This window comes from Elephantulus edwardii, unplaced genomic scaffold, assembly GCF_000299155.1.
Source record: "Elephantulus edwardii isolate Elephantulus edwardi_28Jun2011 unplaced genomic scaffold, EleEdw1.0 scaffold00016, whole genome shotgun sequence".
Taxonomy (NCBI): domain Eukaryota; kingdom Metazoa; phylum Chordata; class Mammalia; order Macroscelidea; family Macroscelididae; genus Elephantulus; species Elephantulus edwardii.
The window spans coordinates 24,754,236-24,826,324 of NW_006399766.1; positions in this window are offsets into that span (position 1 = coordinate 24,754,236).

Sequence of the window (72,089 nt, forward strand, 5' to 3'; positions counted from 1 at the left end):
AGATTTCAAACCTTGTGCCTTCGGGATTGCAGCACAGAAGTACAGATTCTTACCACTATGCCACCAGCTGTACAGGGGAGGAAGTCGTGTCTTAGAGAGTTTAAGCAACTTGTTTGCATGTGAAGAAGCTAGGATTGTGATCCAAATGCCTCTGACACTTGGTCCAGTATTCTCTGTATTGTATATGATACTATTCACCTCTTTGATTAACTGTGTATAGTTATGTAACTATTCTCCATCTACCATGGCCAGTTGGCCCAGTGGTGAGAATTTTTGTCGTCTTGATGTTGACCTTCAATCCATACTGAAGACTACAATCCTTGACCTTCTGCAGCGAGCGCTTCAGATCCTCCTCAGTTTCAGCAAGCAAGGTTGTTTCATCTGCATAACACAGGTTGTTGATGAATCTTTTCCCATTCCTGATGCCACTTTCCTCCTCATCAAGCCCAGCCTCCCGAATGATCTGTTCTGCATATAGATTGAAAACGTACAGAGACAGGATGCATCCCTGACACACTCCTTTCCTGATTTTGAGCCATGCAGTGTTTCCTTGCTCTGTTCTATAAGGGCTTCTTCCTGGTCCAAGTATAGGTTTCACATGAGCACTATCAGGTGTTCTGGGATTCCCGTTTTCCTCAAGGATAGTCACAATTTGTTGTGATCCACACAGTCAAATGCTTTTGCATAATCAATGAAGCACAGAGAGACATTCCTCTGGGCCAATTGGCAGCACCATGGTAGATGGAGAAGAGTTTGAGGTTGTTAACAATTAAAGCTTGTTAGCTCCAAAATCATCACACTTGGCACCAACAGTCAGGAAATCAAAAGACAAATTGCACTGGGAAAATCTGTTATCAGGGACCTCTTCAGAGTACTGAGAATCAACAAGTCTGTCTAGAAACCTAAGTGTACCTGATCCAAGCCAAGGTCTTTGTAATTGTTTGCTATGCATCAGAGAGCTGGACAATGACTAAGGATGACAGAAGAAGAATCCATGCCTTTGAGCTGTGGTGCAGGAGAAGACCATACCATGGACCACCAGGAAAACAAATCGATCTGTCTTGGAGAGGGTGAAACCAAGTTTCTCCTTTGAGGCTAAGATTTTGAAGCTCTATCTCACATCCTTTGGACACATGGCCAGGAGGCACAGGTCCTTGGGTAAGGACATCATGCTCGGAAGGATGAGATGGATTGATACAGTAACTGGGGCAATGGCAGTAGCTGTGTTGGAGTCAGCGAGACTGGCTTAAAATGAAGCAGGCGTCAGAGCTGTTGTACATAGGGTCACTATAAATTGCAAGCAACTCGACAGCACATAACAGCAACAACCACGTATAGAAAAAAATGTAATAGTTGCTTGTTACTGGTTGAGCTGTGCTGCTGAGGTTCTGCTGACATATACTAATCCTCACTATCTGTGAGTGAGAACTTGTTTGAGAGTAAGATCTTTGCAAATATAATCAAGTGAAGATGGTTACAGTCAGGGCAGGCTATAAAATGATATGACTGGTATCCTTAAAGAAGAGATACATACACATATACACAGAGAAAATGGCCTGTGCCAAGGTCGTGCAGATAAAAACACATGGAACACAACTTATTGCTGGCAACACAAGAAGCAAGGGGATAGGTATGTAACATAGTGCCCTAGAAGCCTTCAGACAGAATATGTTTCCTTGGTTTTGAACTTGTAGTATCAAGACTTTAATCAAATGATATGTTGCATTGGGCATATGCACCATTAGGAACCTCTTTGAAATATGAAAAATATTGCTTCAAAGAGTAAGGTATACCTGGCCCAAGCCATAGTGTTTTGTGGTTTGTTTTGTTGTTGTTTTTAAATTGGTCATTTTTTCCTTCCACCTTGGTTTTCATTCAGTTGCTTCTATATATTTTTATTTTATAACATTAATTACAATTGTACAATGCCATTATTTATGATGTCTTTTCGGTTGCTTCATATGTATGTGAAAATTGAACAATGCATAAGGAAGACTGAAGAACAGATGCCTTTTCAGTTTGGTGTTAGCAGAGAGTATTGAACATACCACGGACTGTCAAAAGTGCAAGCAAATCTGTCTTGAAGGGTGTGCAGCAAGGGCCCACTTTGGAGGCAAGAGTAGAGAAACTTTCAGCATGTTGCCAGGAAGTGTCAGATATCATACATGGAAACAGATATCATACGTGGAAAAGGGGAGGGGTGGTGCAATCGAGTAAGACCTTAGACAAGATGTACTGACACAGTGACTTCAAGAGAGGCCTCTATGAGTCGTAGTTAACTCAAGAGTTCCTACAACAAAGTCTCAAGAATTGTGAAACTAAACTTACGCTCCTTTATGCCACACAAACACACAATGAATAAACGCGGTAGTTTGACAAGTATGAGTAAAAGCACTTCCATGGAATGTATAGCACACTGGGCTGAAAGCTCCATGGTTTGAGTCTCCCAGGTCACTGACAGAATAAGTATAGGCAATAGTTAAGGAGTTGTGTTGCCGATCCAAGGGCAAGTGGTTCAAATGTATCAGCTGCTTCGTGGAAGAATGATGAACACTCTCTTTCCCTGTGATTTACAGCCTCTGAAAACATCTGGAGGGTCAGCTATTTGTTGCTTCTAACTCGACAGCAATGAGTTGTTGTTGTCCTTCTGGAAAAATTCACAGCCTTGGAAACCTGATGAAAGGTCATTGTTAATCCATATTGACTTGATTGCTGGAGGTTTTGGGCTTTTGGGGTAACTTATGATAATATGATCTTTTCCCCTTCTCTGTTATTCAAAGACTATATATTTAACTTCCAGGTCACATTTTCAAGATCTTTTCTGGCCATCTTGATACATTTATTGATTGGTACATGAGATATTTTCCTAAACACCAGAATCTGGTGCCCAGACCTGTTTGGGTGCTGGATGAATCATCCTTTTCATTTACCTTTGCGTGGAAACAAACCAATATGGCTGCCACAAATTGAAAGGAACATAGAGAGAGATACCTACGCACTGCTTATGTAGAATCAAAAGTACTGTTGAAAGCTGAGTGAAAGAGCCTGTAGCTTATGATTCTTGCAAAGCAGAAGAATGTGGCTGTATGAGGCTTGGAAGGGTAGCAATGAGCAAAGAGAGGAACTTATGACTTGCAAGGAGTGTGTTGTGTGTACCTTCAGGCATGAGGAAAACCACTTTGTACTGGGCCTGTTAAATAGGATGATGCAGAACAAAAATTGTGTTTCATTGCATTATGTCAAGATCATTTTCAACTTACCACGAAGTTTGGCCAATGTGACTGGATTCAATAAGGACCATAAAAAGAGACCTAAGCTGATAGCTTAACCAGGTCTCTGATAATGCTTCTTAGGCAACATTAATATGTGTGACTACTATTTTAAAATTATTGGGTTGAACAGGTTTCCATTCACACCTAGTACTTCCCAAAATGTAGAGGTCCTAAATTCTTTGAATATGAATATTAACTATCAATTAAGGTAGCTGGAGATTTTTTTTTTCTCTTTCCCTGGATGCCTTCTCTCTTTGTTTATTTCAGAGTCAATATGGTTATCAGAACATTTTGAAACAAAATGAAAATATTGGGGCTAGATGTAAATTTGGCGAAGCCACCTATGCATATCCTAATAAGCCCAAGTGTATCGAAGCAAAATAAACTTCCTCCCAGTGTAAAGTTTACTTATCCTTTGAAGAAGATGGTGCTAAATATTAGTACTGAGTAAACTCAAAATCTCTCGCTGATCTTTGCAGCTGTGAGCCAACAGCAATGCTAGCGCTGAACTTTCTCTAATTTCTGTGTCAGGGATGTAGTTCATCTATAAGATAAAAGACCTAAGGAAAAAAATGGAACTCCATGCATACACTACCATTTCCGATTTGAGAAGCCTTTTCACATCTGCCCACCGGGGCCTGTCATTTCAAATGGTCCCTAGATACCATGATGTAGACTATGGTCCTCATTTTATAACAGGAAAAAAATCCGGCTTCTTAGAGTCATCTTATTCAAGAGCACAATGGAGAATGGGGCCAGGATCAAGCTGGCTGTCTAACTCACAGTGACCTCATGTGTATCAGAGTAGAATTGTGCTCCAGGATTCTCAATGGATGAGATTTTAGAAGTAGATGCCAAAGTCTTTCTGCTGAGATTCCTTTGGGTAGCCTGAGGCTCCAGCCTTGCTTTTAGCAACTGAGAGAGTTACTGTACCACTTAGAGTAAGTCCAGGACTCAATTTAAGAATTTAACTTATTGCTGTTGCGTCAGAACTGCCCCTCCAATGGGTTTTGACAGGCTGTAAATCGCACAGGAGGAGGTAGACTCAAAGCCCTGCATTTGGTTTGGCAAAGTAGAACTGTTGTTGTTGTTGTGTACCGTTGAGTCAGAGCCAATTTATAGCTGGCCCTCCAGCAGGTTTTCAGAGACAGTTAATCACACGGGAGGAGATTACCCATCCATCTCCCACAGAGCAACTGGTGGCCTCAAACCTCCTGCCTTTAGGATTGCAGTGCAGCTTCTTGCAACTAGGCCACCAGAAGACTAATACCTTCAGTTTTTAGTGACTATTCTAGTGCTTAGAATCTCTGGTGGCCTAGTGTTAAAGGCTTATACTGGCAACCCAAAGGTAAGCGTTTTGAATCCACCAAATGCTCTGTGCTACAAAGATAGATGATCACCGCCGGAACTGCTTCTGAAAACTCACTGCAGGGTCAGCTATGGGTTGGTTCCAACTTGACAACAACAATTTCAGAGCCTGAAAATACCAAATAAATGTTTGTATCTTAAGATGCTTTTTTAATTGCTCAGCCAATCTGTCCTAACACTTTCTCTTCTGAAATCTCAGAAGTGCCATTCTATGAAATCCTATAAAGCTGAAATGTAATGATTGTATACATTATGGACACAATTGTGAACCAGAACGGGATCAATATTTATAAAACTACAGTGTCACACTGCGTTCTCAGGGATTTCCAAATTTGCTGTTACGATTGAATGTGTGTGAATGTATGCATCTCTGCTCTAATTCTAATGGTTACCTATCCATTAGCAGCACTGCTCATCAATTACCTAGTTATTAAGTGCAGGAGAGGAAGACCTTTGATGAGATGGGTCGATTCAGTGAGTGGGGTGGCTGGAGTAGGTGTGTTGGAGACAGTGAGGTTGGCCCAGGATAGAGCAGGCTTTAGGACTCTTGTACATAGAGTTGCTATGTGTCGCAAGTGACTCGACAGCACATAACAACAAGAACAACAATTCATAAATTTGTAATTCATTTATTAGATATTATAGTTGTTGTTAAGTGATATCAAGTCACCTCAAACTCATGGTGACTCTATAGACAAAACCCCAAACCCTTGCCTAATCTTCACACTCTCTCTGCTATGCTTAAACCCATTGTCTCAGTCAGTGTGTTAATGCATCTTGTTCAGGGTCTTGTTTTTTGTTGCTGTTGACTCTTTATTTTTCTAAGATTATGTCCTTCTCCGGGGACTGACATTCCCTGACAGTATTGCCCAGTGTATTGGAGATGTCTTATCAACCTTTCTTCTAAGGCTCGTTCTACTTACCCTTTCTCTAAGACAGATTTCTTTGTTCTTTTGGCAATCCACAATATATTCAATATTTTTCATCAACATTATAATTCAAAGGCATCAGTTCTTCTTTGATCTTCCTTCTTTTCCAACTTCCACATGTGTATTAAGTTATCGAAAATATGATGGCTTGGTCCAGGATCACCGTAGTCTTTTAACTGATGGCCTTACTCTTTAGTGCTTTGAAGCAGACTTTGGCAACAGATTTTGTCAATGAAATATGTTGTCTTGTTTCTGGACTGCTGTTTCTATTAGTGTTGATTATGGATACATATAAAACAAAATTGTTGACAACTTCAATCTTTTCTATTTTATCATGTTGTTCCCTATTGGTTCAAATGTGAGGAATTTGATTTTCTTTGTGTTGCATTGAAATTCATCCTGAAGGCTTTGATCGATTTCTTTAAGTTCTTCAAGTCTTTTTCACTTTCCTCAAGCAAGACAGTATCATCTACATGTCACTGGTTGTTGATGAGTCTTCTCTTCTTTCAATCTTGATGCCACCTTCTTCTTAAAGTCCATTTCTGGAATGATTTGCTCAGCATAGAGTTTGAGTGTCAGTTTAAAGACTAAGGTGCACCTGATACAAGCCATGGTATTGTCAGCTGCTTGGTATGCATCTAAAAGTTAAATAATGAATAAAGATAGCAGAAGAATCTATGTTTTTGAATTGTGGCGTTAGAGGAGAGTACGGAATCTCTCATTGACTGTCAAAAGAACAAGCAGATGTGTCTTGGAGGAAATGTAACGGAGGTGCTCCTTAGAGGCAAGGAGATGAAACTCCATCTCACATACTTTGAGTGTGTTCTCAGGAGAGGCCAGTCCTTGGGAAAAGGCTGGGGAGGGTACAGGCTCAGAGAAGAGAAGACCTTAAGCAAAATGGATTGACACTGCACTGATTAGCTATGATCTTAATAGAAGCAAATCATCAGGGGGAAAAAAATGGATGGACACAGTGACTGTAACAATGGGCTTGAACCTGCCAGAGATTGTGCTGATGGTTCAGTATAGGGCAAGGCTCAGATCGACTGTTGACTGTGGTCACTATGTATCACCTAAAAAATCACATTTTGAATATTTAAAACTCGTTGTAGATTTGGACCCAAATTCACAGATGACCTCCAGAGGGTTTTCAGAGGCTGTAAATCCCATACAAGGAGATTTTCCATCTTTCTCTCATAGAGCAACTGGTGGATTTGAACCTCCAGAGAGTTGTTGATCTAGTCCACCTCCCCACTGACTACACTGCCATTGCTTCCCGGAGAAAGGAAGCCACCCTGACATACTCTTCTTGACTCAGAACCATACAGTCTCGCTTAGAGTGACCGCTTGTTGCTCCATGTACAGGTTCTACAACTGCACAATGAAGTCTTCAGGAGTTCTGATTCTTTTCAATCTTACATACAATTTCTAATGATCCACACCATAAAATGCCTTTACCTAGTCAATAAAACACAAGCAAACCCATTTCTGGTAATCTCTGTTTTATTGACTATATGTAGGTAGAGCCATGTGATTTGCAAGCCCTTTATGAATTTGGGGTCACAATGTTACTTCAACTCTCCAGGTCTTGTGAGAAGAACAGCTTCACAAAATATAGCTGATGTTGTGCTGATGCCTTTCCGCCATGTGAGGGTGAAGTCATGTCGTTGTATAACATCTGAGCAAATGTTTAACAGTCATCTTGATACAGAGAAGGGGCGGGGAAATTGGATCATTATCCAACACATTTAAAGTAGGCCTGCAGACCTCTCAGCAGCCTATGTTACAGCAATTTGCACCATATGCATGTTCTGAGCCACAATTTAGTTCCAACAAGGTGGCATCATACCATAAAATTAATGTTCCTAATTTAAGGGTTGTTGGTTCTGTGGTTTTTGCCTTGTGTTTTATTTGCCAATATGTTTAGATGTTATAGCTCTACAAGAGCTAAAAGCAAAAAGAGTTTTAAACTAGTTTTATGACAGGATATATTTAAGTGGTATTAAAGTAAGCGTGAGTTTATAGAGACTGATGAGACTCCTAAGATCACGACCCTGGGAACGCCATCCCTGTGGCTAAACTTAGAGCCAAACAAAAGACGTTCACACAAAGTGAACACTAACATCTACAAGACAACTCAGTTCTAAGAACAATCAATCAGCACGGATCAAAAGAGAACTATTCTCCCAGGGATAGAACTCAGAAAGCAGGAAGGGATAAGATAAGGAATGGCTGGACATGAGATTCACAGGGAGGAAGTATAAAGAGCATTGTCACAATGTAGTTATTGTAAATTAAGGTTAAAAATCAAAATATGTTTGAGTACATGGAACACAAATTTTCTTCTGATTAATCTTTTTACTCAAAAGCACAAAAGAATTAAAAAGTAAATATGGTTTTGGCCAAGTCTTGAAATAAGGGAGAATAACTTTTCTCTATATGAAGAATCTGCATATTGTTTCTGAAAAATCTAACAAGCTAAAAGTTAGGAATCTCTGTTCTATCTATTCTTAGTTTATAGCTATATGTGTTCATGAAGCAGCTGTCATAACACAGTGCACATCGGTGCTTAGGAGTTTCTATGGAGGTAATGCAAACACATCACTGGCCTTCTAGTTATCTACACAGTCCGCCAAGATAATGTCCAGCATTTAAAATATTGAATAGCAATGTTGATCTCAAAAGCTTGAGAGTAGCCTTCTAAGGTGCAACTTTTTAAAAAATTAATTTTAATAAATGTTTACAGAGACTTAGGGTTTCCAGTCATTCATTTTTGTACTTTTCTCCCTACCCACACCCTCCCCCCAATTCACTCTTCTCCTTGAAAAGAAAAAGAAAAACTCTTTCATTGTTATTTTGTAATCCCTCCCCCCACCCCCAAGTCCACTCCCCTATGCAGTCTTCACTCTGGACTTCTTGAATGACAAGAATAGCCATTCCTATGTGCCTCTTAAACAGTTCTCTCCCTCCTGTTTCTGTGCAATCTACTTTTGATCACTCTTTGCCCAGAGCAAAGAAGGATGCAAAGCAAAGATGTACCGGTGCAATTAGTTGAAAGTACGAATGGACCACACCAACCTCAACTTCCATGACTCTGAGGCCAAAGAGCTAGACTTTCCTCAGCCACTACACCTGACTACTCTAAAAGGGATCACAGTTGAGGAGCTGGATAGTGAGAGTTATTGGGGACAAAACGCAAACTGTCACACTTCTCTGACCAGCAGCAGAGTTCTGGGCCAGGGAATGAACGACTCAAGACTTTGACTGGTCAAAATGTAGAGAAACTCACGATTGAGTGTCCTCCCAACCTGTACATCCTCATAGTTTTTGTGGAGAAGTTTCTCATTACCTAGAGCAGTAAAATAAGTTAAATGGGATCTGTTTTCACCATTACTTTTATTTGCTGACCTTCCATGTTTCCATAATCACATCCGTATCAGAAGACAATGCCAATGTGAATATCAAGTTTAGCACACATCCTAGGGTAGAGTGTTCTTTTGACCTGATTATATATTTTAGATTGCATTCTTTAATCCCAGGTAGCTCCTGCCTTGGTCAGCTTTACTCCTACACCAAACAATAAAAAAGACTAGACTTACAGATCTGATACAGAGTGGTAGAGAGCTCAGACTATGATCCTTAGCTATCTTTCAAATGTAGAATTAAACTCACCTCTGTTGTTGCTTTTTCAGCCAAACAATAGAGAGGCCTACAGGGTGGCCTAGTAATAAGGAGTTGATCTGCCAACGTCTACTACCTACAACAAAGGTACTCAATTAAAATTCACCAGCTGCTCCTCAGATAAAGATGGACAATCTCGTTCTATGGGATTTATAGCTTTTGAAAACCCACTGCAGGGTCAGCTATGAGTGACTTGACAAATAGTTTCTGACCTGACTGCAATGAGTGAGTGAATGAGAAGGTGAACAGTTAACACCAGGGAGGCACTCAATCCTTAAAAAACAAAACAGAACAAAAATAAGCCCAAGCCAAGAACTGTATGAGATCAAAATGGCAGAATTTACCCAAAAATAGCCCTTGGAAGGTGAAAAGTGTGGGGTAGAAAACTTAAGGAAAATGAAAATCAGGAGGAGGAAGTGAGAAGAGGGACATTGCATTTGTGGGGATTAGAATTAATGTTAGAAATCAAAATGTGTATGAATGGTTCAATTGAGAAATCAATTTGTAGACTGTCACCAAATCACCATGAAAAACAAAATAGAGATGACAAAAATGATTATCTGGATAAGAACCTGAGTCGCTCTTGAGTCTTCTTCCTAAGTGACTCTGCCTCCCAGCAGTAGAATCTACTAAGACTTGATTCTCACAGTAGAAAAGCAGCTGTTACGTATGTGCGTTTTTGAAAAGCAGCTGTTTGAGGGTTCATTCTTTGAAAAGTGCTGGGTAGCATTCACTGAGAACTCTGGACTCTTTCCCTAGATGGAAGACAAATTTGGAAAATTATAACCTTGACAGAAAATTTGGGATAAAAGCCAGATAGCAAAGTCAAAGCCAAGTACATGAGAGTAAGTCCACAGAGGTTTCTCTGACATCCTTGGAATACACATAACAAAAATAGTGCAGGTTAGGGTACCAGAGCAGCGGTGAGGGGGCAGTCAGGGGTTAGGGTTAAGATTATACTCCCACAGATACATGTTTTATTTTACCTTCACTGGTTTTAGCTAGATATTCATGTGATAACTCAGACAACAGTATTGCTCTAATATCTAATCCCTCCAACGAGACTCTGGATCTCAAAAGGATAGTTTATTTTTTTTATTAATGATTTTTTAATGCAACATACATATTTTTTACAGCATATTCTTTCCAATTAATTTTCCCCCATTCATTTATTGTCCCATATTTTTCTCCCTGTCCACCCCTCCCCCTCAGTTCATTTTTCTCTTTGAAGAAAAAAATTAATTCTTTCTTTCACTGTTATACAATACCCCCCGCCAGTCCACAGTCCACTTCAATATGCATTCCTTTTTCTGCAGTCTTGTCATGGAAAAAAAAGGTTTAGTTTATCAATAATGATAAAAGCAAACCCAACCCACTGCCTTGGAGCCTATCCGAGCTCATAGCAATGCTATGGTACAGAGTAGAATTACCCTATTGGGTTGCCAAGGCTTTCAATACTTATGAAAGTAGGATGTGCCATCTTTCTCCTTGGGAGAAGCTGGTGGCTTCTGAGTGCCAACCTTTTGGTTTGCAGTAGAGCGTCCCACTACTGTGCCACAGGGATTCCTTAGATGATGTACAGACAATCGTGATTCGCCCCAAATCTCATTTCCTAGCATTTATCCTGGCCATCTATGCACCATTCCATTTCCCACAGCATTTTGAATGTGCCAGCCACTCTTCTACGTGCTTTATCTACATTAGTTCAATTCTCACAGCTCTTTCATGAGGTAGGGTGTTTATTCTTCCCACTTTTCTTCACATTTCAGGAAACCAGCACACAAGGAAATGAGGTAACTTGGGCAAGGAGTAACGGCAGCATTATTAGGCATGATTGCTCCTTGGTGCCCTGATGCTTCAGTGATCTGGCAAGTACATTCCTGGGGTGTTAGCCAAAGAAACTGCTGTCTAAAGGCACTCGTTAAGATGTTAACTGTAGTGTGGACATGCCAGAAACAATGTAGTGTTCCAACAACAGGAGACTAGTGCAGTCAGCAAGGCCATGTTGATGGGCTTACACAGTATCAGTAGTTACACATTGGCTAATTAATTGCAGTGAGTGTGTGAGATAGCACCAGCTGGAGAGGTGACATGTTTTCAGACACACCCCACCCCTTGGAGGAATCCAGACGAGTCTGTAGCAAGGGGACCTGTAGAAGGCTATTTGAATGTTGCTATTGCACCAGCAGCCAGGAAATTAAAAGACGTAATGGGAAGCCGCTGAGTGGATTCAAACTGCTAACTTTAGTTAGAAACCAAGCACTTAACCATTTGCATCAGAAGGGTTTCCTGTATTTGAATGATGCTGTTGAATTTATTGATGCAGGAAACCCACCTAAAGGCATACTTGTGCATGCTTTTGTTCCATGAAAGAGAAGTATAAAAATCTACATTCTCTTCCTTGGCCTAGCCCAAGTAACTCAGGTGTGAGTTCTATGGAAGAAGGAACTGAAGCACAGGCAGTACCCAAATTACAAAACTCAGGCTTGGTCAAACATTCTTCTAAGTAGTATAGCACTCATCTGTCTATTTGCTGTACAGAGGTAACTCGTGGTTGCTGTGAAGCTGAACACTGTGACACTGATGTGCCAAATGTGACAATGGTCACCCACGGTGCACAGTGTTTGGTGGAGCTTCCCGATTAAAACACGCTTGGAAGCAGGAGTGGCATCCACTTCTGAAATAGCTTGCTTCCGGAAACTCTATGAACATGGAGAAACAATGAAAGTTATACAGGTGTTCAGGTCTTTCATTCATAGGGCTGCCATGAGTCGCCTACGACTTAACAACACAGTGACCTACTCATCCTTAAATGTTATATTAATTTGCTCTTATTTTGACTCATCCTCACTCACTGCCAACGAGAGATCTGCCACACAGTGATCCTCCCAGAGTCTCTGATGCTGTGAATCTCAATGGGGAGAGACTGCCCATCCATCTTCCTTGGAACTGCTGGTGTATCCAAACCACGAGACGCATGTGCAGCCTTTACGGTATACTTTCTATACCCTACAACACCAGAGCTCTTGGAGTTGATTGTTATGAGGTGCCGTCGAGTCAAGTGCGACTCATAGCAACCCTATGAACAACAAATCTGAACCCTGTCCTATCTTATACTGTCTGCACAATCTCTGACACACTCAAGCCCATTGCTGCAGTCATTGTGTCAGTCCACCTGGTTCAGGGTCCCCCTAAATCCTTACAACAAATTCTTCATCACAATCACCATCGCTTGCTTCTTCTTTAGTGCAGCTTCTTGCACTAAAGCAAAAGCTCCATTGTCTAGCCTCATCCACAGTGACCCTAATAAGATAAAGCAGAGCTTTTTACAGGCGCACCTTTCAGCTGGTGGATTCAAACTGCACGTAAGCATTGCACCCCGAGGGCTCCTTTGTTCTTGTACTAAAATAAGGCTAAATAAGAATCCTAGGTACTTGGCCAAATTTACTTACAAACTTTCAATGCTTAAGAACTGATCTTGTTTGGAACCTGGGGGCTGCCTGTGACCATTCCATATGCAGCTCCTATACATCAGGTACGAACCTTTCCCCTGAGCCGTCTGCACTACGTGTCTTACCATATGCCTGCATAGCTCCAAGACATGCTTCTACTTCCAGCTTAGGTGGTATTTCCCCTTGGAAGTCTGCCCTGACCACTTTTCTGGGTTCTGGGTCCTTCTTCAGCATTTGTGTTTCCCTTAGTAAAGCACTTATCAGATTTTACTGTAATTGCTGCAATTTCTCTCTCTTCCTCTAGATGGTAAACTCCTAGAGGCCAAAAGTGTGTCTCTTCTGGTTCTGTAAACAGGGATTATGGCTGTCTTAATCAGTTTTGTATCTGTATTTCTGAGCACCCTGTCTGAATCACTGTTGTCATTAAGAAAATAGTTGAGTGTAACACAAAGTTTTGCTCATTCAAAAGTCATATTCTTTCAATATCTGAAGCTCGGAAAAACAATAAAAACATATATTGAAGCCCAAAAGAAGTGACACAGGGAATTATATTGTTTTCCACATAGCAATAATCCCCAAAGACGTCCTCAATCTTTTCTTATTCCTGCAAGGGAAAAACAAAGACTCCTAACTAATCCAGACCCCCAAAATAAATTCATTCCAGCTTGCTATTTTGTTCTTGCTGTCTCTGTCGTCTTTTTTCTCTGAGGATTTCTGCTTTCAAGAGCGCGCCTGCACAGTAGGCCTGAGGCCTTTAGAACATAATTCTGGAGGCCATCAAGATTCTTTAACATAACATGTTGTTCTTATTAGGTGTCATTGAGTCGAGTACGAATTGTTCCAAGCCTATGAACAACAGATCTGAACCCTGTCCTATCCTGTGCCATCTTCACACTCCCTGACACACTAGAGTCCATTGCAGCAGTCACCCTGTCAATTCTGGTCAGGGGTCTTAATACTTCTTTACTGACCCCCTCTACCTTTCTAAGAATCATGACTTCCTCCAAGGAATAGTCCATCCTAGCAACACACTAATAGTAGGGGAGGCAAAACCTCCTCTTTTTTGCCTCCAAAGAGCTCTCTGGCTGCACCCTCTCCAAGACAAATATATTTGTTTACCCTTTCAGCTGTCCATGGGTTGTTAGTGCTCTTCTCCACCACCAGAGCTCAATAGCATCAATTTTTCTTCTGTCATCCTTATTCATTGTCTAGCTCTGCTATGCACAGCAAGTGATCAGAAAAACTATGGCCTGAATCAGACACACCTTAGTCCTCAAACTGACATCATTGCTCTTCTATAATTTGGCGAGGTCCCTAATTGCAGTCTTTCCCAATGCAGTACATCTCCTGTTTTCCTGACTGCTGATATAAAGGGTGTTAATTGTGGATTCAAGTAAGATAAAGTTGTTGATAGTTTCAATCTCTTATCTATCCATTGTGATGTTGCCTATCAGCCCAGTGATAAGAATCTTCGTTATCTTGACATTGAGATGCAATCAATATTGAAGCCTGCATTCCTTGATCTTCTGCAAAAATTTCTTCAAGTCCTCCTCACTTTTAGCGAGCAAGGTTGTGTCATATACAGGTTATTGCATTATTGAGGAATCTCCCTCCAATCCTGAAGCCACAAGATTCTTCAGAGTCCAGCTTCTCAAATAATTTGCTCAGCATACAGACTGAATAGCTATGGAGAAAGAATGCAACTCTGATGTCCTCTCTTCTTAAGTTTAAACCATGTAGTGTTCCTTTAGCCTGGTGTCAAGAAGCTGTGCTGCAATCCCAAAAGCTTGGGGTGGGAGGCCACCAGCTGCTCTGTGGGAGAAGGATGGGCAATCTCCTCCCGTGTAATTATCTGCCTCTGAAAACCGCCAGAGTGTTAGCTATTGGTTGGTTCCACTCTAAGGTACACAACAGAGAGGTCCCTTGCTCTGTTCCACAACAGCATCCTGGTCTAGCTATAGATTTTCCATGAGCACAATTAAGTGCTCTGGGATTCCCATTCTTCTTAATGTGAGCCATAACTTCTTATGATCCAGAGTCAAGTGCCTTTCCATAAAGCACAAATAGACATTCTTCTGGTATTCTTTACTTTCAGCCAGGATCCATCTGACATGGCCTCTTCTACATCCTGTTTGAACTTCTGGCAGTTTCCTACCTATGTACTGTTCTGGCTGTTTTTGAATGATCTTCAGCAGTTTTTTGCTTGCATGTGATATTAAAAATATCATTCAATAGTTTCCACATTCTGTTGGATAACCTTTCTTGGGAATGGAAACAAATATGGACTTCTTCCAATCCATTGGCCAGACAGCTGCCCTTCAAATTTTCTGCCAAAGACTGGTGAGTGTATCCAGACCGGTATTTGTTAATTGAAACAAGTAAATTGGTATCCATTTGATTCTTGGGGCCTTCTTTTTTGCCAATGCTATCAATGCAACTTCCACTTCCTGCTTCATTAACATTGGCTCATGCTCATATGATACTTTCTGAAATTTCTCAGTCTATGTCAGTTCTTTTTGGTACAGTGATTCGGTGTAGTCTCTCCATTTTCTTTTGATGCTTTCTGAGTCATACAATATGTTACCCATAGCATCTTTCAATATTGTGACTCAAGGCTTAAATTTGTTTTACAGTTCTCTCAGCTTGAGAAATGCAGAGTGAGTTCTTCCCTTTTCATTCTCCAATCCCAGCTCTCTGCGCATTCCACAATAGCACTTTGCTTTGTCTGCTAAAGCTACCTTTTAAAATCTTCTGTTCAGCTCTTTTACTTCAATAACTTTTTGTTTTTGGCTTCTGATGCTCTAGTGCAAGTTTTAGAGTCTTTTCTGATGTCTATTTTGCTTTTTTCTTTCTCCTCTGTCTTTGCAATGACCTTTAGATGTTGTTGTTACCAACATTATGCAGATGACACGATCTTGCTTGCTGAAACTGAGGAGGACATGAAGTGTATGCTGCAGTAGGTCAAGGACTGTAGTCTTCAATATGGATTGAAGCTCAACATCAAGAAAACAAAAATTCTCACAAGTCGGCCAATTGGCAACTTCATGATAGATGGAGATTGTTAACAATTTCAGCTTGCTTGGTTTCACAACCAACATTCTTGGTACCCGGCAGTCAGGAAATCAAAAGACAAATTATACTGCTGTCAGGGATCTCTGTAGGGTACTGAAGAAAAATGCTGTCAGTCAGGAACTAAGGTGCACCTGATCCAGGCCATGGTCTTCACAATTGTTTGCTGTGCATCAGAGGGCTGGACAGTAACTAAAGATGATAGATGAAGAATCTATGACTTTGAGTTTTGTTGCAAATGAGGGATGTTGAAGGTACCAGCTGCTGCCAGGAGAACAAACAGGTCTATCTTTGAGAGGGTGAAACCAAGCTGCTCCCTGGAGGCAAGACTGAAGCTCTGTCTCACATACTTTGGGCACGTGGCCAGGAGGGACCAGTCCTTGGAGAATATGTCATACTTGGAAGGGTGGAGGGACAGCGGAGGAGAGGAAGACCCAGGATGAGATTCATTGACACAGTAACTGGAGAAATGGGATTAGGTCTGTCTGAGACGATGAGATTGCCTCAGGATACGGCAAGGTTCAGAGCTGTTGTATATAAGGGTCACTGAGTCACTGGCGATTTGAGGACATATCTCACACACACACACACATACACCCCCCATGAATTCTTATTGTGTTACTTGCTTTCTAGTTAGAGATTTTGAAAAGAAAAGCTTTCCTTGGGAAAGTAGCCCTGGGAAGCTGAGAAAAAGAAACAGTTTTTGATTTGACATTTAGCTGTGGAAAAAATTGTTTCCCATTGGAGAGACATTTCAAATTGCCTGTTCAAATTAAGTTTTCTGCAGGACACTGTTGAGGTGAAAGCCATAAAAATCCCACAAGGATTTCCTAGTGCTTTGTTTGATTCTTGGATCAGACAACAGAACAACCAGCAACTCCTTCCCAAAGGAAGTTAAGTTGTTCTTTGTCAAAGAACCCTACTTGGTGGCATAATCCTTAAAGAGTTTCTAATACAATAATCTCACTTTTCTGATGGTTCAAACCCAGAAATATCTCCTCAGCAGAAAGATGGGGATTTACAGCCTCAGAATACTATTTAGTATTGCAGAATCTAGACAACATTATGCTGAGTGGACTAAATCTTATAAGGAAAAATACGACATAAGACCATTTTTGTAAAAATAGAAGAATAACTATTAAGATGTATGTAAATGTTCATAAGGGAAAGAGAAAGGGGTGGGGGTGGGAAATGGGGAGGGAGATATCACTAGGATAGCAGAGTCTGGTGGGCAGATGGAGGGGGAAGAGATAGGAAGGATTTAATAGGGATTTGAGAAGATGGGCTAATGATAGGCATGCCATTTTTATGCACCATCAATCGGAACTGACCCATAGTTGACCCTCCAGCTGGTTTTCAGAGGCATTAAATCACACAGGAGGAGATTGCCCATCTTTCTCCCACGAAGCAGCTGGTCAATTTGAACTATGTTCCTTTGGGATAACAGCATAGCTCCTAGGCCCCTAGTGCTCCCTACAACAGGCAGAGATCAAGAGTAATTAATTATATAAACCACAATGTATAAGAATGTACGAAACACAATGTAAATGACAGATTGTATAAAAAATAAACACAATGCACATGAATTATTGAGTGCAAATCTATGAAAAAAGAACCAAAAAAGGGTGCTGGAGGGTCAGCTATTAGTGTCTGACAACTCAGTAGTAAGGCGATGAGATTATTTTATATTTTTAAAAACTTTTCTGAAGTCTTGACAGCCTCACATTGAGAAGAGACAGTTCCACAGACAAAAGAGGAGGGGTTCCTGATGATGCCTAAAGCCTAAGCAGTATGCTTTGGTTAATTAATAAGAGTTTGTTTAAAATGAAGAATTAAACACACACATACACACAGTTTCTTCTCAGAACTGTGTTTCTTATTCAGCGTCTCTCAGTCTTCATTGTTTCTAGAAGAGTATTTGCAGTTTTGATTGTGTCATTCTTTGGCTTTAAATCTGTCAAATATTTCCTACTGTCAATAAGATGAACACAACTGGAAAAAACAAAACATAAACCCCAAAACTTTCTGCATTTTAATTTTATCTTGAATGATGACATCCCCTAGCGTGACAGATAGAGCTACTTCATGAGATTTTTTTTTAAAGCATTAATGATTTCTTGATCTTTATGGAAGTATGTTGCCAGGCCTTTGCTCCGTGACACTATTGGGTGGGTTTGAACTGCCATCTTTTAGGTTACTTGTCAAATGTAAGCTATAAATGTCTTCATGTATACATTTATATAATAAAAGCCTCATGACTCAGGCTCAACTCTATTCCTCTGTCAGATGCTTCACCTTCATTCACCCTTTGTATTCTCTACCCAGTGGTAGTGATAACACAAGGGCTACTGACTGCTGCCAATTATCTGTTTTCGATTGCAGGTGTTCCAGTAATAATGACTCTGTTTTCATTTCATCTCTTATGAGGATTATTTGTTCTGCCTTACCTCACAAGCAAAGTAATTTCTGTTTTGGTTGGTTTTATTCAGACTCCATCTACATAAAAATTCGTATCCCAGAAATCCATCTATATCATGAAGAGACATAAACAGAGATAAACGGAACAGAATAAATTCTCTTGCTTGCTATACACACACACATACACAAACGTTGTTGTTGTTGTGTACTGTAGAGTCAGAGCCAACCCATAGCTGACCCTTCGGCAGGTTTTCAGAGCCATTAGTCACCTGGGAGGAGATTGCCCATCCTTCTCCCGCGTAGCCGCTGGCGGCCTCGAACCATGTGCCTTCGGGATTGCAGTGCAGCATCTTGCCACTAGGCCAACAGAGCTCCCTCATACACACACATTTATTGTTGTTGTGTAACATCAAGTTAGAACCAACCCATAGCTGACCCTCCAGCGGGTTTTCAGAGTCAATCAATCACATGAGGGGGGACACTGCCCATCTTTCCCCTTTCAGCAGCTGATGGATTTGAAATTGTGTACTTTTGCTTTGGTACTGCAACTCCTTTCTGTTACATATTATTATTTTCTGTATAATATCTCTAATATGTGTAGTATTTAGTACTAATATTTGTCTATATATAATAGGGCAAGGTCTAGATTTGTGGTTCATAGGTTTCATATGAGTCACAGTCAACTTGATGACAACTAACAACATAAATTATTGCTTTGCTTCACTCACTGGTTTACATTTACAATAACTTGGCATATTTCTCAAATCCAAGAAGAATATGTCCTATTATGTTTCCAAGGTCATAATAGTCTTCTCTTCCTTCTATACTTTTCAAGTATTTGTCTATGATATTCAGAGAAGCAGAATGAGAAAATGACTGTCATTGGCCACCCTGAGAAATTAATTAAACTCATTATGTTAATGAGGCCTAAATATTAAGTATGCTATGTAGCCTTCTATTTTAGAGTCATAGCGAATCATATAATGCAATAAAAAATAATTATCAAATGGTAAGAATAACAAGAAGAAAAACATGTTGAAATGGCATGTGATTAACACATTTGATCTAAATAACTTATTGGAGCTATTAAAATGATATGATTTGGCTAAACATATATTACATCTTAATCACGTAATGTGACAATTGGGGTCCAACATTTATGGTCTCTTTTTAAGGGGTGCCTTTTAGCATTAATTATAAGAGAAATAGCTGCTGCAGTGAGGTAGCACTTAATTGCAAATATATTAATATTTTAAAAATAATTATAATAGTCCATTTGTGTTAGATAATATTAAAAATAATTATCATTCCTTTTCAGATTAATACAATTCTCTCAAATCTTTCCACCACTCAGCTTTATTAATTCATTGTGCATTCCTAATGGGAAATGTTAACCACCAAAGTCATTGCAGCCACATCTGGTCTTCTGAGAAGTCTCGGGATGTATTGAGAGAGACAAAGAGTGAATTTAAAAAATCACAGTACAGGGTTTCAATGTCCAGATTTGTGTTCACAGAAAGTATTTCCCCAATTTCTCTAAGTCTTGCAATTCTGTTTGTTTACTGGCAAAATGGCTCATAGATATTTGGAAGTCTGCAGGGAGTTTGTGTTGCCAATCTAATGCCACACCTCTCTGGTGGTTGGAATTTGTGGATCCCGAGAGAAGGGTGGGTAATCTGTTCCTCTGTGATTTATAACCACGGAAAGCTGGGAGTTGCTTCTAAATCTATGACAATGACTTTTGAGGTTTTCTGGTGGTAATATTTCTTCTTGGATAACACTTAGTACTAGTAAATGCCTAGAGGGGTAATTTAAATAATTCCACATAATGTTTCCCTGATACTATACCTAGCCTTAGGGACTTTAAGTCAGACTTCTATTGTTTATGGACTAAAATATTAAAATACAAAAAGCGCATTCTAGACTCCATTATGGAAACAACTGTATAATGTCATACTGTATCTACCATTTTTTGGGTGTATATCCATTCATCTGTCAAAACAGGTTTTGAGCAACTTTCAGTGAATCACAGCCGACCAAACTCTTAAGCTTATCCCTCAATAAACTCAAAGTCAATGCAGGTGAGACATGCCTGATTGATAGCTGCGCCTTCACTGGGTTTCAGAGGTATGAATCACAGGGGAAACGATCGCCCATCTTTTTCCGATGGAGCCGCTGGAGAATTGGAATGACCAGAGAGGTGTAGATCTTTTGAGTTGGCAACCAGCTCCTTACAGAGTATGGCACTAGAGAGCGTTCCCTATATGTTTATCTCACAAAGATGATCGTATATGAGAATGGGAATGATATAGACCTACAACGACAAAGAGAGTGACAGAGGAGACAACCGACAGTGATGTCAACACAGTTTTGTTTTTTTTTTTTTAAATTTCAAAGACGTATAGCAAAGCGGTAAGTGACTTAGCAGAGACTAGGAACTTGAAATTGAAATAGCTGCAGACAGAAGCAGCACCAAGATGCGAATCAATTTGCCCTGCAGCAGCCTGATAATGCTCACATTGGGGGCACCGGCTACAGCAGATGATGCAAGGAACAGAGCTGAAAGCTGGAGAGCGGGAAGAGATTCTAGAAGCAAAGCCGCTAGGTTTCCACTAACTTAAGTTCTCAGCTTCATGTTCTCTACGATAGTTTGCTTTTAGATCTTGACTTGGGTGGTGAGAGAGATCTTTAAATAAAGAGCTGGATTCCTTTACAGTTACTTTAGAATAAGAAGCGCCATTAGAAAAGGCTTACCCATGTCCACAAAGCGCCTAACTCAGAGTTAATAATTACTCTTTTCTTAAGTCATTAATGTAGTTTTGTGATTGTACAAACTAAAACCCACAATGGTTAATTGCAAAATGACATGAAAACTCAATGAATGTCACACAATGGAATACTGTGCAGCATGGAGGAGCAGTGATTTTGTAAATTACTACATAACATGGGAGAGACGGGAGGGCACTATGTTAAGTGAACTAACTCGGTCTCATAAGGACAAATACTATGTAAGACCATTACCGTAGAACAACGATGAGGATCCAAGGAGGGGAAGTGGGGGCTTAATCGTAGGGTCATGCAACTTGATGGGTGGAGGGAGGGATGGGTAAATGAAAGGGGAAAGAGTGTGAAAAACAGTATATACAAGTTTTACGACCTGTGTATGTAAACCAGTATAAAATAAAATTAAAAACAGATAGAACTCCCCCCAAAAATATATAGCTTTGGTTCATGTAAAAAAAAAAACAAACCTCAATGAATGTTTGCTGTGAGAATGCATATTATTGATTATGAAATCAGCTGATTACTGAATATCAGTCACCACTAAGTACTTTGCATATTTATTTTATTTCATTTTCCTCACCACCCTGTACATTTGTTGTTGTTGTTGTTATGTGCCATCGAGTTGCTTGCTACTCATAGGAACCCTATGTACAACAGCCCTAAACTCTGCTGTGTCCTGTGCCAATCGCACTGTCTCCGACACTCCCATCCCGATTATCCCAGTCACTGAATCAATCCACCTCATAGAGGGCCTTCCCCTCCTGCACCGTCCCTTCACCCTCCCAAGCATGATGTCCCTCTCCAAGGACCTGTCTCAACCCACATGTCCAAAGTCTGTTAGACGGAGCCTCAGAATCCTTGCCTCCAAGGAGTCACCCGGTTTAACCCTTTCCAGGACAAATCTGTTTGTTTTCCTAGCAGTCCATGGTATTCTCAGTACTCTTCTCCAACACCACAGCTCAAAGGCATCAATTCTCCTTCTATCCTCTTTGGTCATCGTCCAACTCTCTGATGCATAACAAGTGATTGCGAAGACCATGGCCTGTATCAGACGCACCTTAGTCTCCAGGGAGACACCATTGCTCTTCAGTACTTTGGAGAGGTCCCTAACAGCAGACTTTCCCATGGCAATGCGCCTTTTAATTTCCTGGCTGCTGGTGCCAAGACTGTTGACTATGGAGCCAAGCAAACTAAAGCTGTGTACAATCTCAATCTCTTCACCATCCATCCTGATGCTGCCAATTGGTCCAGTGCTGAGAATCTTTGTCTTCTTGACATTGAACCTCAATCCATATTGTACATTAGGAATAAATAAGTATTCTTAAATATAAGAAGGACGCTCTGGGGGCCTAATGATAAGAAGGTGTACTGCAATCCAGGAGGCACGTGGGTTGAACCCTCCAGCGGCTAGGCAAGAGAATGCTGGACAGTCCCCTCCCAGGCAATTTACTTCCTCTGACAAGTTGCTGGAGGGTCAGCTATGAGTCATCTCTGACTTGATGGCACACAACAACAAATAGAAAAGGAAACGAAACCTTCCTCAAAGAGAAGGGGAGAGGAGAAGGAAACATTTCGGAACATACAGTTCAAAACAAAAACCAAAACATTTTTGCTATTGTTTTCCTTGAAGAAATGGATAGAGCATACTGTGCAACTCATTAATGAAAACAGAACCACATGGAATTTTCAAAAATCATAGAACATAAAAAGAGGTCCTAGGAGTGTGTGTGCGCGCGTGCGCATGTGTAAGTAAAGTCCATTGGAGATGTTGTGAGCTATCAAGTTGGAACTGACCATATCTGACCTTCCAGTGGTTTTTCAGAGAGAGTGCATTGCATGGGAGGAGATTGCCCATCTTCCATCCTGTGGAGCAGCTCGTGGATTCGATCAGCCTCTCTTTGGGATTACACCACAGCTTATCTGTTGTTGTTCCATGCCATTGCATCATAACTAACTCATAGCTGACTCTGCAGCATGTTTTCAGGGTCCGTAAATAACGTGGGAGGAGATTTCCCAGCTTTCTCCCAAGAAGATGCTGGTGGATTCAAACCACTTGCCTGTGGGTTTGCTGTACAACTCCTTACTACGAAGCCACCAGTCAGAAAGATAAGACAACACTTTAAATTATTACCAAGATAATATAACGAGAGAGAAACATGGACAACAAGAGAGAAGCAAAAGAAATGATGAGAAAACTAATGGATCTATTCAGGAAACATGAAGTTTTACTAATAAAAATGCCAGAGAAGAGAAAATGGAGGAAGGATAATGTAATGAGCACTTGATTTTCTTTATTTTCTTGCCCATTCCAGCTTTTGGAGGCCATGATTCCTGATCTTCTGTTAAAATCAGTCCAACTTCTTGCTTTTGCCATCACATCTGCTCCTTGTATAGTCAAACACCCCTCCATCTTCTAACAACACATTTTGTGATCATAACAGGCCCACACAGGTAAAGCAGGAGTTACTTCCTACTGTCAGACCTCAGTGCTGTTGAGGTCCCTCTTTCCACAATACTCAGTTTCATAAAAGAACATTTGATTTCCTTTTTTCTAGGGAAAAAAGCTACTTCTTACTCCACAGAAAACCCCCCAACAACAGGAACAATGAAACAGTTTCCAATTTACTGAGGCACGATCATCCTGATTCACAGTATCATAAAGAATTCTTCAGATCCAAGAATAACCCACAGATGGTACTGAAAGCAAACTTTGCTTCTGTTCTCTCTAGTAAAGCAAAATTGGCAGAGCCTTTGAGAATCAATAGGCTTAACTGGTTTCACATTTATAAGATTTTATTGCACATTGAAACAGTTTGCATTGCTCCAGTCATCTCAGAAACAATTTCACGTCCTCTGCTTACACGACTGTGAGATTCTTTTTCTAACGACCAACATTATGTTATTAATAATAACAACAGCTAGCAATTACTGAGCATTTGCTCGATTCCAGGCAGCAGGCTAAGAGGTGTATATGTATGCGTTATCTCCTTTGAACATCACAGTCTGATGAGGTAAAAACTACACTATTTCTATTCTAAAAATGAGATGGAGGTTTAAAGAAACGAAACCATTTGCTGAGCCATTCAGCATTGTATGACTGAGAACAAGACATCCTCAACCACTCCTTACTACTCTGCTTTGCAAAGCTTCCAGTGCCTTCCCACTGCCCATAGCAACACTCTCCAACTCTCCATGGCTTCAAATCCATCTTCTGTCCAATGGACAACTTTTCCCTTAACTGGCACTCTGACATCTGTCTTAACAAAGTTCCTAAAAAAAAAAATTATCTCAATGAGAAACCAATTTCTCTATCTAGTGGGGAATTACACTTTGCACAAATTTTGTTTGATAAATTGCACTCTGATGTTTTCACTCTTTCAAACATGTATTTTAGAGCTCAGCACTTAGTAATAGGCTCAAGGGGCATTCATTCAATTGAACCAATAAAAGGGTAAAAGAATTGATCTAGTAAAACCAACTGAATGCCATGCAATTACTAAGGCTGTTAGTCCTAAATTTGACGTACAGAGAATTCTGTATGTTTCATTCATTTTGGTCATGACTATGTATCTATCTGTACATATATCATTTTAGGGAAGAGAAAATGAGTGACCCGATGACACCTGTCACATTTCCCCACCTCAGGTCACTCCTGAAACCTTACATCATCCCTTGATTGCTCATCCCTCTAGTAAACTTGTAATTATCTAGAATTAACCGACATTCTGAAAATAACCATCAAAAAACAAGCAACGCAAAACTGAGAATTAAAAGAGGTCTCAGAGTTTTGCCAATGTAGTGGCCTATCCTTGGCTATAATTTCATTTCAACACCTGGCATATCACCAGAGACCTTAGAGATACAAAAGCACTCAGCTGGTAACCAAAGAGTTGGAAGTTTGAGTCTACACAGAGGTGTCTCAGAAGATAGACCTGACCACCTACTTTAGCAAAGTTACAGCCTAGAAAACCCAGCAGAACAGATCCACTCGGTGATACATGAGGTCACCATGGGTTGGAATAGACTTGATGGCAATTGCTCGGATGTCTTATCTCTGCTTGAGTAAAATCATTTCTAGTGACCTGAGACCTTGTCACATGGTTTTAATTACGGATTCTAGTTGTTTGAAAATTATCACTGTCTGTTATTGGTAACCCTGATGGTACTGTGTTCACATGTAGCCTCTCCTGAAAGTCCACTACTCCTCCAGTCTTACCACACTGACTGAAAGCACCAGCTACATGGTGATTTTGTCAGGGACACCACACATCATTGACATTGACATTGCTCTTTGGCTGATACATTTATTTTAGGAAATACTTCAGACAATATGATAAAGGTCCCAGACAGAGACCCAAAGGCTTTCCTTATTGAATAACAAAGTAGATGTGAGGTTAAAAAAAAATTCGTAGTGATTTCTCTGCAACTGTACTGATAAGACATGACAAAGACTGAAAGAAATGATGGAAAAGAAATCGCACTGGAGGACTAGTTCAACATGTGGATAAACAAAGTAGTCACTTTCCTTTTTCTTGCATACTTCTAAGCCACAGATACAAATATAGTAATTTCATGTGATTGTGAAAAGGTCATCTGGCTCATTTTGTTTCAAGCACGAGTAAGTGGGAAGCGCACTTAACCTTCATTTGTAGATAATCGCATTGCTTCACGAAGTTGCTCGAAGGAAAACCTAATGATCGGGAGGAGAATCCTAACCAAAAGAAAAGAAAACGTTTTTGTTATTTTGATATCTTTTGCCTATCATCTGTTCTATATTTCAACATATACCTTTATAGTAATGGAAAAATCAGTTGACAACAATTGCAGTAACATTTATTCAAAGCATATGTTAATGCCTGGTAAGATTTATTACATTGTTTGAGAAATGCAGCAGTCAACCTTTTAATTACACAATAAATACCACATGGAGCCATAGACTACCAAAATAATCAGTTTTGTCTTTCAGTCAGAATTTGCACAATACAACAAAATCTAAAAACTAAAATTGGCATCATAATTGTCACAGTGTCATTTATTCACCTTAATTATACTTAGCATGAAACTGGCAAACTATGTAATTACCATTATTTGGAAGACTTTATTTCCAAATCATCTCTTTAAAAGGTTACTTCCCTTTTCTATAATGTTTTATCCTTTTTTATTATTTAAACTCTTTATTTTCTAACACTCCAAATAGATAGGTAACTCTTTATTTAGCAGAAAAATAAACATTTAGGGGGAACAATACTGGTAGCAAAGTCGAAGAATAGAAACGAAACCCAACATAAACAGCCAATTGTCAGTCGACTCTGATTTGGGGCAAACCCCTGGTGTCAGAGGAGAACTGTGCTTCATGGGGTTTTCAGTGGCTGATTTTTAAGAAGTAGATTTTCAGAACTTTCTTTAAGATGCCTCTGTTGTTGTTGCTCTTAGGTGCCATCGAGTCAATTATGAACCAAAGCAACCTCATGAACAACAAATCTGGCCCCTGTCCTATCTTGTGCCATCCTCACCATCTCTGACACACTTGAGCCCCTTGCAGTAGTCACTGTGTCAACACATCCGGTTGAGGGTCTTCCTGTCTTTGGGCGACTCTCTATCTTCTCAAGCATGATATTCTTCTCCAAGGAATGACCTCTTCTGGCAACACACCTGAAGTATGTAAGACAAAGGCTTTTCATCTATGCCTCCAAGGAGCACTCTGGCTGCACTTTCTCCAAGACATACTATTTTGACAATATGCTTCCAGGTGGACTCGAACCACCAGTCTTTGATTTTGTAAATGAATGTCTTGATCATATTTTACCTTATAGCATAATAGTATCTGTGTCTTGGGGTTCTAAAGTAAAGAAGTCCAAATATCCAGCTTTAACACGTTGCCCCAAATGACAGCAAATGTGTTTCTAAGCACGGTTGTTAATTTAATAAGTGTGCAGCACTGTGTTGAGAGTGAAAACATGGGAAAATAGAAGGTCTTGCAGAAGATACAAGAGATGTCTCTGTGCTTTGTATTGTAGGTGAGTTGTGTGCAAATCTCGAGCTGGATACAGTTCTCTTCTGGTGAAACAGTGTGTGACGCAGCTCATCAGGACACGTACAAGAACAAATCTTAGAGAAATGGCTGATTCTAAGATTGAGGCGAAAATATACAAGAGGAGCCTATGGTAGCTTGTAGGGCCAGAACATAAGAAAGTGCTAAAAATAAATACATAAAACAAAATCCATAATGAAGGTTCACAAACATTAGCTAAGAGTGTGCACAATCATCGAGCCTTGAACAAACTTGACCAAGAAACTAGTGTTAGACTATAACCTACAACATAAACTAAATGTGCATAAATCCATACCAATTGGAAAAAAAAAGATTGAGTACAAGAACAAAGATAGGACACATTTTCCATGTGGAATAATTTATTTATTTTTCATTTCCATGACCGTCTACAGAGATTTTGGAATTCCATTCCTTCATTGTTGCACCCTTCTCCCCGCTCCCCCCATTTGCTCCTGTCCTTGAAAAGCAAAAGAAAAACTCCCTCATTGGTACACAATCCCCCCCGCACCTCCCCCAATCCCACCCCCAACCCCAAATATAACCACTCTGCAACCCTCATTGCGTACTCCTACGATAAACATAATGCCCTAAAATATACTTTTAAACTATTCTCTCCCCCATAGACTTCAATGCCGTAAACATATTTCATCCAGTTTTTCTCAGTCTTACCCTCACCCTGATACCAGCCTCATTGTACAACAGTGGCACCGTATAGCATTTGTCCCATTGTGACTGAGATACCTCACTCAGCATAATGTCCTCCAGGGTCACCTTGCATGAGTTCCTTGTTTTTCAATGCAGCATAGTATTCCACTGTGCGGATATACCAAGGAAGCATCTTTTTACACTCCTTAAGTGTCGTGTATGCATTGCAATTTCCTTCCTGAGCACAATATAGATAAAGGGAGTAGGAGAGTGACTTTCCAGTCTAGAACTCCTACAAGCACAATTTCCTGGATGATCGTTGTCAACATTAGTACATCTTATTGATAGTATGTGACTTCCTTTCTGAAATATGATTACAGCAGTTGTTAAAAAAAAGCCCAAACAAACAATAACACCCATTACCTGAGGTCATCTTCCTCAAAACTCGTATCTCTACTCTAACCATGAAGCAAACATCAGCCAAATCCCAACTGAGGGACCTTGTACAAAATACCTGGCAGTTCTTACTAAAAACTATCCAAGTCCAACATAATGAGTAAAGTATCACTACAAGAGGAAGCGGTCACAGTTCAGAAGAGTTCCCAGAGCCTCCCTGGTAACTAAAGGCCATGGGAAATCCCAGAACAGCAAAAGGACTTGAGGTAAAAATCAAAACAATCTGAATAGTCCTGGTAGCGCAGTGCGTTGCCTGGTGAGCTGCTAACCAAAAGGAGGTCTGAGTCCACAATTGTTCTGCAGGAAAAAAGAGGCACAATCTTTTCCCGGAGAAATTTACAGCCTCAGAAATCCCATGGAGGGCCCGATGAGTAGGAATCCACTCAATGGCTATGGGTTTGGTTGTCTAGTTTTTGTGTTCTTTAATTAAAAGGAAAGGGAAAAAAATCCTTGGATACTAGTTTCTCGTAGTGTAACATGGGACTATCTCCTCCTATGCTATTTACTGCCTCCGAACAGCTGCTCGAGGGTCAGCTATGTGTGAGTTCTCAGTTGACAGCATACAACAACAACAACGACAAGAAGAAGCGTAACCTTAGCTCATCATCGGTTTGGCAAAAACTCTTCCTTGTGCCTATGAAAATGAAAACCAACCTAGACCTCTCTGGAGAAAGAAGCTCTACTTTTTTTCTTCAGAAATTTGATAATGAGAAAGACTCTCTTTCTTCAGAATTTTAAGCTCTTTTTGTGAGGATTGGGATGGATAAAGATTATTACAATTCAAATCAATGGCATTGACTGCTGTGCTATGCAGCAAGGACTAACAGCAGCATAAGAAAATCCCTACTCATATGCAAGTTTAACTGAAAGATTAGGAAAATCTAAACACATGCCTGAAAGCCAAAGTATGACCTTGGGTATATCCCACCCGAATGTAGAGACCATATTGAAAATATATTTGATCCATTGAATATTAGTCACTGACGATCAGCTGAGTTGGGAGATTACATCAAGGACAGCATACATGATGAAAGTGAAAATTATTAAAAGACAATAAACAAGAAAAAAAGGGAGGCCACAAATATCTTGCTCATGTCCACAATTAACAGTCCTGGAAACAGCAACCAGGAAATCGAAAGACTAATTGGATTAGGAATGTCTGCTGTCAAGCACCTCTCCAGAGTGCTGAAGTGTAAAAATGTCAGTCTAGACACTAAGGTGTGCCTAATCCAGGCCATGGTTTTCTCAGTTACTTGCTGTGCGTCGGAAAGCTGGGCGATGAATAAGGACAATTGAAAAAAGAATTGGTGCCTTTGAGTTGTGTTGCTGGAGAAGAGTATTGAACATACAGTGGACTGCCAAGAAAACAAACAGGTCTGTCCTTGAGAGAGTGAACTCAATTTGCTCTCTGGAGGCAATGGTTTTTATAAATTTGTTTTTATTTTATTATTTTCTGTGTGTGTGCCGTCAAATGAGATCTGACTGGTTCAGGAGGAGATTGCCCCTCCTTCTCTAGCAGAGCATCTGGTGGATTTGAACTGCATACCTCTGTGATTACAGTGCAGCTTCTTGACACTAGGACACCAGAGCTCCCTTGGATGCAATGGTTTTGAAGCTCCATTTTACATACATTGGGCGTTTTGCCAGGAGAGACCAGTGCTTAGAGAAGGACATCATGCTTGGGAGGGTGGAGGAACAAGGCAGGAGAGGAAGACGCTGGGTAAGATGGATTGGCATGGTGACTTGTGACTTGAGTAATAGGGCAGGTGTGTAGGAAACAGTGAGATTGGTTCAGGATAGGACAGGGTTTATAGTTACTGTACATAGGGTCGCTGGGAGTCACAGGTGTCTCAATGGCACCTAACAACAACAACGTTCAACACTGTTACAGATTTAAAAAAAAAAATCTCAAATGGTGTTCTGTCAATTCCTAAAGCCTTCAGAAGGATATGATCCTGCCACTAATCTAAATACAGACACTTCAGAATGGTAAGGTAATAAAGGTCTCATATTTTTAAGTCATTTGACTATGTAGATCATAACAAAAGGCATTTGGCTGTGTGGATCATAGCAATACTATTGAGCTGCCAACCTTGAGTTGGAATGGATATTCCAGAAATGCTTATACAAAATCTATACCTAGACCAAAAAGCCATTGTCTCAACAGAGTAAGGAATAATACTCTGTGGTTTAAATTTTGGAACGGTGTACATTTAAGACTGTATCCTCTCTCCATACCTATTTGGTCTGTATGCTGAGCAAATCATTTGACAAGCTGGAGTTTATGAAGAAGAATGTGGCATCGGGATAGGAGGAAGGCTTACCAACAACCTGCGTTATGCAGATGACACAATCTTGCTTGTAGAAAGTGAGGAGGGCCTGAAGTGCTTGCTGCAGAAGATCAAGGACTGCAGCCTTCAATATGGAATATATTTCAACATCAAAAAACTAAAATTCTCAGCACTGGACCCATAGCCAACATCATGATAGATGGAGAAAAGATTGAGATTTTTTAAAATGCCATCTTGCTTGGTTCCATAGTCAACACCCTTGGTACTAGCACTCCTGAGAACAAGAGACCTATCGCATTGAGAGTCTTCAGTCAGGGATCTCTCCAAAATACTGAGAAGCAATGATGTTAGTTTAAAGACTAAGCTGCACCTTCAAATCCACCAGATGCTCTGCTGGAGAAGGAGGAACAGTCTTCTCCTGTACCAGTCAGATCTCATTTGATGGTACACTCACACACAAAAAATACTAAAATAAATTTTTAAAAAAAAAAAAAAAAAAAAGACTAAGCTGCACCTGATTCAGGTCATGGTCTTTCTGATCACCTGACGTGCGTCTGAGAGTTGAACAACGAATAAGGATGAGAGAAAGGAATTGATGCACTTGAGTTGTGATGTTTTAGAACAAGGCTGAATATCCCATAGACTCCCCAAAACCCTCCAAACAACTACATCTTAGAGAAAGTATAGCCAAATGTTCCTTGGAGGCAAAGGTGGTGAAGCTTCATCTCACATACTTTGGACATGTTGTTAGAAAATGTTATTTCTTGGAAAGGAACATTCTGTTTGGATAGGTAGAGATCATCAAAGCAGAAGATGATCCTCAATGAGACGGATTGATGCAGTGGCTGTAGCCATGGGCTCAACTGTATCATATATTGTGAGGAAAGCCCAGAATAGGAGAGGGTTCATATCTTTTATTCATGGGGCTCCTATGAGTTGTACTTGGCTTTGATACACTTAACAACAACAGCAACAACGTTCTTTCTTAAATCACTCTATTTGTAAAATACTTTTCTATGAATTCCTAGACTGTTGACACTAGGCGCTGGGGCACATAGAGATTCATTCTGCACTTAGCAATGATCAAACTAAATAAAAAGTGATTCCAGACTTCCAGAAGTGGCTCGCTTTCCTTGAAGATCAATGTTGCTCTTGTGTTTCTGAGACCCACAAATCTGGAAATGAAATCGAACACATTTTGGAGGTTCTAATTGGAATACACTAGTCAAGGTAATGTGGTGAGGTCAGTACTGAAAGGAAAAACTACCAGCTGAGGGAAAGTTCTCAAAATCAACGTCTCTGAAATATCAGTTCCTCTTCTCTCTACCTTCTGCTTTATGTCCCGATATAGAGCACACAAAAGGGGACAAATAGTTTCATTATCTGTCCCAACCATTCTGTATGGATTGGTGGAAAGCCCTGCCCTCCACAATATTCTCTTATTCATGATAAGTAAGTGTGTACTGCATTAATGCACATTTTATCTTGAAACATCCTCCAAGTAGAACAGACACTTCCTCAAAGATGGATACACAAGACAAGTAAAGTCTAAAGGAACGATGTATTGAGCTCCTAGAATCAGTTAGTGCAGTGATTCATTTTGGAGAGCATAGAGCATTAAGATTTAGTCTCATGTTACTAGGAAAGCAGCAAATTGATTGCTCTCAACACTTAAGAGTATCATTCATTTGTATAGCACTTTAGAGCATTTCCACACACACCTCATTTGATCTTTACAACAGTCCTAAAGAACATGTAGGATGGGAATTTCCTCCTTTTATGGAGAAAGAAATTGAATCTTAGCCAAGTTAATTTGTTTTAGGTCACAGAGTTTATAAATGACAGGGCAAGTTCATTAACCCCTATCTGTTACACTATGTGATAATATTTTTGCTTACTGTATTTTAAAAGAGCCATTGTAGTAGGCATCATGCTTTCACAAAGGAGGATAAATGAGATTGAATTCTCTAAAACATGTAACTCATTTCTTTTTAAAAAGGAGCAGACAAAACTCTTTAAAATGCTGCTCTAATCAAGACATTTAATACAGATTTTGACAATCCCATTCCTTCTTGGATAATTCTACCTAACCAGACTTATGGTTAGGATATTATTTATTCTTCATTAATTTTTAATATCTATGCACTTATTATAAACATTACAGTATAAATTATTAAAAAGCCATTCAGACTGTGTAAAATAAAACTTAAGAATCCACAGCAACTTCCAGGGTAGCTACAAAAATATTATTATTAAGAAGAAAACCCTGGAGTATGACAAAGAAAATGCAAATAGATCTCTCTAATTTTTTTATAAATTACTTTCTCTCAGGGGTTTGGAACTATATACAGAGAAATGAGTTGACTTGGTCATTTTGGATCGTAGCGTGTGCCAGACCACTCAAGGCAGCATTTTACTAACTGAAGCAGCAAGAAAGATGGGCAGACGCCTCCTGCTGTGACGTTCAGCCTCACAAACTCAGTACAGGGTCAGCTCAGATTCAAAGGCAGTGACTTTTCTGCTACATCTCTGTTGCAGGGCCTTAAGTAAGCCACTTCACATCTCCGGGGCTCAGTTTCCTTGCTTGCACTGTAAAGGTGATTCCACACCTGCTTTGAGGGCTGTTGTGAAGGTCTTTGGAGACCCTTCTTATAAAATATCTGACATGTAGAAGTGTCATCTTAGTGATATCAGTGGCCCGAATGAGTATATTCATCTCCCAGTGTGCTAAAACCCTTTAATCATCAACTCTGCATTTGGCAAACTATGTGGATAAGAACTGTTTGACTGACAGTCCCATATCACTGCTATTGGCAGCTTCCCATAGAACCTAAATCAATGTACCTCCAACCAGTGGAGCAGGTATTTTATCAAGGGCCTAATGCAAACCAACTGCTCTGGCAGGTACAGTGGAGCCAAAACTGACTTGCTTTTGACATTTTGAGTGGAATGTGATCACGACTTGGTGTGGGCACAGAGCCCAACGGGAGCATAATGGATCCAGAATGTAAAAAAAACCCCAACCCTAAAAACACCTTCGATATGCTCTATTGTAGGATATCTGTATACCCCTATATGCCATGAATACTGAGAACACTGGTGGCTTTGTATATTTTTCCCTTCAGCTGTGTCAAGTAATGCCAAAGGGTGCCTTGTTATGGGTTGTGTGGACAAAATTTAGCCTGGAAATATGGTTACCCTTGAACTTTACTAGGTTTGCCAACTCAAATACATTAGCTGCACCCAGAAATCTAGGCAATGTTCTGTGAACATTTACAGTCTCTGAAAACACATTGATGGGTCAGCTATGGGTCAGCTCTGACTTGATGGCAATGAGGGTTAAGAGTGAACCCAAGGAAGAGCTTCTGATCAAGACCTGAGAAGGCTTATGGTTGCCTATGGCCTTCCTTGTCCCAAAGGCTTCATGACCTACTTGATCTGAGTAGAAGGAGGTGAGTAAAAGAGAAGTATTTTCCTCCTTTACCAAGGTCAGCAAAAGCATTCTGTGAACGGCTCTATAGCAAATTGGCAAATTGGCTGGTGACATGATCTCTGTCTCTCGAACTCAAATCTGCAGTCCCGGCATGAAAACTGCCATCTCAAAACTCTGCTGGCTGGTGAGTTGGAACAGACTCATAGCTGACCCTCCAGTGAGGTTTCAGAAGCTACAAAGAATATGGGAATAGATTGCTCAGCTTTTTCCTTTGGAGCAACTGGTAGACCCTGTGTTGGCAGCTAAACTCTATCTACTAGGCCACCAGAGCCCCCCCCAAAGTTGTCACAGTCAATATAAAAAGAATGGTCATGATTGTGTTCTAATAAAGCTTATTTAAGGACAATGAAATTTTATTTTCACATAATTTACACACATCACAAAATATTTTTTCTAAAAAAAAAAAAAAAAATTTTTTCGAACAAGTAGGGCTTCGTGAGGCCAGCCTCTCAGGTCCTAACAGGGAGATATTTTTTCTTTCATTTTTGCCCTTCATTTAAAAATGGAAATATCCTTACCTCTTCTTGCTATTAGGTTGCTGTCGAGTCAGTTAGGACTCCTGTCAATCCCTAGTGACAAAGTAGAACTGCCACCTGGGATTTCATAATCTGGAGTATTGTTTTTCTCATTTTGAGGCACTTATTTCCAAGTTTTAAAAAAAAATAAAGAAATACAATTAGAAATAGAAATAGAAATATATAAATATAAAGTATAAGTATAAATACAAATATAAATATAAACATAAAGTATAAGTATAAAAATAAAAATATAACTATAACTAGAAATAAAATTTCTGGTAACATTTTTCTTGGCATAAAATGCTCTTGCCATATAATTCATTCATTTGAAATACACGATCCAGTACTTCTTAGTATATTTCCCAGAGTTGTACGAATATCTCTATAACCAACTTCAGAACCCTTTCTTCAACCTGAAATTCAGAAAGCAATGCCCTATCTGCTAGCAGCCATCCCTCCTTGTTCTCTTTGCACAGCCCTAGGCAAACACCAAGCCTTCCTCTGCCTGTCTATGGATTTCTTTATTCTGGATATTTAATACAAACTCAATCATAAAAAACCAGTCTTTTACTATTGTCTTCTTTCACATAGCTTATTGTTTTCAAGGCTTGCTTCCAAATAACATTTAAATATTTGGTTATACTGTACATTATTTATCGAGTCATCAGTTGATGGACATTTTGTTTCTGGTTTTTGTCTAGTATGAATAAAGTTGAGGGAGCTCTGGTGATGTACTCCATAGGGAGGTACGCTACAAATCCGAAGTTCTCATCTTCCCTCTTCACAGGTTTGAAACCACCAGCTGCTCCAGAGTAAGAAGATGGGACAATCTCTTTAGTGCAATTTACCTGCCATGAATTGGTTCCAAATCGATAGGAGGGGATGGTGTATACCTTTTTGTATGTACAAATATTTTAAACATATAAAAATATTTTAAATATGTATTTGTTGTTGTTAGATGTTGTCAAGTACAACTCCTAGCAATCCTATGAACAGCAGATCTGAATCCGGTCTTACTCTGCCATCCTCATCGTCTCTGACATACTTGAGCCTGTTGCTGCAGGCATTGAATCAATCCATCTCATTGAGAGTCTTCTCTTTCACTGATTTCCCACCTTTCCAAGCATGGTTTCCTTTTCCAAGGAACAGCCTCTGCTAGCAACGTGCCCAAAGCATGTGAGAAGCAGCTTTGTCATTTTTACCTCCAAGGAGCATTAGGACAGAATTGTACATCCCCCTCCCAAGACTAACTTGTTTGGGTATTTTTGCAGTGCACGGGATATGCAGCACTCTTCTCCAACAGCACAATTTAAAGGCTTCAATTTGACAACCATCATTTTTAACCATTATGCAGCTTTCAAAGGCATAGCAAGTGATTGAAAAGACCATAGCTTGAATCAGGCATACCTTATTCATCAAACTAACATCACTGCTCCTCAATATTTTGAGAGGTGCCTGCATGCAGAGTTTCCCAGTATACTAGGTCTCCTGACTGCTGGTACCAACTGTGCTGACTGTGGATTCAAGTAATAGGAAATCATTGACAATTTCAATCTTTTCTCCATGTATCATTCATCATCATTATGTTGTGGTCCAGTGGTGTGAGCATTTGTGTGTGTGTATATTATATATGTTGTTGTGTACCATTGAGTTGAAACCGACCCATAGCTGACCATCCAGGGAGTTTTCAGAGGCAGAGTTTTAATCTCACAGAAGGAGATTGCTCGTCCTTCTCCTGCAGAGGAGCTGGTGAATTTGAATATACACACAGCACGGAAAGCGCGAGCGCGAGCGCGAGGTTTTGCCAAATATGTAATCACTTGAGAAACAGGCATAAACTTTTCCACAGCTTTTGACTTTATACTCCCACTAGAAGTATACAAGCATTCCAATTTATGTACACTCTCACCATCACCAATACTAGTTGTTGGTCTTTTTTTTACCACAGTTACTCTTTGTTTTTTCTTCATCATCCTTATTTATTTTCCAACTTTCACATGTACTAGAAACAGTTGAAAAGACTGTGGTTTCCCTCAGGTATACCTAAGATTTTAAACTGGCATTCTTGCTCTTTAGCACTTTGGAGAAGTCTATTAGCAGATTTTTTTCCAATGCAACACATCTTTTTGCTTCTTTTTTTGTAAAAAAAATACTGGTTTGGTTACAAAGTTCATTTGCATTGTGTTTCACACTATTTTTATTCACATTGTGTTTCATAACAATCATTTCCATGCATTATGTTTTATAAAATTAATCACCATTGGACCTTACCCATCATTACCCCATCTTCTCTCCCAGATCATTCCATTGCCTTCACCCTCTCCTTCCAACCACCAAATTTTGCAACACTGTGGTTTCACCCCTACCCGTCCTCACAGCAGCATTATTCACCATCACAAGAACAAGTAATCAGTCCGAATGTCCAACCACAACTGAATGGATTGAGAAATTGTGGTCCATTTACACAGTGGAACATTATGCAGCACTCACGAGCAACATTTTTGAAAAAGACTATATAACTTGGAAGAGACTGGAGAGCATTATGCTGAGTGATCTAACTCTGTCTCATAAGGACAAATACTACAAAAGACCATTATTGTAAAAATAGAAAGGTAACTAGTAAAACATGTATGGGAGCACTACTGTTATTGTAGTAGATGTGGAGTGGTTTTAATGATAATTTTCCTGCTTGTTATTTGTGTATCTTCTCATGTGCTAATTGGCCATTTGAATCTCATTTGGATAAATACCCTTTCAGATCCTTTATTTCTTTTTTTTTTTTAAATCTGAGTTGTCTCTTTGTTATGCAAAGCTGTAAGACTTTTAGATATTCTGGTTACAAATTCCTTATCAGATATTTGATTTTTTTCTTCCATTCTTTAGGTTATATTTTTACTTTCTTGATAGCATTCTTAAAAGTACAGAAGTTTTTCATTTTTATGTCATCCAATTGATCTATTTTCTGTTATAGTGCTTGTGCTTCTGATGTCACATTTAGGAAACCAATTCCTAGTTTAAGGTCATGAGTATTTCTCTCTGTTTTTTTCTAATAGTTTTATACTTTCAGCTTTACGCTTAAGTCCTTGGTGGTGGTGGTATTAGGTGCTATCAAGTTGAGTATGACTCAGTGACCCTGTAACAGCTGACCTGAAACCTACCCTATCCTTCATCATCTCTGACACAAGAGAGATCATTGCAGAAGTCACTGTGTCAATCTATCTCATTGGGGTCTTCTTCTTGGTATGCTTTATGTTACTATTATGTATAATAGGAAGAATAGTTCCAGCTTCATTCTTTTGTATATAGATATCAAGTTGTCCCAGCATTATCTGTGTAGAAGATTTGCGGCTTTCCTGAAGCTCAGACCCACTAGCAGCTCTACAAGAGAAAGATGGACAGTCTCCCCCCATTAAGATCGGTCATTGCTGCTGAAGGAGGAGCACTGTGAATCAGAAATCACGTCCCAGCGGTGAGCTTGCATTTTTGGAGTGTAAATGTTTACAGAAGCAGATTTCCAGCTCTTTCTCATGTAGAGCTACTGAGTGGCTATGAACTGTCAACCTTTCAGATAGCCACTGAGTGCTTAACCACTGAGCCATTCAGACTCTTGGATCATATAAGAAGAAATCACATGATGTATCAGGGCCGTGAGTGCTGGGCTGTTGCCCACTGCTGTATAGTGAAACCACATTCTGTGACATCAATGGCAAATTAAGCTTAATGGCTTATGAGTTAGACTGGGTTGCTTCTATTCAAAGACAACACTTCTCATCTCTGCTAATCTCAAAAAGGAACTGTAAAAGCTTTACTAATCTTCCACTCTCTCAAAAGTTTCAGATTAGAGATCTCTTTGTATTTCTCAATAGCCAAAATGGACTTTCAGACTTCCTTCTTTCCTTAGGAATATTCAGTAATGCTAGAACACTGCAGGAAACTCTCCTCTTGTATCCTTGGCTTTACTGTGGGGATCCAGAAATGTCTTCCTCTTTATACCTCTAAAGACAAGCTGGATTTGCAGGTGCCAGGGATGATCCCTAGTTTTTTCTTGCCTGGAGGCACAGGAGAGATCCCACAACTTCTATAGTCCTATGTATGCAACAGCAGAAGAAATTTAATACGACACTAGCTAATGAGTCCCAGTAGGATGACTAGTTTTTCCAATGTTTTACGTTAGCTCACCGTAGAGGAAGGAACACAGAGCATGTGGTCATGACTGTCTGCAAGGGGCAATACCCCCTCTTGTCCTTAACTGCAAAATTTAGCTAATGATGGCAGCAGCTTCGAGGATGTTTTTGTTGTTGTTATCGTTCAGTGGAGGTCGCATGTACAGCAGAACAAGGCAGCCCTGTGCCATCCCTATGACCAAGTGTGGATTGCACGGTTGTGATTCATAAGATTTTCATGGGTTGATTTTCACAAGTAGATAACCGTGACCTTCTTCTTAGTACATTTTAGATTGAAACCAGATCGGTAGCAGAAGCATACCAGAGGGGCATTATCTGCATGTGGGGTGAATTGGCTGAGGATCAAACCTGGGTCTCCTACATCAAAGTGGAGGATTCTACCACTCAACTATCACCCAACTCACTCCATAGGGATGCTATTAGCTTAGTGTGTTCAGAATATTCCCTACTTTATTTAAAACACTACAAGATCATTACGGAGCTCTGGTGGCCTAATGGCAAGAAGCTGTGCTGCGTTCCTGAAGGCATGTGTTTCAAGACCACCAGCTGCTCCATAGGAGAATGATGGGCAATATCTTCCCATGCTATTAACTGCCTCTGAAAACCTGCTGGAGGGTCAGCTATGGGTCGGTTCAAACTCGACAGACAGTACACAACAACAACAACAACAAAAACAACACAAGATATTTATTCTATTCTATCATTCTCACCTTCAAGAAAAGTGGTGATCCAGTGCCGAAATGTGTGAAAGTACTCTTTAAACTATGGTTGGCGTGTCATTTATTATCACAAATAGTACTTTAAGTAAAGGGTGTAGAAAAAAAAATAGACGGTCCTCTCCATTAATTCTGAACTTCCTTTATTCTATTCTTCATTCCATCCATTTTCTCTGGGTATTGGTTTTTAAAGATTTCAACAGACGATGTGCATTTCCACTTTTGGAGATTCTACCATTTCAAAAAGGTGATCCAACATAATGTGGAAATTATTGAACAATATCATTCTTGAACAGTACACAGAGAACAACCAGAAGTTCAAGCTGTGTTTAGAGGAGCCCATGACATTGCTGATGTCAGATGGATCCTGGCTGAAAGGAGAAAACACCAGAAGAATGTCTATTTGTGTTTTATTGACTATGCAAAAGCATTTGACTCTGCGGCTCATAACAAATTATGGCTACATTTGAGGAGAATGGGAATTGCAGAATTTTTAATTGTGCTCATACAAAACCTCTATCTAGGTCAAGAAGCTGGTGTCCAAATGAGTCAAGAGAATACTTTATGGTTTAAAATCAGGAAGGTGTACATCTGCGATATATCTTCTCCCCATATTTATTCAATCTATAAGTTTACCAAATCATTCAAGAACTGGAATTCATGAAAATGAATGTGTCATCAGGATTGGAAGAAGACTCATGAAAAACCTGCATTATGCAAATGACACGACCTTGCTTGTCAAAAGGGAAGATGACTTGAAAGGCTTGCTGCAGAAGATCAAAGACTACAGCCTTCAATATAGATTACATCTCAACATCAAGAAGAAAAACAAATCCTCACCACTGAGCAACATCATGTTAGATGGAGAAAAGTTGGATGTTAATGATTTCATCTTGCTTGGACCCAAAATCAACACCCTTGATACCACAGTCAAGAATAGAAATATGTATTACTTATTGTGCAAATGTGTTACTAAAGATTTCTCTAAGGAGTACTAACATCGGTTTAAAATCAAGGTGTATCTGTTAAGTCATGTTGTTGTTGTTATGTGCTGTTGAGTTACTTGCGACTGACTCATAGCAACCCTATGTACAAAAGCTCTGAACCTTGTTCTATCCTGAGCCAGCCTTATTGTCTCTGACACACCTACCCCCATTACCCCAGTCACTACATCAATCCATCTCATCGAGAGTCTTCCTCTCCTGTGCTGTCCCTCCACCCTCCCAAGCATGATGTCCCTCTCCAAGGACTGGTCCCTCCTTACAACATGTCCAAAGTATGTCAGTTCTTTTTCATTTGGGTTGAGGCTTAGAAATCATACTGGTTTTCATACATTCATACACATTTGGTTTCAGAAAAGAATTATTATCATTGATTAATTAAATTAATTCATTACAATATCTAATTAACTCTCATTGTGTATTGCCTTTTCCTTTACCCAACCTTGATTTTTAGTCTTCTTTTTCTTCATTTCTTAGATGTGTCTCTTGTAGGCGCCATATTGATGGGCCTTGATTTTGTATCCATTCTACTACTCTTTTTCTCTTAACTGGTGCATTTAGTCCATTCACATTAAGTAAGATTATTGTTTTGTCATTGCCATTTTGCTGTATGTCTTTTTCTGTTGTTTCTTGTTGCGATGGTCAGTTCACTTTCATTTGGTGTCTTTTTATGAAGGACTTCCCTTAGAATTTCTTTTACATTTGATCTTGTTTTCACAAGTTTCTTAATCTCTTGCTTTCCTGCAAATGATCTAATTTTTCTTTCATATTTGATGACAAGTTTTTCTAGGTAACAAATACTCAGCTGGCAGGGGTTTTTTGTTTTTTTTGGTTTTTTTACCTTCAACCTTCTCTATATGCCATCCCATTGTCTTCTGCTCTCATGGTTTCTGCTGAAAACTCATGCTTAGGTCTGCTTAATTAATTAAGAATTAATTAAATCTGCTTAATTAATTAAGAATTGATGCTTAATTCTAATTCATCTAATTGATTTTCTGTTGTAGGTGGCTCTTTGGTTTTCTCATGCTGCTTTTAGTATTCTTTATCTTTTATTTAGGCAAAGTTGCACTTTTGTGTGTGTGTGTGTGTGTGTGTGTGTGTGTGTCTATTATGTTCGGGGTTTATTTGGCTTCTTGAATGTGGATTTCTCTGTTCTTCATAATGCCTGGGAAGTTTTCTTCTAATTCTGTTTCTACAATTTTCTTAAAACAAGTTTGGAAGTTGCAGGAGTTGCATCCACTTCCGAAATGGCTTGCCTCTGGAAACTCTATGAACATAGAGAAATGATCAAAGTTATACAAGTGTTCAGGCCTTTTGTTCATAGGGTTGCTGTGAGTCGTCTACGACTCCACTGCATTTAACAACAATAACAATGACAACATAGAGAGAGCAACGTTGGCCTAGTGGACAGAAAGTTATGCTACCAAGCCCAAGGTAGGTGATTTTAATCTGCGGCCCTCAGGCCTGTTTTTAATTGTTTTTGGTCAAACATTCTTCTAAGTGGTATAGCACTGGTCTGTGCATTGCTGTACAGAGGTAACTCGTGGTTGCTGTGATGCTAAACACTGTGACACTGATGTGCCAAATGTGATATTGGTTACCCAGGGTGGACAGTGTTTGGTGGAGCTCCATGACTAAAACAAGCTTGGAAGCAGGAGTGGCATCCACTTCCGAAATGGCTTGCCTCTGGAAACTCTATGAACATGGAGAAACGACCAAAGTTATACAAGTGTTGAGGTCTTTTGTTCATAGGGTTGCTGTGAGTCATCTGTGACTCGATGGCATTTAACAACAGCACAATTTTCTCAGTGGTCATGTTCTGGAATTCCTAATCTCCTTCTGTCTTCTCTGTTTTTTTCTTCTAGTATGTTCCTATTGAGGTTCTTGTCTTCAAGATCACTGACTTCACTGTTCCATCTCTTCTATTCTGCATTTTTATTCCTCTAGTATGTTGGAAACTTCTGCCATTTCAGTCTTGATTTTCTGGATTGCATTTTCATAGATTTACATTATTTCCAGTAGAGCAGAGGGCTGTTCCTCTCTGTCTTATGATGATTTTTTTTTAAGTTCTTGAACCTTTCTGTTTCAATTCTTCCATCTTTTGCAATTTCTTCTGTAGTTGTCCCTATTCCTCCAAGTTGATTATTTCCTCTTGCTCTCTGTATCTGGAGTATCCAATTTATTTATGGGTTCCATTCTTTTTTCCATCTTTTGCACTTTCTTCTGTAGCTATTCAGATAACTCTACATCAATATATTTGTTCTGCTTCCTTTTCTCTGGGCTTTTTACTTTATTTATGGTTTTAATTCTTCATCATTTGTACCTTCATCCACGACTCCATGTCAATATATTTCTTTTGTATCTCTGTCTCTGGGGTATTCACTGGTGCGTCAATGTGTTCTGCTTTTTTTAGAAGAATGCCTGTTTTGATTTTTCATAATGTTTGAAACTGTCTCTGCTTTCTTGACAGTAAGTGGATTTTTTTCCTCTTGGTATGAATTCGGACATTTCTATTGTGTCAGAGTAGGTTTTTGGCAATTCTTCACGATGTTATGGATTAGTTGCAGACTTAAAGTTTGCCCTTGATGGGGGAAGGCGACTCGCTATACCAGGAGTCCTTTCTGGTCCTGTACAGTGCCAAAGCTCCCCTTTACTAAAGTCCTTCCACTTCTCTCTGGAGCCCATCAGGAATCGCACCTGAGTGGTACATGCCTCTTCTAATGTCTGTGATTGTCCTTGGTGTACCACAATGTAAAGCAAAACCAATTTCTTCTGCCCGGCTGCTATCTAGGGTGGTGGCGATGGGAGTAGGGCCCCACCCTCTATGCAGCTACCCTCTCAGGTCTCCAGTAGCCTCTGGGAGTCTCTCCTGCCTGTGCCTGCCTCCTCTAAAGTTTGGAATTGTCCTTGGTGGTGCTGGTGCATAAGGGAGGGGGAGACGGACCACCTTCTGCCTGGCTGCTATACTCTATCTGGGGTGGGGGTGATGGGAGCAGGCCCTGATCCTTTATGCAGTTGTTCTCTCATGTCTACAGTAGCCTGCTGGGAATCTCTCCTGCCTGCGCCAGCCTCCTTGAATGTTTAAATTTGCCCTTGGTGGTGCTGGTACACAGAGCATCAGGAAATCACCTTCCTTCTGGCTGCTGCACTCTCTCTCTATCCGAGGTGGGGGCCATTCCTTCCATTTCTGATAGGCAATAGGACGACTCCTATTAGACTAAGAGATAGAATAGGAGATGTCTCCTATTAAAATAGGATGACTCCTATTAGAATAAGTGCATTAGAATTTTCTGGAATGCAGCAGTGTTTGACCACATCCCAACATTTAGGGCTTGCCGCTTGGCAGCATCAAGAATTAATAACCATATTCTCATGGTGGTACAAGTAGCAGAGGCAGTGGGGGCGTGCTGCTCTGAAGAAGCTTCTTGCATATCAGGTATCAACCAGAGCATCCTGAAGAAAAGATTCTGAGAAGATCAGTGGTTATGCTACAAAAGACGCCTATTGGGAAAGGAACTCTGTGAGGAGGCTCTGCATTTCCCAGTCAAAATCATGAGGTAACTAAAGTTCTGTGACTCTTAATAACGTGCACTTGTTTGTAAACAATGATGAAAAGTCAGGGAAACTGAGAAATTGATCAAAAGTTATTCCCAATTATTAAAGGTTCTTTAGCTTAAAACATCCCCCCCCCACTACAGATCCTCCTGTAAATAATAAGTACTCCTGTGCATTTATCTCTTGTAGAAAGCAAAATACACCTGTCTGTGCAGCCAGCCAAGATAGCAGGCAGACAAATTGCTGACTGTAGCAATGTCATATCTAGAGACTGTCTGGCAGAGGAGAGCTGCTAACATTCATCACAGAGAACAGTGTTCTTCGAGAGAAACAAGGCTTTCATTTTCCAAATACTCAAGTGCTCACTGGTCTCCAAATCTGACAACTCCTTATCTTTGCATCAGATTGGTTGTGAAACACATTTCACCACCAAGAGTAGTTGTTTGATAAGATTTATTTAATGACTGCATTATCAGCATTCTTTAAGCATAGGTCTCTGTGAATCTTGGCAGTATATGTCTATCAGATAAATATGCATTGCACATCCCCCATGGGCACCTCACTAGAAAGAGATGCAATGTAAGGAGCTTACAGCCTAATGTAGCGATTCTCCAGAGTGTGGGCGACTGAGGGACGCCCCCTGTGCCACATCATGCCCAATGGGTACATCTCAGTCCAATAGGGGATGGGAGACTGCTCAACTGCATCTTTCTACACAGATAACTAGCTTAGAATTGGTGCTGTCCTCATCGTCGGTGGGAATAACATAAATCTTGTGGTTATATTGGCAAGTGCCATCAAGGTGACTACTGATTGATAGCTACCCTAAGAACAAAACAGATCAAACACTGTCATCCACCTTGCATAAAGTCAATTGTTGCAGTCAAGCCCCTTGAAAGTCTTCCTGCCTTTCACCGACTGTTTTCCCCAACATGATGTGCTTTTCCAAAACTAGGTCTCCTGACAACAGGCCTAAAGTAGGTGAGGCAAATACTGTAATCCCTGCCCCCCAAAGGCACTCACATTGATCTTTCTCCAAGACAGATTTGCATATTCAAACTTTTTCTCCAATACCACATTTCAAAGGACCAACTCTTCATCAGTCCTCCTTATTTATTTGTTCAACTCTCACATGCGTATGAAGCAATTAAAAATATTATTTAGCTCAGGTGCACCTTGGACTTTAAATTGAAACCCTTGCTTTCCTAGCACTTTACAGGAAACCATTCACAGCAGATTTCCCCAGTGCAACACGTATTTTGAATTCTTGAGTGTTGCTACCCCGGGTGTTGATTATGCAATCAAATCAAATAAAATTACTGACAGCTTCAATCTTTTCTCTAGCATGATGTTATCGTCCAGTGGTGAGGATTTTTGTTTTCTGGATGTTGAGCTGAAGTTGATAGTTAAGGCCGTAGTCTTTGCTCTTTTGCAGCAAGTGTTTCAAGTCTTCTTCAGTTTGTTGTCAGCAAAGCTGTGTCATCTGCATACCGCAGGTTGTTGATGAAGCCTTCCTGCAATCCTGATGCCACGTTCTTCTTCATGAAGTGTAACTTTTCTGATTGTTTACTTAGTATACAGACTGAATAGGTTTGGGAAAAAATAAAACACAACCTAGACACACACCTTTCCTAATATTAAACCATGCATTTTTCCCTTACTCTGTTTAAACAACTGTTTCTTATCTACATATAGGTTTCACAGGAGCATGATTAAAGATTTCAGAATCCCCATTCTCCTCAATGTTACCCATAGTGTGTTATGATCCACATAGTCAAATGTCTTTGTATAGTAAATGAAGCATAAATAAATATCTCTCTGGTATTCTCTGCTTTTAACTAGAACCTTTCTGACATCAGTAATGTCATCCATGGGTCCACACCTCTATCCAGATCCAGTTGGAATTTCTGGAAGGACCCTGTTGATCTTCTGTTCTATCCCTTTTAATAGTCTTCAGCAAAAGTTTACATGTATGTGGTGATAATGATGTTGCTAAGTAATTTCCACACTCTGTTGTTTCTCCCCCCTGAATGGAGACAAATATGGATCTCATACAGTCAGGCTGTCAAATTTGAGAAGTGAGCACATCCAGGGCTGCATGTGTTTGCTAAAGCACTTCAATTGGTATTCCATCAATTAACATCCACCTGACATAAATTAATTACACACACACACACACACACACTCTCACACACTCTTTGCTGTCAAGTCAATTCCACCTTTTGATGACCGAATGTTCTGCAGAGTTCAGATGCAACCTTTCAGAAGCAGATTACAAGAGTTTTATTCTGAAGTTCCTCTCGTGGATTTGAATTGTAAACATCTAGGTAGATAGCTAAGCTCTTAAACTATTTTCACCACTCGAGAACTTCTCTGGGCAGATTGGGGTTGAGTACGTAATATAAACTCTCTGAGTTCTTTCTCTTCCCTCTGACTTAGAGAGAGCAGCAAGACATAAATTTAAACCACACAGTTAATAAAACAACATGTTCATTTGTGAGGTGCTGTCAAGTCAACCCGATGAACAACAGATGTGCACCTTGCCCTACCCTGAACCATCGTCACAGTATCTGCTGTGCTCAAGCCCATTGTGGTAGTCGCTGTGTCAAAACGTATTGTTAAGCATCTTCCTGTCTTTTATCAACCTTCCACCTTTACCAACATGATGCCTTTTTCCAAGAACTAGCCCTTCTGGACAAAATGCTAAAAGTATGTGAGATCAAATGTGACCATTCTTGCTTCTAAAGAATATCCTGGTTATACTTTCTTCAAGACTGATTTGTTTATTGTTTTGGAAGTTGATGGGATACTCAATATTCTTCACAAACACCGCAATTCAATCACATCTTCAGTCTTCTTTATGCATTGTCCAATGTTCAGATGCATAGGAAGAAATTGAAAATACCATAGTTTAGATCTCTTTAGTCTTTAACATCTTTGTGCACTTTCTCTCTCTCTCTGAAACAGTAGAAGCTACACTCATTAAGTATATATCATAGTCCATAAATTAATTTCTATGTATGATATGAAAAATAAGAAGTGTATTTCTTAGGTTTGGTAATGTTTAGAAGACAGAGGTAATGAAGACAAGACCACAGAATATATTTCAGTGTTAAAATATTTAGGGAGACCTGGTGGCCTAGTGGCAAGAAGCTGTGCTGCAGTCTCTTTGAAAGGCACATGGTTCAAGGCCACCAGCTGGTCCATGGGAGAAGGCTGGACAATTTCCTCCTGTGCAACTGACTGCCTCTGAAAACCCACCGGCGGGTCAGCTATGGGTCATTACCAACTCTATGGTACTCAACAACAAAATATTTAAAAGAAGATACTTGTATATTACTTACATAACTTGGTGCAAGTCTAGTTATACATATTTACATATATTACATAATTGAATCCCTGTTACAACCCTAAAAGGTAGACACAATTACTGTACCTATTTTACAGGATGAGGCACTGTGAGATTAAGATCTCTCACCAAAGTTACACAGGATTTGATGCCTGAATATCTGATTTAAAACCCCATGATCTTCAGCCACTTGAATTCCCAGTCACCTACCTTGTCACTACCTGAGTCACCATGCATTGCAAAGAGTAAATATATCGCACAACTGGTGAGGTCAAAGTGCCTGAAATAAGGTGGAGCTCACACATGTTAACCATCAGGAATGAGCAACACCTTGGTATGGGGAAGGCAGATGGAGCATTGATTCCAGAGCCTGGGAGCCACTCCTCCTTAAGGACAGAATTGGCATAGATAGGACAGGCACGGTTACGTTATGCTTTAAGTAAAGACATGCAACAAACACAAGCTAAACAAAATCCCTAATCTTGAATGTGCCATTTGAGAGCCCAAGACAGACGTAAGGAGATAGCAGCAGCATGGCTTTAGAATACAAATAACAAGTAAATGTATCTCCGTGCAACACTCATTTACTCTTTAGCTGTTTAATCTGTTTTTACTCATAGCATCTCTAGCCTGTGGGGCAATAGAACTGCTCCATACAGTTGTCTTGTCTCTCATGTTAAGAGAGCAGATTGCCAGGTAATTCTTCCCTTGAACTACTGAATAAGTTCAAGTTGATGACCTTTTAAATTATTAGCCAAGTTCCTAATCATTGAGCCACCATACAGCCTCCAACTTGTAATTAAGTGACTGTATTTCTTTTGGTAAAATATTGGATAAAGCAGGAAAGATTAAAAGATGATGGAAGGAATACACAGAATCACTTTGTCAAAAATAATTAGTCAACACTGAACCATTTCAGGCAATAGCATATGGCCAAGAACTAATGATGGAATAATGAAGGAGTTTAAGTAGCACCAAAGGAATTGACAAAAAAAAATAAGGCTCCAGGAATTGACAGAATACAAATTGAGGGGATTCTGGCAAACAGATGTAACCTTGAATATACTTACTTATTTGTCTATGACAAGAAAGTTGGAAGGCAGGCACCTGGCCAAAAGACTGGAATAAATCCATATTTGTGCTCATTCCAAATAAAAAGGTGATCCAACAGAATGTGGAAATTATAGAACAATATAATTAATATTGCATGCAAGTGAAATTGTTTTGAGGACTACTTGGAAAAAATTAGCTGGAGCAGTACTTGGATGGGGAAACTGCCAGAAATTAAAGCTGGATTATCACTGTTGATATCAGCTAGATCATGGTCGGAATCACAGATTGTCAGAAAAATATCTACTTCTGTTGCATTTAGTGTGTATTTTACGGTGCAGAACATAATGCATTATGAATAACACTGAGAAGAATGGGAATCCTGGGACAATTAATTACTCGTGCTCGTGTGGAATCTCCACGTAGACCAAGGAGGCAGTCATTCACACAGAATAAGCAAGGGAGCATAGAAATCAAGAAAAGTATATGTCAGAGTTGTATCCTTCCACCACACTTATTCAATGGTGTGTTGAGCAAAATCTGAGATTCTAGACTACAAGAACAAGACTGTTGCATTAGTATAGAAGACTCAGTAACCTCTGAAATGCAGAAGTTTTATAGACGACTTAGAGACTTGCAGAGGACTCAAAAGAGAACAAAAAAGAGTACAACTTTCAGTAAGTCCTCACCATGGACTAATATCATGATATATAGAAGAAAGACTAAGTTATCAATGATTTTATTTCACTTGGATCCAAAAGCAACTCCATGGTAATATTAGTCAAGAACTAAGAGACATGTTGCATTAGGCAAATTTGTTGTCAAGGACTGTTTCAAAATGCTAAAGAGTGAGGATGTCACTTTAAAGACTAAAGTGCATCTGATCCAAGTCATGGGGTTTCCAATGGCTTCCTATGCATCTGAAAATTGGCCAATTCCTTCTTTAAGGAAGACCAAACAAGAAATGATGCCTTTGAATTTTGGTCTTGGAGATGAATATTGAAAATAACAGGGACTTCCAAAAGAACAAACAACTCTATTTTGGAAGAAGTATACTAAGAATACGCCATGAAAACAAAGACAGTGAAAGCTTACCTCACATATATTGAGTCTTGTCAGAAGGGTTCAATCCTTGGAAAGTGACATAATGCTTGGAAAGGTAGAAGGGTCAGTGAAAGGCACGAAGAACTTCAAGAACACACATTGGCACAGTGACTGCAATGGCAATTGTGAAGACGTCACAGGACTGGGCAATGTTTCAGTCTATCGTGCATTGGGTTGCTTATAAGTTAGTGTTGACTCAGTGAGTGGCACCTCACCATAATAATGGCAGATGGTACAAGTACAAATCGTGATATCATAGTATATTATATGTTGGGTTGCTAAGCAAGAGATCAGCTATTTAAGTCGACCAGCTTCTTTACAGAACAAAGATTTACAGCTTCAGAATGCCAAGGGAGTGTTATACTTGACGGTAGTGGGGAAGAGGAGTGAGTTAGATAGCCCCAATCGGGAAGAGCCAATTCATGTAAAAAGAAATCATGCTTTGTAGTAGAGAGTCTGCCAAAAAAAAAAACTAAGACCTTCAAGGAGGTGGATTGACGTAAGTGATAGCAACGATGGGTGCCAGCACAGTAGAGATTTTGAGGATGATGCGAGATCAGTCATTGTTTCCTTCTATTTTGTACATGAGATCTCCAGCAGTCTGAGCTGAGTTTATGGCACCTAACAACAGCAAGAACACAGGTGGTATTGATGGTGTATGCCCGGCTTCTTGCCTACAGGCTGATGGTTCAAACCCCTGCAGTGGCATCGCACAAGCTGGGTCTGACATCCACTTCTCTGAAGGTTATCGCTTAGAAAATCCTACGCAGCAGTTCTACTCTGTGCACACGAGGCCACCACGAGTTGGAATTACCTCTGACAACCAACAGCTCCACTCCCATTGATCTCGATTAAATTTCTAGTCTCTGGTTGTAAGCCTGGTACATAGCCTACCTTTAACTAATCACAGGCTAAAACCTAGCCATCATCCTGTGTTCCCTTGTGCCCCGTTTCTAATAAGCAGGTTCGAAAGTGGAAAAGAAAATAACACCAAATACCTTGTGCTTGAAAAGATTGGTGGCACACAGAATTTTTTTTTTTTTAAAAAAGAAAGCCAGGAAACATGTTCTGCAAAGTAAATATGGTTTCGTTCTGGATGGATGTCTTTGCTTTATTTTCTGAAAACTTGTACTCATGCTGATAACCCCATTGTTATTGAGTAAATTTTGTGTAAATAAACCCTCATGGTCAAATAGTGGACAAGCTTATAGCCTTTATTTCTAATAGCTTACTTTACTTCAACAAGTAAATCTGTCACAGGATCTGAGCTTATATCTAGGCTTTTCCTGTTAGGAAATTTTACATTAAGAGTGATCCCTCCCTAGTTATTGGCCCATTCAAATACTTGAAAACTGATTCAGATAGAGGATAGAAATGATTTTTTTTCCAGCCACTCTGACAAAGTTATACTTATCCTAGACTTATAGGTATTGATCACTGATATTTCCTAAAGTTGTCAAGGCTTTTAAGGAAAAAATAATCAGTGAATTAGCAACATGTATTTACTGGGTATGTACTAAAAGCAGTTCCTAGGTTGTGAACATCCAGTTCACGCCTGGCTTATGGTCAACTCCTATTGTTGCTCTTAGTTGCTTCCAACTCACAATAACTCTATGGACAGCAAAAAGAAACATGTACAGTTCTGCGCTATCCTCCCAATTATTGCTATGCTTGAATCTGTTGATGCAGCTCCTGTGGAAACCTGTCTTGTTCCTGGTCTTTCTCTTTTTCACTGGCCCTCTACTTTATAGAACATGACATCTTTCTCCAAGGACCACTCTCTCTGGATAACATAACTGAGGAAAAGAAGTGTCATTATCTCCCCGTCTAAAAATCGTTCTGCCCATACTTAAGCCAAGACAGATTTATTTTTTAGTCTTTCATGTATTTTGTATCCTTTGTCAAGAACATAATTCAAAGTCATCATAATCCTTCTTTGTTCTTTATTTATTGTTCAGCTTTTGTGTTCATATGTTATTGTTGTTGTTATTTGCTGTTGAGGTCCTAAACCCTGCTCTATCCTGTGCCAATCTTATTGTCTCTGACACACCTATACCCCAGTCACTGTATCAATACATCTCATTCAGAGTCTTCCTTTCTTGCGCTGTTCCTCCGCCTTCCCAAGCATGACATTCCTCTCCAAGGACTGGTCCCTCCTTGCAACATGTCCAAAATGTGTCAAAGCTTCAGAATCCTTGCCTCCAAGGAGCAGCCTAGTTTCATCCTCTCCAGGACAAAACTATTCTCCTAGCAGCCATGGCATTTTCAATACTCTCCTCCACCACTACAGCTCAAAGGCATCAGTTCTCCTTCTCCCATCCCTAGTCATTGTCCAGCTTTCTGATGGAGCAAGTCATTGCAAAGACTATGGCCTGAAACAGGCACACCTTAGTCTCCAGACTGACTTAGTTGCTCTTCAGTACTTTGGAGAGGTCTCTGACAACAGACTTTCCCAATGCAGTTCGTCTTTTAATTTCCTGGCTGCTGGTACCTAGAGTGTTGATTGTAGAGCCAAGCAAACTAACGCTCTTAACAATCTCAATCTCTTCACCATCTGTCATGATGCTCCCAATCAGCCCAGTGGTGGGTATTTTTGTTTTCTTGATGTTGAGCTTCAATCCATATTGAAGACTGCAGTCCTCGACCTTCGGCAGTTAGAGCACTTCAGGTCCTCCTTAGTTTCAGCAAGTAGTTTCATCTGCATAACTCAGGTTATTGATGAGTCTTCCTCCAATCCTGATGCCACGTGAAAACCCTATGGTTTGGGCAAGGAGTATCTTTGTCTTCAAAGTGACATCTTTGCTTTTTAATTTTTTTAAATATGTAATTTAAAATATTTTAAAATATGTAATTTGCTTCTTTGACTGCTTTTTCAATTAAAATAAAATCCTTGACAATTCCAATATTTCATTAGTTTTTTATGATAATGTTTATTGGCCTAGTTATGAGGATTTTTTCTTTTTTATGTTGAAATATAATCTTTACTGAAGGCTTCAGTAGTCTTCAGTCTCCTTCAGTAAATATTTCAAATCACCTTTGCTTCAAGCAAGTAAGGTTTTCAGCAATCAATTGCAGGTTGTCAATGAATCTTCCTCTAATCCTAATACCACATTCTTCTTCATATAGTTCAGCTTCTCAGATTATTTGATTAGCACATTGAATAGGTCTGGTGAAAGCATGTAACTCTTGATACATACTTTTCCTGATTTTAAATCTCTTCCATATCTTCTCCTTCTGCTAGATCTAGATCTATGTATAGATTTTGGAAAAGCAAAAATAACTGTTCTGGGATTCCCATTCTTCTCAATGTTATCCATAATTTGTTTTGACAACACAGGCAAATATCTTTCTAGTATTCTATTCTTTAATACAAGATGCATCTGATATTAGGAATGGGACCTCTTATTTAATATCTTCTTTTGAATCAAGTTTGAAATTCTGGCAGTTCTCTGTTGTCTTTATTTTATAACTGCTTTTGAGTTATCTTCAGCAAGACTTTGTTTTCTATACTCAGAAGGTCTGGTGGTGTAGTCCATAGAGAGGGCTGCAAACCCAAAGGTGTTGCCTCTCTGGATTTTTAATCCACTAGCTTCTTTGCCCGAGGAAGATGGGCAATCTTCTCCGCTGTGGGTTGCAGCTTCCCGAAAACCCACTGGAGTGTCAACTATGAATTGGCTCCAAATCCAGTGCAATGAGTAGGAATTACATTAGTGATATTGATTGACAGTTTTTACATGTTGATGGATCCTCTCTCTCTGGGATGAGTACATATATGTATCTCCTCAGCTCAACTGTCTAGATAATTGTGTTCCAAATGTCTCAACAGAAACAAGTTGATGTTCTGTCAATCGAATGGATGGTTTTTCGCAAATATCATCAGTGCTGCCTGAAATTCTCCCATTTATTTTTTTTCTAAAAAAAACCCCCTTAATTTATTCTTTTGAGTTGTTTTAAATTTTGAAGAGTATATTGTAAAAAGTATATTGGAGTTCCATTCAAGCATTCATACCTGCGCTGTTTTGACACGGACCACAATCGGTACATTCTATGACTCTTCCCACTGTCTCTGAGATTCCATTCATTCCTCCATCCTCTCCCTCCCTGCCTGCTGAGTTTTATTCTTGCATGAATGCCATGCTTTCCGTCCTGTGTGGTTGAATGTTCTAAATGCTGAGTATCTCCCAATGTTATTGTTCGCCTTAGAGTTCTGTCTATTGGTTGACTGCAAACTGTGACACTAAGATGAATTCAGGTCCAGGCTCTTGAAATCCTTGCATATGAACCGGTTCCTTCTGGCACACAATTCTGTGTATTTATTCCACCTTCCCTGGATACTCCCTGTGTTGGTCAATATCTTTCCGATAGAATCCTTCACTATTGCAACTGGGGGCTTGAATTTTTTTTTCCAATTCTAGAAGCTTGAATATTGTTGAGAGTTTAATTTTCTTACTTTAGGTATTTGTACAGTTAATAACATGATTTTTGTCTTCTTGAGCTGCCCTTTGGGATCTTCTGTTGGATTCCTTTGCTTTATTATCTGTTGCCTTAGTGTTAGGAAATCCTGCTAGATCAAAGGAAATAATCTCTGTTGACTGTTACAGACTATCTTGTTTTATCTTGTATTAATTTTTTTACAAAAACAACCAAAAACAAACATATAACTTTCCTAAAGTTTTCTCCTTTTGTTTGAACCTCCAGTTGCTATCTCCACTAGAGTCTTGTGTGTCAAGAAAGATTTTCTTGTCCAGTTGTCACTTTATATCAAGCTTATGCTTGTAAACAATCAATGAAAGTGAATAGCTTTTACCAAATCATAGAAAGATGAAATCTTATGTATTTGTTTTGTTTGTTGGGTTTTTTTTTCCTTTTTATGTACTGCTAAGTTTCTGACAAGCTTTGATCTTTGGTAGAAATTGCTCCGTTTGAATGCCTCCCAGTTTCCTACTTTATTTTCTTCTTTGAACAATATAAAAAAATAAAAGCTATTGTTTTAACTATTGTATGTATTTCTTAAGATATTCAGCCTTGTACATTCCATTAATCTTCTATTACTTCAAATTTGCCTAGATTCATACTTCATTATTGAGGAGTAAAGATGTCACTTTGAGGACTAAGGTACATCTGATTGAGGCAATACCCTTTCTGTTCACTTGCTATGCATATGACACCTGAACAATGAGTAAGGATGACAGAAGAATTGATGCCTTTAAGTCGCAATGATGGAGAAGAATGTTGAAAATCCCATGGATGTCCAAGAAAACAAACAGATATGTCTTGGAGAGGATTAGTGGAAGTTCTCTTTGGAGGCAAGAAAGATGAGGCTTCACCTCACATACTTTGGGTATATTGCTAGGAGGAGCTATTCCTTGGAGAAGGATATGATGCTGGGAAGGGTGGAGGGTCAGAAAACGAAAGAAAGACCCTCAACCAGGTGGATTGACACGGTGACAGCTGCAATGGGCTCTTGTGTGTCAGGAAATGTGAAGATGATGCAGGAGGGAACAGGGTTCAGATCTGCTGTTCATAGGGTTGCTGTGAGTCGTACCTAACAACATCAACAACAACATACTTCATCAATTTCACCTTCTGATGTCATGTATGGTTTTCCTCATTTTGAGTTTTCTTTTTGCACTGAAAGCATTTATTCCATCCATGTCACAGAGGTAGACTCTACCTTGAGAAGGAGGCTGTTGCCCAGGAGGATTCTGTGTTCCTTCCAATCTGAGATGGTCATCCTGTTGTACTATATGACAGTGTTTTCCTGCTACTTGTAGGATTTCACTGGTCAACTTTTCAAGAAGCAGATTACAATGTTCTTGTTCCTAGTTTATCTTTTTCTAGAATCTCCACTGAATGACCCTGCACTGGCGCGCGCGCGCACACACACACACACACACACACACACACACACACACACACACACACACCATAGCAAACTGACAAATAGTGGATAGAGGATTCCTGCGTGCCTTTTAATGTTCTGTAAATTACTGTCATTTAGAAATTATTGAACTAATTTCTGCTTGCAACAAATTCTTCATCACAATCATCTTTACGTGCTGCACCTGCAGATTTTAAATCATTGAGTTTCTAGTCTAACCTTGTGCTAAAAGAAGGGCTAAGTAGAACTGGCTGCACCTGGTCTGACATCCCTGTGAACTCCTAAAGACACAACTAGCGAGAGATCGCACTGATAACCTTGGAACTGCCTGTATGTGTCCCATCCATAGAGATTCTTGGCATGTGCCATCGAGCAAGAAACCAACACATAGCTGACCCTTTAGTGGGTTCTCAAAGGCGACGCCTCTCATTGGAGAAGATTGCCCAATTTCTCCCACAGCACAGCTGTTGGATTTGAACTGTCTGTTTTTGTGTTGGAGGGACAATCCCTTACCCACTAGGCTATGAGAAATCCCTTCTTTTGACATTATATAAGAACACAATTTACTTACTTAGACCTAATGTATGACACTGATCCAGACCATGATCTTTGCCATTACTTACTATGCATCAGAAAGCTGGACAGTGACAAGGCATGACAGAAGGAGAATTGATGCCTTTGAGGTGTGGTGCTGGAGAAGATTATTGAACATACCATGGACTGCTAGAACAAACAAGTTCGTCCTGGAGAGGGTGAAATCAGGCTGCTCCTTGGAGGCAAGGATTCTGAAGCTTTGTCTGACATACTTTGGACATGTTGCAAGGAGGAACTGGTCCTTGGAGAGGGACGTCATTCTTGGGAAGGCGGAGGGACAGCACAGGCGAGGAAGACCCTCTATGAGGTGGATTGATTCAGTGACTGGAGTAATGGGGGTGGGTGTGTCAGGCACAGGACAGAGCAGGGTTTAGGACTGTTGTACATAGGGTCACTATGAATCACAGGCGACTCGACGGCACATAACAACAACAATGTTTGACAAAATACATTGAAACAGTACAGAAACATTCTTCATTTTAGAGATAGGAAGGCTTGCATTAAAATATCTGAAGCTTTAAGAGATAAATTCCATTGAAAGGCATTAGTATTATTATTTTCATTCCAATGTTAAATAACTAAAATATTTAACTCTAGCCCCAGTGGAAACTTATATATTTCATAACCAAGGCAAAGTTATTATAGTATTGAATATAGTCTAATTGATCTAATGTCAGCATACTTTGTTCATAAAAGACTTCAAGGAGATTTTCCTGGCTTTTGCTTATTAAAAACCCATAAAGGCTACAAGAGTCAAATATTACCCTAGAGGCTATTTATGGTAGTATATTTTTGAAACAACTCATGTCAGCTTACTTGTCCACTGGTTATGTAATGTAGATTATGAACACCATAAAAGAGAATGATTTTCAGAAGCATAGTTATCAAGATTGATATAAACTGAAAGAAAATTGATAGTTCAAAACAACACAAGAGTGTTAAGAGAATTTAGAGATACTCAGGGTGTGCTTTGCACCCTTTGAAGTAGATGTGTTGGAACAATAGGTTGCAAGCTTGGAATCATTGAGAGAACTTAAAAAAAAATTGTCTATACATGGTCCCAGTCACATACCAAATAAAAGACTTCTCTAAGCTATAAAGAGCAGCTCAGAGTTGAGAAGCCACAAAGGAGGTGAGGGACAAACTAGCATCTTGCAGTGCCACCATCGGACACAGAGTTAAGTGCATCCAAAGCCAGTGTAGTTCACCTCTAGGTCCTTTGCTTCAGGCGAGGCCTAGGTAACAAGCGTGTGGGATTTGCATTGCTAACTACACTCCTTTTCAGTACACTGACACCTCAGGCAGTTTTAAATGAATCTAAATGGCTCTCAGAACATTCTGGGAGCCCCATATTATATTCAGTGAGTGTGGAAATGGTAAATGAAGCATTGGTGGTTCAGTGATGGACTTCTCTCCCTTTCTAGTCTAGGAATTTCTTACACAGCACAGTGTTGTGATACTGGCCAGGTTGATGGATAGTAGTTGTTGTTCTGGGGCCACTGTGAGTCAGGAATGACTTAAGGCAGATGGCAATGTCAGGGGTTGTTATAGTTCTGGGTATTCAAATCCATTTATTCCATCCCTGCTTTTCCCCTGCCCCCACAAATATAAGAAATGTTCTTAAAAAACAGTGGGGTGATAGAAATGAGAATTTGCAGGGATAAGTGAATAAAATTGAAATCTGTCAAAGATACATGATGCTCAGTCAACTTACAGAAAGGTCCAGAATAGTAGTGGGACAGGATTTTCTGGTAACTTATTGTTGAAATACTATTCCCATAAGAGTAAACTATAACCAAGCAACCATACATGTTCACAAATTATAAAACAAACAGCAACATGCAAGTCCAATACAGATATAATTTACAGATAAGTGCTATACTAATAAGAACAAGTCATAAAATAAACAGGCACACAGATACTATTTTTTAAAATGCATGCTATGAGAAATAGCAAACAAATTGTCTGGCCTACGATAGTGTATCTGCCAGCTCAGCAGAGGACTGGAGTCAAAGTCGCAGTCAGATCTGAGTTTCGCCTAGTCTGAATGGTAACTGAAGCCTCAGGGTTCAACCCTCACTAAGGTACTGAAGATTAGATAAATGGATAGGTAGGTAGGTAGGTAGGTAGGTAGGTAGATAGATAGATAAATAGAGAGAGAGAGAGAGATAGGACAGGTTTGGAAGCAAGAATGGCATCCCCTTCCTAAACAACACCTCTCTGGAAAGTCTATTAACTTTGATAAATGACGATAGTTATAGAAAAGTTTCAGGACTTTTGTTTATAGGGTTGCCCTAAGTCATGCTCAACTTGACGGCAATTAACAACAATAACAGAGATTGTTGTTGTTATGTGCTGTCGAGTTGCTTGCGACTCATAGTGACCCTATGCACAACAGCCCTAAACTCTGCTCTGTCTTGTGCCAATCGCACTGTCTCTGACACTCCCATCCCGATTATCCCAGTCACTGAATCAATCCACCTCATAGAGGGCCTTCCCCTCCTGTGCTGTCCCTCCACCCTCCCAAGCATGATGTCCCTCTCCAAGGACCAGTCCCTCCTTACAACATGTCCAAAATATGTTAGACAGAGCCTCAGAATCCTTGCTTCCAAAGAGCCACCCAGTTTAACCCTTTCCAGGATGAATCTGTTTGTTTTCCTAGCAGCCCAGGGTACTCTCATAACAGAGATAGATATCTCAAAATCTTGACTGATGCAGGAAGTGTTACAAGAAAATCAGTATAACTCACACAGAATCATTTCAGGAAGTAGCATATAATAAAGAGCCAATGGTAAAGAAGAAAGGAGTTCAGGTTGTACTGATGAAGGCATTGGCAAAAAATAATAAGGTCCCAAGCATTGAAGGAATACAAATGGACATGTTTCAGCAAACAGATATAGTTATGGATGAGCTCACTATTCGGTGACAAGAGAGATTCATGTTGGTTCCCATAGCAACAACAAGGTAGGTGATCCAACAGAATGTGGATATTATCAAATGTCATTTATATCACATGTAAGTAAAATCTTGCTGAAGATTATTTTTAAATGGTAAAAACTTATATAGGTATAGAAGAGATAAAGAGCACTGGTGGCCTGGTGGCAAGATGCTGCATTGCAATCCCGAGGGCACAGTTTGAATCCACTAGCTACTCCGTGGGAGAATGATGGGCAGTCTCCTCTTGTGTGATTAACTGCCTCTGAAAATTTGCCAGAGGGTCAGCTATGGGTCGGTTCTGACTCAACTGTACACAACAATAACAACAATGTGCAAGATTACATAGGTATTTCTTAATTCAGGTATACATAGGCCGAGAAGCAATTGTCTGACCAAAGTAATGGAACACTTCATGGTTTAAAATCAGGAAAGGTGTGCATCAGGGTTGTATCTTTCCTCCACGCCTATTTGATCCATATACAGGGCAAATCATTAAAGAAGCTTGACTCTTTGAAGAAGAATGTAGCAGAAGAATTGGAGGAAGACTCATCAATCACCTGCCTTATGCAGATGACACAACTTGCATGCAGAAAGACTTGCAGCCTTGAAGTAAATGCTGCAGAAGAACAAAGATTACAGCTTTCAATATGGGTCACATCTCAATGTCAAGAAAACAAAAATCTTCACCACTGGACTAAAAGGCAACAGATGTGCCGATGTACTGCACTGGGAAAATCTGTGGGCCAGCACCTCTTCAAAGTGCTAAAGAGCACGGGTATCTGTTTAAAGATGAAGGTGCATCTGATCCAAGCCGCGGTCTTTTCAATTACTTATTATGCATCTGAAAGCTAGGCACAAATGTGGTCCTAGAGAAGAATACTGAATATCCCTTTACTGCCAAAAGAACAAACCGGTCCCTCTCGGAGAAAGTGCAAGCGGAATGCCCCTTAGAGGTAAGAGTGGGGACAATTCATCTCACAGACATTGGACATGTTGTCCGGAGGGGTGAATCCTTGGAAGAAGACATCATACTTTAAAAGGTGAAGGGTCAGATAAAGAAAGGGAGCGCTTCAACAAGAAGGATTGACACAGTGACTTTAACAATAGACTGGCACATATCCGAGATCATGGAGATGGCACAGGAGAGGGCAAAATTCAGATCTTTTGTTCATAGCATTGCTGTGGGTCACAGTGGACTTGAGGGTAACTTACTACCAACAATAACATTCATAAAATGGCTGTCTAAGTTGTGTCTGTGTCTGGGAGTTCATCGTGAAGGTCTAGGTTTAAGACTTTGCATCAAGACTCTACCGGCACAAGTTATTGCATCTTTCATCTGTTATCTGTTTGACTATAATGAAAATGTTGTTGTTAAGTGCCATCGAGTTGTAGGTGACTCATAGTGACCCTATGAACAAAAGACCTGAACACTTGGATAACTTTCATCCTTTCTCTATGTTCATAGGGTGTCTGGAGACAAGCTATTATGGAAGTGGATGCCACTCCTGCTTCCAAGCTTGTTTTAATCAGGGAGCTCCAGCAAACACTGTCCCCCATGGGTAACCATTAATGCATTTGGCACATCAGTGTCACAGTGTCCAGCTTCACAGCAACCACAAGTTACCTCTGTGTGGCAAATAGACACACCAGGGCTATACATCCTAGAAGAATGTTTGAACAAGAACAGTGAAAAACAGGCCTGAGGGCTGCGGATAAGAAGTCACCCACCACTGGTTCGTCAGCATCCCTTTCTCTCCAGGTCTGAAAGAGCTTGCCTCCAGAAACCCTATGCACCTGGAGAAAGGATGAAAGTCACATAAGTGTTGAAGACTTTCATTCATAGGGTTGCCATGAGTCGCCTACAACTCAAAGGCACTTAACAACAATAACACCAAACATAGAGATCAGTTGGCCTAGTGGAAAGAAAGTGATGGTACCAAGCCAAAGGTGGGTGACTTCTAATCTGTGGCCCTCAGGCCTGTTTTTCAAGGTAATAATGAAAAATGAGGAAGGGGGGAAGATGCTTTGTGATTATAGATTGTGATAATCTGTATTTACCAGATCTCAGAGAAAAAGAATGTTTCCCTTAGAGTATATGATTAAGTCAGCACTAAATGTAGGGGAAATATATCTTTGAGGGTTTTTTCCTGTCATGGCAACTCTCCAACCATATTCAGAGGCCGTGAGTGTTTGATGGTCTATTTTTCTCCATCTGAGCAGTCGGTGATTTTGAACTTCTGCCTTTCTACAAAAAAGGCATTTGATATACACTACACTACACCACCAGTTGTTGTTGTTGTTATGTGCCGTTGAGTCGCTTGCGACTCATAGCGACCCTATGTACAACAGCCCTAAACTCTATACCTTTACCTTGCTGGTCTGTCTGATACTTCTCTAAACCTGAACATTCACATTAAGACAGACTAAGAAGAAGGATTGGCCATCCACTTCTGAAATAGCAGGCCTCTGAAAACCCTATGTACACCACCAGAGCTCCTTTTAAATATGTGAGCAGATTTCAGAATCATGTCACAATTTTAAAATCAAGTTAAGAGTAACTCTCCAACTGCTCTATTTGCACATACTAAATGCCTCTTATTTAAAACCTTATAGCATTATCCATTTGTATCAACCATGAACTCTCCATAGACCGAAGAAGATACTTTCCTCGTGTCCCAGTTTCCTCCTCTGAACAAATCTTATTGGATTGAGATCTGCTGTAAATATTTCAGAATTTGTATTTTGATAAAAGCTGTAAACATAGTCAGTGTTCAATATCTAGGTTTGGATATGTTTTCTACTTACCAACATAAAGTCATTGTTAGGCACTTTACAGAATGTCAATAGCTCCTCATTCATTTGGAGCCAGAAGAAAATAATTTTTTTTAAACAAAATAGACAATCCCCACTTGTAACACAGAGAGAAAATTGATTAACTTTATATGAACTAAACAAACAAAAAACCACCTCTATTTTACCAAAAACATTGAAACTAGCCACAAAATATGATTTCGATTGGTATTTCACAATCCTGTATGTTCAATGAATGACCAAGGACTTCTTGAAGTAAAAAAAATAAAATACCAGTGCCAGAATCCTACATCCAGATACTGCAATTTATCTGACTTAGGGTATGATTTGAGCATGGAAATTAACAATGTAGAATTTTACCTCAACATAGTCAATCAGGAAAAGAGTGATGGTCTAAGAAAATCTGATTTTGTGTTCAGAAAACACAGCTATGATAACAGCTTCCTAACTGATCTCTGTCTCTTCCTCAGCCCAACATGCGTTTGTGCTCTGTGTTCAGGAAAATGGCTTACGGCTATAACGTACTGCTCCCAATCAATACGACTTATCGTTGTTGTGAGGTGCCGTTGAGTCGAGAACGACTCACAGTGACCCTATGAACAACCCACCTGAACCCTGTTCAGTGTCATTCCATCCTCACAGTCAACTGACACATGCAAGGCTGTTGCTGCAGTCACCGTGTCAATCCATTTCATTGACAGTCACTGTCTCTCCACCTTTCCAAGCACAGTGTCCTAAGGAATAGCCTCTTCTAGCAACATGGCTCAAGTATGTGAAATGACGCTTTGTCATCTTTGCCTCCAAGGAGCACTCTGGCTGCACCTTCTATAAGAAGACTACCCCCTGTACTTCTAGTAGTGCATGGTATATTCAGCACTCTTCTCCAGCACCACAGTTCAAAGGCATCAATTCAAAGGCATCGTCATTCATTGTCCAGATCTCAATCTCAATATCAATAGCTTCATACTACTTGGACCAATGATCAATACTCTTAGTACCAGTAGTCAGAAGATCAGGAGATGTAGTGCACTGTGGACGTCTGTAGTCAGGGACCTTTCCAAATTATTGGGGAGGAATGATGTCAGTTTGAGGACTAAGGTGGAACGGATTCAGGCCATGGTCCTCATATGATTCTGTTGCTGTTGTTATGTGTCATTGAGTTGTCTGTGACTCACAGCCACCCTATGTACAATAGTTCTGAATCCTGCCCTATCCCAAGCCAATTTCATTGTCTCCAATATACCTACCCCCATTATCCCAGTTACTGAGTCAATCCACCTCATCCAGGGGCTTCCTCTCTTGCACTGTCTCTCCACCCTTTCAAGCATGATGTCCTCCTCCAAGGACTGCTCCCTCCTGGCAACATATACAAATTACATGACACAAAGCTTCAAAACCAGATTAAAGGATTCCATCTTATATAATAACAAGGCCAAGCACAGATCCTCTGCATTCCTATTCTTTTGCTCATAAATTATTATCTCAACTGCTTGTTAGCCAAATTTTGGTTAGATTTCACACTTCTTTCCTCAAGTGCTTGAACTTTGACCCACAGGCAGCCTGATCCTATTTATGACCTTTCCTTAAGGCCCCATTCCATGTAATAGACTTGCCTTAGTATAAAACACTCTCTGAATTGTTGTCAGATCATGTGACCCTTTTAGCACTGTAAAAGGGAAATCCCCTTTTCTTAATTCCTTCTGATCCTATGGTCGGAACATTCTCTCAATTACAAAAGACTTCTCCATTTATTACAATAGTCTTGAATCCATCCTTCTCTCTGAAATAGGTCGAGCTGTGCTGGCATGAAACAACCACCACCCCCCAACATCCATGCTTTAGTTTTATGTGACAACACTCTTATGGCTTTGTCCACAAGGAGTTGTGCTCATAACCAAAGATGGTACCTCTCTGGTCATTTGAATCCATCAGAGGCAGGGACAATATGGACAATCACTCGTCATGCTATTAGTTGTTATGTGTCATCGAGTCGTTTGCGCCTTATAGTAACCCTATGTACAATAGCCCTAAATTCTGCTGTCTTGTGCCAATTGCACTGTCTCTGATACACCCATCCTGATTACCCCAGTCACTTAATCAATCCACCTCATAGAGGGCCTTCCCCTCCTGCGCTGTCCCTCCACCCTCCCAAGCATAATGTCCCTCTCCAAGGACCAGTCCCTCCTTACAACATGTCCAAAGTATGTCAGATGAAGCCTCAGAATCCTTGCCTCCAAGGAGCAGCCTAATTTAACCCTCTTCAGGATGAATCTGTTTCTTTTTCTAGCATTCCATGGCACCCTCAACACTCTTCTCCAGCACCACAGCTCAAAGGCATCAATTCTCCTTTTATCCTCCCTAGTCATTGTCCAACTCTCTGATGCATAACAAGTGATTGCAAAGACCATGGCCTGTATCAGATGCACCTTAATCTCCAGAGAGACACCATTGCTCTTCAGAACTTTGGAAAGGTCCCTAACAACTGACTTTCCCATGGCAATATGTCTTTTCATTTCCTGGCTACTGGTGCCAAGAGCGTTGACTGTGGAGCCAAGCAGACTAAAGCTGTGAACAATCTCAATCTCTTCACCATCCATCCTGATGCTGCCAATTGGTCAGTGGTAAGAATCTTTGTCTTCTTGATGTTGAGCCTCACTCCGTATTGGAGGCTGTAGTTCTTGACCCTCTGCAGCAAGCACTTTAGGTCCTCCTCAGTTTCAGCAAGCAGGGTTGTGTCATCTGCATAACACAGATTATTGATAGATCTTCCACCAATCCTGATGCCACATTTCTCCTCATAGAGCACAGTCTCCCGGATAATCTGTTCTGAGTACAGGTTGAAAAGGTATAGAGACAGAACACATCCCTGGCATATGCCCTTCCCAATTTTGAACCATGCAGTGTTTCCTTGCTCTGTTCTGATGACTGCCTCTTTGTCAAAGTATAGGTTTCGCATTAGCACAATCTAGTGTTCTGGGATTCCCATTCTTCTCAGAGTCAACCACAGTTTGTTATGGTCCACACAGTCAAACGCCTTTGGATAGTCAATGAAATACAGATAGACATTCCTCTGGTATCCCCTGCTTTCAGCTAAGATCCATCTAACATTAGCTACAATATCCCTAGTACCACGACCCCTTCTAAACCCAGCCTGGATTTCTGGCAGTTCTCTGCTGATGTACTGTTCCAGTCATTTTGGGATAATCTTCAGTAGAATCTTGCTTGCATGTGAAATCAATGATATTGTTCTGTAGTTTCCACACTCTGTTGGGTCACCCTTGTTTGGGATGGGAACAAATATAGATCTCTTCCTGTCAGTTGGCCAAGTGGTTGTTCTCCAGATTTCTTGGCACAAGAAGTCATGCTATTTACAACCTCTAAAATACCACTGGAGGGTCAGCTCTGAGTGGCTTCCAATTCAGTGTCAATGAAAGTGAGTCAGTGAGTTTGAAAGCTCCTAAATTTATTCTAATGTGCTGTCGGGGTTTAGAAACACTAGTAAAATCAGGCAACTAGTTTAGATAACTGTGTTTTTAATGAAAACTGAAGCTTACATGAACACAATGTAGAATTTATTCTTTTGAAATATGACTCAAGTGTCATATTTCATTGATACCTTGGACTTTTTTTAACCTAGAATAGAAATTGCATAAAGCCATGACTTATAAAGTCTGGGAAGTAACATGACTTTGCTGGTAGAAAAAGTCGTTCACCATCCCAAGCAACATAGAGCTCTTGAAGCTGTTGAATTAATAATATTGCATTTCAGCATCTTGACTGAGACGCTCTGGTTTCATGGCTCTCATCTTACATGCTGCATTGCTTTCCCAATGAATGCAAAAGACCTCATTGTCCTCCTAGGAACACCACTTCTCTCAGCTCCAGAGGCACTGCCTTCGGAACACTTGACCTCAGTAGTCATCTGTGGTCATGGCACTCAGCCTGGTTTCATCAGGGAAACTAATTGTGTGCTACCCCAAAGGTGAAAGAAATGTCAAAATACAATAAGACATTTAATGCACACATTAGATTTCACATTAGGAATGAAATAGAAAACACCGAATAGACTCCACAGTCATTCAATAACTAAAACTTCTGATTTATTGAGTTAGTTTTGCAATGCCAATTGCATTAGCTCAGATATTTTACTTATAAAAAACTTGGTTTTAAAATCTGTCATAGTAATTATTAGCTTTATGACCTTGGAGAGTTATTTAACTTCCCTGAGATTCATTGTGTCATGCATAGAGGCAATGATAACAGTACTGGCTGCATAGAGTTCTGAAGAGACTTAAATAAGATTTTGTATGCAGAGAGCTTGTCACAACATTTGACACATAGTATGACCCGACAAATTTTATTGTTGCCTCCTATGCTTTTCACCATTGTTTAGACTGGACAAAGAAGCTTCAGACATGATCCCTGTTTACAGAGAGCTTTAAGTCCACCTTGCTGGAAAAGTATGTTAAAGCTAAAGAATAGTTTTAACCAGCATTTCAAACAACCAAATCAGTAGTAGAATAGTTTTAACCAGCATTTCAAACAACCAAATCAATAGTGGACTGGAGGTAGTGTTATTAACTGTTGCACCGATTATGTGGGGTATCATTGTCTTGGCAGGTCAAAGGAGAGGCAGCTTGAAATGCTTGAGACAACACACTTTCTGGAAAGTTTGTTCTACTCTACTCGTCACTGCGTGTGTTCCTAATTAACTGTCCTTAAGCAGATCACATCACTTTCAAGACCTCAGTGTCCTCATCCACGCAATGAAGTGGCTGGACTTTTCTAGAACTGATACTCAGTGCTCATTAGAGTTGGAGGGTAGAATAGACCAACAAGAGACCATAACGTTAGAGGGAATTTATTAAAGTTAGCAAGCACAAGAGATGGCAAGGAGAGCGTGAGTAAAAATAACGCTGGGCCACGTTGCTCATCCTTGGGAAGTGCGAGGGCAAAGGCACACTGAGTTCGGTTTCTCGAGTCACTCAAGTGCCTTGTGAAGACATGTGAGCTTTATTCTATATGCAATGGAGAATGCTTTGTTGTTAGGCCCTGTCAAGTCATTTGAGGGCCATAGTGACCGCAGGGAAACGAGAACAAAAACTGCTAGGTTGTGTTCCGTCCTCATACTGGTAGATGTGCTTGAATCCAGTGGAACAGCCATTGTGTTAGTCTATCTTGCTGACAGTTTCTTCTTTTTCCCTGACCTTACTAAGCATGATCTTTCTCCAGACACTGATAACTGCCTGATAACATGTTTGCTGTGCATGTGATGAAGCCTTATCATCCTCCCTTCCGATCTTGGTTGTATTTTTTCCAAGACAAATTTGTTTGTTGTCCTGAAGGTCGACCTTCTTCCCCAACAGGGTATTAGGAAGATTAATCAGTCCTGGTGAATAAGAAGTATTTGTATGAAGACGAGACCGTTTATGAAGCTGTTCTCATTAGACCGTGTACGAGGCTATTATCATAGCCTAAGCCTAAACTAGAACCAAGGGAAAATGTTATGAAGTAATTTGTACTTGATAGTCAGTCAGTTGGGGGGGGGGGGTGGAAATAGTTGGCGCCAGATGCTGGAGAACTGGAAGCCGGGAAACTGTTGGTGACTTAGGCAGGAGAGCCAGACTGGCATCAGGGGCTATTAAAACCTCACTGCTGGTGAGCTCTGGTGGCCTAGTGGCAAGAAGCTGCACTGCAATCTCAGAGGTACACAGTTCAAATCCACCAGATGCTCTGCTGGAGAAGGAGGAACAATCTCCTCCTGTATCAGTCAGATCTGATTTGACGGTACACACAAAAAATAATGAAATAAAATTTAAAAAAATTAAAAAAACCCCCCACTGCTGTGGAGCTGGACTCAACCTGGAGCTGACCGTTTAGAGGGTTCCCAATGCTACACATGACAGGGGAGGAGATTGCCCATCAGTCTGCAGGGGGACAGTTGGTGGATGGAAGGCACCCGAGAGACAGAGCTTTGGGTGTTAGCAGGGCAACTCAGTAAGGACTAGACAGAGTGCCATAACTAAGGGGAAAAAGGGTAAGGAATTGAATATCAGATATGTTACATTTGTCTAAATCAAAACACAACTAAGGTAGATTTAGCCAAAGGATGGCTAGAGAAAAGGACCAGACATAATGGAGCTTTACCTCTTAGAGTATCGACACGCTCGAGGAGAGCACTAAGCAACCCACGGGCTGCCAAGAGAACAAACAGGTCTAGGGAAAGTGCAGCCCGCAGGCTACTTAGAGGGAAGGGTGGTGAAACGTCATTTCACCGACTTTGGATATGGCACTAGGGGGAACCGATCCTTCGAACAGGACAGCAGGAATGGACAAGCAGAGGATCAGCAGAAGAGAAGACTCTCGACAAGATGCATTGACACAGTGATGTTCACGATGGGCTCAGGTGTGGCAGCGATGAGGAGGAGCACGTGATAAGGCAGGATTCCAATTTGTCATTTGCTGTGAGTCGGAGTCTACTTGTTGACACATGACAACAAAAACAATAACAACAACATAGAGAATGCTGTTGCTAGGTGCCTTCTAGTCAAAATGGCAGCCCTCTAGACCGTTGTCAGAGGTCGTGACTCACAAGAGGGATTTGCTCCCTCAGAGCAACTGGTGCTTTAAAATTGCCTCCCTTTGAGTTGGTAGAGCAGCTCCGCATACCGGTAAGCCATCATAGTTTTCCACATAGAGAGAATAGGTCACAGAAAAGGAAGAGCTGAAATCTGTAAAGAAAGAGAAAACAGCCGATGGTAGTGAACAAATAGTAGCATAAGCTTTTGCTTATTTTTAAGTTTTATTAATGCATTTATTGCTCAAATAGAGCTATATAGTATCATACAGCTGACCATAGTGAATGAAAGGCTTCAGCCTTTTGTTCATAGGGTTGCTATGAGCTGTGCTCAACTCGATGGCAATCAACAACCACAACAACAGTGAATGAAAGAATAGACTTTGGGGATATAGAATTACATTTTTTTTCAAATATCTTAGAATTTACCTCTCTTATTTTAATGGTTTTTCTGACTCATGTGCCACAGTCTCAGAGGATGACCAGCATGGAAGAATCTGTTGGTGTGGGTGGCTCAGCTGTAGGGAGTTGTGCTACTCACCTCAAGGTGACTGGTTCGAATCCACAAGCAGTTTCAAGGTAGAAAGGTGGGCAATCTCTCCTGTATGATTTGCAGCCTTTGAGATACGGCCAGAGAGCCAGTTATGAGTTGACTTTGACTTGTTGGCAACGAGTTGAGTTGTTGAATTTATTTTATTGATTAAATTCAAGGCCTTACTTTTGGCTTCCTCTCAAAGTCACCTTTGAAGGAAGAGTTTCTGTGCAAGCTGTTTGAGAAGTCGTCACAGGACACACTGTGAGGCAGTGGGGATGCGAGAAAGAAGGGAAGAGAGTCAGTAAAAATGCACTAAGGAGGGGCAACCGCTGGGGGAAACGGGGACCCAGTCCCACGGGTGGTGCGGCCTCGTGGACTATATCGTGGAATGACCTTCCTCAGGAGGGAGGAGGCTGGGCGACTTATTCAACTATTCGGGGAAGGATGTCATGGGGCATGTTAATTCAGTATTTACAGTCTGCCTCTGTGCCGAGTCAGTCAGCAAACACCCTGAAGCAGGTGTGTGCAGGAAGCCAATGCTGTGTATTGACACTGCCGGCAGGAGATCACCAAGACAAGTCAAGGTGATATGGATTAGGTGCCAAGAGTACCTGCTAAAGGCAATCCTTAAAGCTTGTTTGTATACTTTGCCTACAGACAATTGGACTGAATCCAGGGGGCGGCGATGACATTTTCTAGGCAGCAAGAAACGTCATGCTTAGGGCATGCTTGCAAAGGCAGTGCTTATCATTGTGAATCTTGGGTTTCCAACAGATTTACATATGGTCACCATGTCGGAGAGCAACTAATTAGATGCAAAATTTTAAAACAAATGTGACAAGAGCCGATTTTCTTCCTTTGAAAAGAAACACAATTGTATCTTTTATGTGTGCGTGTGTGTGTGTGTGTGTGTGTGTGCGTGCGTGTGCGTGCACACTCACATAGAGATAGAAGCCTGACAGAATTACCCAGCTGGACTGTCACACCTTCTCTGAAGGAGAATTTACTATAAACATCAAAAGAGCTGCAAAGACATGATGGGAAAGCTGGAGGGTCAGGATAGACAGGTGTGCAGCGAATAGCAGCCTGGTTTTGTTTTGACATGATCTTAGTGGATATGTGACTATACAACAATGTGCACGGCCCCAAGAATATAATGGCTTCCTTGTTGGCATCTGGTCATAATATTCTGATTCTCCTACCAGGCACATAAATATTAGTCACAAGGTATAAAATGACCCACATGATGCTTCTGACAAGCCATCTATTTCTATTAGGAGGGCCACAGAAGTAAAGAAATAACCTAGTGTTTTCAGTGATTAGGTTAGCAATCTGCTAGTCATTTCTGACAAAGTAAAAATGGCTTTCAACAAAGTGCACCGGCAATAACTCCATGTGAAAATGCAGCTTCAAACAGCATGATCGTTGTACTTCTGAGTGTGATATCATTCAGCTGAGAATGAACCACAGCTACAGAGCAGAAGTAGTTTGTTGGGTTTTTTGTATTATTGTGGACCGGCTGGCAAGATACCCTGCCAAGTCCCTTAGAAGACTGGGTGTGGAAATAATTATTTACCAAGGTACAAACTGACAAGATTGCTATAGTGATGAATTGGCACGCATGGAGCCCTTAGATGATGAATTGCAGTAAGTCTTGCTCCACCAAGAGATGCCTAATATTCACATAATTTGATTTATGAATTTTCGGCATTGTGGTTGATCTGCATATTAGTATTTCACAGACTTCCATTCAAGATAAAATAATATTTTAAAAAGATGGTTAAAATGACCTATATAATGAAATCCAAACAAATCCTTGAAATAACACACAGGAATTCACACTGCTCTGGAAGTTGTGAATATCAAAGGTTACTTCATAACACAATGGTGACTAATAAAGGATCAGAATATCCTTGAGAAAGAGTCACAGAAGACAGAGGAAAACAGACACCTGGTGGCTTTACTGTCCTACTAAAGTGTTTCCAATAAATCCCATTGTTCTATGGATATTTCTGAAATGGCTACTTCCAAAATAGTTCCATTATAATTTTTGAAGCCTAAATCAACATTGATTTTTTTACAACTCACTCACCATTAGTCGGTGAAATTTCTCCTCATATGATTTGGGCATGTCATCAGAAAGAGCCTATCCTTAGAAAAAGACATGATGGGTAAGCTGGAGAGTCAGAGAAAGAGAGGGGCATCTTCAATGACATGGATTGACAAGAGTGGTCTTGGACATGACAGAGATCTTGATAACAGGAAAGGACAAGATTGTGATCTGTTGCTCATAGGATCCCTATGTGTCAGAGCTGGCCGAGTGGTACCTAACAACAATGGTCAAAGCAACAACAATATCATCTTGAAGCCAAAAAGAAATACTCAGATGTAGAAATACACTCAGAGCAAGCTTTTCCTATTTTAGAAAAAAAAAGTACTGTCAGTGAATATAGTATATGGAGAAACTAAGGTTATCAATGAACTCTTTTCCATTCATGATTCGTAGTTGTTGCTGTTGTTGATTGCCTTTGAGTTGTTCAAGTTGCCTGAAGCCCCTCTGCGACTATCAACATTTATCAAAGTTCATAGAGTTTCCAGAGGCAAGCTATTTAGGAAGTGGATGCCACTCCTGCTTCCAAACCTTTCATAGAATGTTATTGGTTGAAAAAAAAAAAAAACAAAAAAAAGAAAGAAAGAAAAAGAATATTATTGGTTGAGTCACCTATGTACAGCAATTCTGAACCCTTCCCTGGCCTGAGCCAGTCTCACTAATTCTGACACATCAACCCCCATTGCCCCAGTTATTTTATCAATCCATCTCATCCAGGGTCTCCTTCTCCTGGGCTGTCCGTCCACCCTTCTGATTATGATGTCCTTCTCCAAGGACTGATCTCTCCTGTCCATGTGCCCAAAGTAAGTGAGGTGGAGCTTCAAAATCCTAGCCTCCAAGAAGAGACTTGGTTTCACTCTCTCCAAGACAGACCTGTTTTCTTGGTAGTGCATGGTATGTTCAAGATTCTTCGCCTGCACCACAACTCAAAGGCATCTATTCTTCTGTCATCCTTAGTCATTGTCCAACTCTGCAGTATATAACAAGCAATTGAGAAGACCTTGGCCTGGATTAGGCACACCTTAGTCTCTAGACTGACATCATTGCTCTTCAGCCCTATGGAGAGGTCCATGACAGCAGATTTTTCCCAAGGCAATTCATCTTTTGATTTCCTGACAGCTGGTGTTAAGAGTGTTAATTGTGGATTCTAGCAATCTATAATTGTTAACAACCTCAATCTCTTCTCCATCTAATGTGGGGCTTCCAATTGGCCCAATGGTGAGAATCTTGGCACTACTACTATTGGATAAAAAAAAT